General features: G+C 36.5%; 4 protein-coding genes across 4 annotated transcripts; 2 read left to right on the forward strand and 2 right to left on the reverse strand.

The window, feature by feature from the left end:
• Nucleotides 1-5,334: 5,334 nt before the first annotated feature.
• On the forward strand, nt 5,335-8,865 carry LOC106331756 (hexokinase-3-like). Its single transcript, XM_013770164.1, has 9 exons — nt 5,335-5,904; nt 6,701-6,851; nt 6,966-7,145; nt 7,364-7,438; nt 7,540-7,695; nt 7,784-7,882; nt 7,962-8,089; nt 8,189-8,267; nt 8,345-8,865. The coding sequence occupies exons 1-9, from the start codon at nt 5,633-5,635 to the stop codon at nt 8,702-8,704; spliced, it is 1,500 nt and encodes a 499-aa protein (XP_013625618.1). The 5' UTR covers nt 5,335-5,632; the 3' UTR covers nt 8,705-8,865.
• A 935-nt stretch (nt 8,866-9,800) lies between these two features.
• Nucleotides 9,801-10,511, reverse strand: LOC106331173 (ubiquitin-conjugating enzyme E2 20-like). The gene is made up of 4 exons (XM_013769499.1): nt 10,281-10,511; nt 10,131-10,194; nt 9,987-10,046; nt 9,801-9,893 (listed from the first exon to the last, which is right to left on the reverse strand). Exons 1-4 carry the CDS (start codon nt 10,509-10,511, stop codon nt 9,853-9,855), a joined length of 396 nt encoding a protein of 131 aa, XP_013624953.1. The 3' UTR covers nt 9,801-9,852.
• A 362-nt stretch (nt 10,512-10,873) lies between these two features.
• LOC106331174 (vacuolar protein sorting-associated protein 53 A-like) lies at nt 10,874-18,927 on the reverse strand. The gene is made up of 23 exons (XM_013769500.1): nt 18,743-18,927; nt 18,490-18,584; nt 18,320-18,376; nt 18,068-18,218; nt 17,873-17,943; nt 17,563-17,687; nt 17,038-17,198; nt 16,806-16,947; nt 16,136-16,199; nt 15,703-15,888; nt 15,560-15,625; nt 15,213-15,317; nt 14,747-14,860; nt 14,249-14,453; nt 13,495-13,634; nt 13,351-13,416; nt 12,922-12,999; nt 12,710-12,843; nt 12,530-12,623; nt 12,255-12,332; nt 11,887-11,949; nt 11,539-11,703; nt 10,874-11,400 (listed from the first exon to the last, which is right to left on the reverse strand). Exons 1-23 carry the CDS (start codon nt 18,789-18,791, stop codon nt 11,098-11,100), a joined length of 2,712 nt encoding a protein of 903 aa, XP_013624954.1. The 5' UTR covers nt 18,792-18,927; the 3' UTR covers nt 10,874-11,097.
• Nucleotides 18,928-26,124: 7,197 nt separating this feature from the next.
• On the forward strand, nt 26,125-28,629 carry LOC106333381 (pollen receptor-like kinase 5). Its single transcript, XM_013771835.1, has 3 exons — nt 26,125-26,979; nt 27,078-27,719; nt 27,834-28,629. Exons 1-3 carry the CDS (start codon nt 26,271-26,273, stop codon nt 28,466-28,468), a joined length of 1,986 nt encoding a protein of 661 aa, XP_013627289.1. The 5' UTR covers nt 26,125-26,270; the 3' UTR covers nt 28,469-28,629.
• Nucleotides 28,630-62,023: the final 33,394 nt, after the last annotated feature.

The following is a 62,023-nucleotide window of genomic DNA, read 5'->3' on the forward strand; positions in this document are numbered from 1 at the left end:
AAGAATATCATGACTCACTACTTTCACTCATCTATGCTGAAAACAATTGAAATTTGTTATATCTTAATTTATACCTCCTAAGACATATGTTAATTACATAATTCCCATTTTTCACTTATCAAAATATTTTTTACAAAATTTTTAAATTATGTTTAAGACTAACTGTCCAGACGACTTTCAGTTAAGTCGTCTGGACGACTTATTTTCAAGTCGTCTAAACAGACGATTTGCGAGGGGTAGAAACGTAAAAAAAATTCCGTTTTTTTTGTTTGGTCACAAGGGGATAGTTGTAATTTCAATAGCCTTTTAAGTTACTTTTGCCTTTGACCCAAATTGGGGTATTGTTTTGGGTTTGACTCCAAATTTTGAGTCACACTTGGCAATTCTCCTAACATTTAATGTAACGTTAGCATGCCTCTGCCACTTAGCTAACAAATTATGTGAATTAATTAATTTAAATAAATAATAATGGCTGGCAGAAAATAATAATGCAATGCGAAAAACCACATAAATATTTTGCCAAGTTGGCTAGTGTAGAGCATGCTAGGAAGTAGGAAATGAAGAAGAGAAGGCAAAAATTACAATCCAGACCCTTTACATAACTGGTTACTGGACTAGACTCGGGGCCACACGAGTCGTTATCAGTAATCTGCCAAAGTACGGAAAATTATCGAGAAAAAGACAAAAATAGCAATAAATCAAGTTTATGTTCCCAAACAAACACTCAAGGTCAAAAGTCACAAAAATAGCACTTAATGTTTTATCAAAAGTCAAAAACTTAGGGTTTAGAGTTAAAGGGTGGGGTTTAGGGTTTAGGGTTTAGGGTTTGGGGTTTAGGGTTTAGAGTTGAGAAATGAGGTTTTGGGGATAAGATTTCAAATTTTGAAAAATAAAAAAATTAAAATTTTCAAAGGATAAACGTAGAAAGGTGCTATTTTGGTCATTTTAGTTTTTGAGTGCTATTTTTGTGATATAAACTTAGAAAGGTGCTATTTTGGTCATTTTAGTTTTTGAGTGCTATTTTTGTGATATAAACTTAGAAAGGTGCTATTTTGTAGATTTACCCATGATTATTTTGGGTTTAGAATTTAGGGTTTAGGGTTTAGATTTTAGGGTTTAGAGTTTAGGGTTTAGATTTTAGGGTTTAGGATTTAGGGTTTAGGGTTTAAGGTTTATAGTTTAGGGTTTAGGATTTATGGTTTAGGGTTTAGGGTTTAGAGTTTAGGGTTTAGGGTTTAGAGTTGAGAAATGAGGTTTTGGGGATAAGATTTCAAATTTTGAAAAATAAAAAAATTAAAATTTTCAAAGGATAAACTTAGAAATGTGCTATTTTGGTCATTTTAGTTTTTTAGTGCTATTTTTGTGATATAAATTTAGAAATGTGCTATTTTGGATATTTGCCCATGATTATTTTGCTAATTAATTTATTTGACGGTTAGAGATTTTTCGAATTATAATAATGATTGATCATGAGAGATTCCCAACGGCAGCAAGAAAGGAGCACGCCGTTGAAATAATATTCAAATGAGAGTCTTATTAAATCGACCGGTCAAAAAACGGGCATTACTCTTTTCACTTTATTTTGTTTAAAAATGATTCAAATGATATGAAATTTACACGTTTGGTATCTTAAAGTGCGATTAAAGAAAGAACGAAAGAGAGGAGACTGGGTACGACGGTAATATATTATAGAAATGTGGGTTCAAGAGTAAAAAAGATGGTTTGTGTTATTAAACATGTTTTTTTTCCTTCTTAACGGTCGTACGTTTATTCACTTTTAGTTACCCCACAACGAAAATAAATCATCTATTAAAACAGAAGCCACAATCTTGATTTACGTGTGATTTTTTAAAAAATGGATCTAATAAATTTATTCCTATAAATTCATGTTACATTTTATCTCTAAATCTTATCATTTAAATTTTAGACCTATAAGAAATTTTTATTGGTCTATCAATAATTGGATTTAAAAAATAGATGATCCATTGGATTTATAGATAGTATAAATTAAATACATATAATTTAATGTTGTAATACTATACTTCCATATATTAATTATTTAAATATTTATCGATGTTAACTTTTAAAATTATAAAGATTTTTTTATAAATAACAAAAATCATATTATCTAACAATGATTAATCTTTACTACCTTAAACCAATGAAACAAATTTTAAAGTATATAGTTTATTTTAAAAATTAAACAAAAACTAAATGTTTAATTATTCACTCGATAATATAAATCTATGAAACGAAAAATTAATTTTTTAAAAACTTTCTAAATTTGTGAAATGTTACAATATTTTTGAATATGACAATAAAACAATATTTTACTAATCTTTATATATATAGTTACTATTTTAATAATGAAATAATAATCCGAAAATATATATATAGAAGAAGATACAAATACATATGAAAGTTTGAAACAATCTATTCAATGAAAAAAATATACCGTAAACTTATTATATTTTGAAAATTGATAGACACATATATATTATAATATATATCAATTTAGAATTGAAAAAAAATGTTTATATAAAAAATAAATGAAAACAAAAATCCGTGAAATTTGAAGCGGTTGCGCAGATCAAGATTTAGTATATTTTTAAAAAATAATAAAACGTGAAATTTCCTTTTTGTCATTGAAAGATAACTAGGTTGATAAAGAAGTGCAAGTTAACTAAAATTACAGACATAACTTTTTTTTTAAAGGTTTTCATATTAAATTTTTCATATTAAATTTTTTTCGTTTTTTTTTCAAACATACGACAGTGGTAAATTAAATAAAACTAAAAAAAAAACCTAAGAAATGAAAAGAACCAAACCAGCGCACAAACCGGGAGTATACCTAGAAATCCTAATTAGCCGCAAGGAGAGCAAAAGAGATGACGGCCGCCACCGAATTGAATCCGCCAGAACCTTCCTCCGAGGAGGCGCCACGTCGACCACGATTAATCGTCTGAGCCGGAACTTCGGAGTGAAACAAACCGGAAGATGAAAGAGCTTCCGGCGGCAAGGAAACCGAAGAAGCAAAGGGTGAGAGTTCCCACCAGACGCAAACAGTGAAATCCACCTTTGGAGAGCACCTGAAAAGAAAAAGAATGCGCAATAGGGAGAAGAAACCACCGGATCAGGTCAGTATCGCCGGTTCGGAGCAGACACTTGGATTGGTCTAGACCGCACCCTGCAACCCACTCGCCTCCAGCCTTCCTCCGTCTCAGCCGCGTCCGCTGTCCTCAAAGCAAACAGCAAAACTGATTGAAAGTTTGTCGTCGGTCCAGATCCAGAGAGACCAGCCCTTCCACGTCAAGCCACCCCTAAACGAAAACCCGAGCCGTCGCGCATCTTCACCGGAGAACACTCCACCGCCGTGGGTAAGGAGGAGAGAACCGGAGAGAGCTTGGGGTCCACGCGTGATGTGCCCCAGTTCATGGATCAGTCCATTGGAGCCGACCAGCATGGAGATCAGGACGTTCTGAACAATTTGACCGAGGTTCGTTCATCCGACCGTACCGATCAGACTGACCGAGCCGTCCTGCGTGCGTCCTGATTGGAGCTTCGGCTGGAACCACGACCAGACGACCGAACTGACCGAACCGGAGCTCGTCTTCCCTGACCAACTCGACATTCTAAGACCCACGGTCGAGCCAGACTTAGCTTGGGTCGTGAAGAAACCAAAGACGGACATGCATTCTTATCTGGCGGACCATCCGGACAGTCCCGCAAGCGTCCTTATCTTTATCCCGTGCATCCATCTGGTTCAGATGAACCTGGACATTATATTAAGGGCCATCTTTGACCAATCTGCATGGAAGACTGAGTCTTTGACTCATTAATTCATATCTGATCAAATTTGTATTTTCTATTCATTATTTTCAGTGTATTTTCTTTATTTGTCTTTGACTACAAACACTATAAATATGTAGTCTCATTCTATGAATAAAAGCAGTCTAAGTTTGAGTCTATTTTGTTTCTTCTTTTCTCTGAGTGAGAGAGAGAGAGAGAGAGTTCTTTAGCTAGTTCATTGGTGTGAACCGGCTTGTTGATTTGGTGGTCAGTCAATTCATCTTTGTGTGTTGTTTGGTGGTTAGCCAACACATTCATTCTTTCTTAGGTAGTTAGCCTTAGATCGTGGGTATATCAAGAGCCATTCCGCATCTCTTGACGATCCTTTCAATCCATTTCAGTTCCATAAGTGTTATTTGCCTTCTCGGATCATATCCAACATCCAACTAAAGTGATTCTTCAATCTAGGACGTATCAAGTGGTATCAGAGCCACTTTGGCTGGTTTGTTTTCTTTCATGTTTCATCTTCTCATCTTCTCATCTCTCCACGTTTTTCTTTTCTTATTTCTCGGATCCGGACTGTTTCTTTACTCCCTTTTCATCGCCTATTATATAAAAAAAATATCAATAAAAAAAAATGTTAAAAGTTTTGGCCTGAATCACTTCTGAAGAGAAATCCAGGGGGAGTGGTGGAAGATAAACCCTGCTGGCTGAAGAGAAACCCAGCCTTAGGACAGTTAAGGCAGATCCATATCAAAAATCTCTTCATCTTTCTTTCTCTTTTCTTTTTCCCATAAAAGTTTGTTTTGGGTTTTGATTGCTGAATTTTGACTGCCTATCATCCTTTGAACCAGTGGAAAGAACTCTGAGTGATCACCTAAAAATCGTGAGCTAAACACTTTGAGAGTGTGAGGATTTTTATTTGCTAATTCTTTTGTTAAGTGTTTTCAGGATGTTTGGACTTCTCAAGAAATCAAAACCACAACAAGACGTTTAATTTTCTTTTAAAACCATGTTAAAAAAAGAGCAAATGATTTTTGGAAATAAGAAACAGTTTGATTCCAATAAGCTTGATTTTGTGCATAAACAAAGAAACCAAAGAAAGAGACAAAACAGGTTCAATGATGATGAGAAGTGGGCCAGAAGTGGTGATCACAATTACAACAATTACAGACATAACTATATAAATTTTAGGAGAAAAACTTAAAATATTTTTTTTTTTTTACTTTAGTTCACCTCATTTGTTTGCTAATAATAGTTTTTAATGTCATTTTTCTATAAAACTAAATAATGATTTATAAAATGTATTTCCTCGTCAATATAAATTTGATTTCTTGTCCCCAATTTTACATATAATATGTTTTTCAACTGAGTATGTAATTTAAATGGATTTTTGCCGACAAATAATTAATTGAGTTATGTTTTTTTGGATCAATTTGAGAAAAAAACATATTTAGAAAACGAAACCGTCGACATCCAAAAAGACGAGAGGGTATAATGTAATTACACGAATATATAAATAAATAAATATATATTCACCACTTCGCTTTCCAACCCCTTCTCTTTCTCTCCTTCCACTTTTGTCTCAGTCTCTCTCTCTCTCTCTCTCTCTCTCTCTCTCTCTCTCTTTGTCGTCAGTATCACCGCCGGCAAGAAACTCGAGTTCGAATTGTTTGGACGGCGACCACCAGTTAGTAGAGAAGAAACAGAGCTAAGCAATACAAGTCGAAAGAGAAGGTTGATGATGGTGAAATGGACTCGTTCTTGGTTATCTAATCGACGCTACTCACTCCTCAACTCTTTCTCGGAATAGGAACTGTGTATTTGGTTAGGTTCTTGTTATATGGGGAAGGTGGCGGTTGCGTTCGCCTCGGCTGCGGTTGTGGCGGCTTGTTCAGTGGCGGCGGTGATGGTGAGGAGGAGAGTGAAGAGCAGGAGGAAATGGAGGACTGTGGTTGAGATTTTGAAGGAGTTTGAGGAAGGCTGTGATGCTCCCGTGGGGAGGTTGAGGCAGGTGGTGGACGCTATGGCGGTGGAGATGCACGCTGGCCTGGCTTCTGAAGGTGGCTCCAAGCTTAAAATGCTTCTCACTTATGTTCATGATTTGCCTAATGGGTAAGCTTTCCTTCTTTTATTGATAAGAGTAATGTGTGAAGACAATCTTTACCTCAACTCCCTAGTTCGAATAAATGACCAATAGGACGAAACTAATATTAAATGTTGTGGTTTTGGGTTTGGGTTCGAACCTCCTGACATGCAAAAAAAAAAAAAAAAAAAAAAAACTTTCTTTTGGTTGTTTACCTTGTCCATGTCCTAATTACGGATTGAATCATAGATTGATAGAGTAATGTGTGAAGATAATCTTTAGCAGTCCGAATGAATGACGACCACTGGGACAAAACTAATATCATATATTCATATGTTGTGGTTTTGGGTTTGAAACTTTTGGTATTAAAAAAAAAGAGATCTTTCTTTTGTTTGTTATCTTTGTCCATGTCCCTTGAGTTTGCTATTTTTATTTTTATTTTTTATTTTTGTAAAGTGGAATACTTTGTTGCTGCCTGATTCATAGAGTTACAATGTCTTGCTCTAAAATGGGAGTAAACGGGTCCTAGTCTTTGAGCTTTAGTTGGAACTAAAGAAGTGTCAGTGGGTACCATTTCTCACAGGCACAGATTCTGTTCCTTTTTTTTTTTTTTTTTTATGTGACGTTTACATATATAGTGTAAAAGCTTGTAGGTGTTCTTCTTTTTTTTTATCGCTCTCTTATCTCGCTGACCTTTACTTTGGTATCTTGTTCCTATCCACTCGATTGCGACTGTTCAAGGACAATGCACTTGTTTCCTCCTATATTTTCTAGCCATTGGATTCTCTTTTAAGTGTTGCACTGACTGACTTTTTATACTTCCAGGACGGAGAAAGGAACTTATTACGCACTACACCTTGGAGGCACTTACTTCAGGATCTTAAGGGTTCATCTGGGTGGTGAGAGGTCATACCTAGATGTTCAAGATGTTGAACGACACCCTATACCTTCCCATTTGATGAACAGCACCAGCGAGGTGGTGACTCTTCACACTCTCTTTTTATTTCTCACCAGTCCCTTGTTTGCTGTTATATTAATGTAAGTTGCTTAATGTTAGTATCCGTTATATTTCATGTTCAAATGATTGCAGGTTCTTTTCGACTTTCTCGCCTCTTCATTGGAAAGGTTTATCCAAAAAGAAGGGAACGAATCTAATTCGCAAGGTGTTATAAAGGAACTCGCATTTACGTTTTCGTTCCCTGTCAAGCACACTTGTATATCTTCCGGAGTTCTAATCAAATGGACCAAAGGTTTTGAGATTAGTGAAATGGTTAGTAATTAAGATGGTATACTTAACATTACTTTTTAGATTCTCTTCTACTTTGGCTTGGTTTTCAGATAAAGTAGTGAGTCTTTTGATTGGATTAGTAGTAAACGTTAGCTATCTTATGATTTTGTGACAATGTAATCATGTAATCCATCTCTTGTTATATGCTCATTAAAAGTTATTTTGTCATGTCAACATGCAAATTTTAATTTATTTTATAGGTTGGGAAAGACATAGCTGAATGTCTACAAGGAGCTCTAAACAGAAGAGGCCTTGATATCCACGTTGCAGCTCTTGTAAGTTCCCCTTTTAGAAAAATTGTGATGCCTTAGCTAACTATTAGAAAAATGATGATTTGTTGTTCTAAATTCAGTTTTCCCTTTTTTTTTTGAGCTAGGTAAATGATACTGTTGGAGCACTGTCACTTGGATACTATCATGATCCAGACACGGTTGTTGCGGTTGTATTCGGAACAGGTAGTAACGCGTGTTACTTGGAGCGAACCGACGCCATAATCAAGTGTCAGGGTCTGCTTACAACTTCTGGAAGCATGGTACTAATAGTCTATTAGGAAAAAAAAAAAAAAAAGCTATCATGCTTAAGATTCCTCAGATGAAGAAATGTTTTCTTATATGTTTCAGGTGGTCAATATGGAGTGGGGAAATTTTTGGTCCTCACATCTGCCTAGAACTGCATATGACATTGACTTGGATGCAGAGAGTTCTAATCCAAACGATATGGTAGAGTCATCTTTGCTTTATCCATAAGTTATATATCTTCAGGTGAAGAACAAGCAGTGATTCTTTTATATATATGTAGGGATTTGAGAAGATGATAGCAGGACTGTATCTAGGTGACATTGTTCGTAGAGTGATTCTTCGCATGTCACAAGAATCTGATATCTTTGGACCTTCCTCGTCTGTGTTTTCTCAGCCTTATGTTCTGAGGTACATATGTTCTTTATCTGCTGGTGTCTTAATGCTCTAATTAGATGCTTGATTCTCACGTTATCGGAACAACTAACATTGTATACTTCAATCTCTCAGAACAAACTCAGTCTCAGCTATGCATGAAGACGACACACCTGAGTTACAAGAAGTAGCAAGAATCTTGAGAGACTTAGGGGTAAGTTAAAAGCTCATCTATTATGTTAAAAAACAAATGTTATATGGAACTTAAAGAAGCTTAACCACCTTCCATAGGTATCAGATGTACCATTGAAGGTGAGAAAGCTGATGGTGAAAATATGCGACGTGGTGACACGAAGAGCAGCGAGGCTAGCAGCAGCGGGAATAGCGGGGATCTTGAAGAAGATAGGTCGAGATGGTGGAGGAGGAATCACGAGCGGGAGGAGCAGAGGCGAAATGCAGATGCAGAGAAGAACAGTTGTTGGAGTAGAAGGAGGTTTGTACATGAACTACACCATGTTTAGAGAATACATGGAGGAAGCTTTGGTTGAGATTCTAGGAGAAGAAGTGAGTCAATACGTCGTCGTTAAAGCCATGGAAGATGGTTCTAGCATTGGCTCTGCTCTTCTCGTTGCCTCCTCTTTACAGTCATGATTTAATCATCATCATAATGTTTATATAATTGGTCTATGTCAGTGTGTGTACATATATTTATTCAATATTTGTTTATTATTGTTATATAGACGCATATGAATAGCTTCTGTGTAAATGTTTAGGAAGAACCAACTCATCCACATTAAAAGTAATGTGATCTTATGTCAAGTGAAGGAAACTGGAATCAGAAAAAGCTTCATCATTTGGTGAGCTAGGAACAAATGCTCAAATCAAAACTCACTCGTTCACATTATTATGTCACTATTTGGCTCAAAAATAAAACTGAACGATAATTGTTACAGAAAACAAATAGTAAAAGCAAAACAAGTCAATGTGTTTCTTCTGTTGATTGAATCATGCACTGGTAGGGTTGGACATAAGGCGAGTACTTGCTATTTTGCGTGTACTTGCGATTTGATTTGCCTTGTACGAGTAATAAAATTTTTGATTTGTATTTGACTTATTAAAAATGAGTACTTGCTATTTCAAGTACTTGATCAAAAATAAATTACTTGCAAGTTACTTACTATTTACGAGTATTTGTAAACTATTTACGAGTACTTGTGATCTATTTACGAGTTTTTGTGGAATATTTAAGAACTACTTAGTAAATAATACTCTATTAGAAATAGAAATAAAAATTTATTTTGTTTTTTCTACTTAAAAATTTAGTTATATGACTTGTTATTACATGTTACTTGTTTAGAGAAGAAATTTTTGTTATCGTGAAAATTTTACAATGTTTAGATATAGAAATATGCATATATATTTTTTATTTGTCTTCTTTATGTAATACTTGACTAGAATACAACGAGTATTTAAAAATCAAAATGAATATGAAACAAGTAACAAGTATAAAAAGAATAATGAGTATTTGTGTCCAATCCTAAATGCAAGTAAAAGAAAATACAAATATAAACAAGTAATTAATAGATCATGTAACAAATAGCAAGTGATGGGGCAAGTAACGGGGCGTAACGAGTCAAGTACTAAAAATAATAATGATACTTGATACTTGACTTGGTCTTGCAAGTAATGATAATTGTCGACTTGTTATTTGCCTTGACAACTCCGAGTACTTGAATTTTCAAGGCAGGTACGAGTCAAGTAGCGAGTTTAAGGCGAGTAACGAGTAATGATGCCCAGCCCTATGCACTGGTGGGAGGCTTCTTAACCATCTTCCTATACTCTGCACAGGGAAACAAAAGAGACCTTAAGAAACACATAATGGAGGAGAAACTTAGAAGATGGAATGTGAAACCTGCATTTTTTTTTTCATTACCTTCTTGGTTGCTCCAGAGCTGAGCTGCTTGAGTGTTCAATGGTGAGCTGATGTTCGGTTCTGAGCATCACACACACACATACACTTAGGTATTAGATTAACTAACCAAAGAGCTTACAAGCAAAGAAATCAAAGGTAAATTACCTCCCAGAAGACTCTGGATTGATAGTAGTATTGTCCTCACATCATAAGCAGATGACCATTTATTCTGCCCACAAAGACAAAAAAATGTGAAAACTGATTTTTTTCTAGCACAGAAGACACAAGTGGAAGTTATATTTATATATATCTAACCTGAAGAATGTCCAAGCAGATATTGCCATAGACATCATCATTGGGGTGGAAGCAAGTAGTCTGGAACTTGATCTTTGGAGGCTTGAAAGGATAGTCATTGGAGAAAGAGAGTGAGAGTCTGTACTCAGTTCCTTCAAACACAGTCTCTATGCTTCCTTTTATTGCTCCTTTCCAACAGAAGATGTTGTCTTCCTTTGAATTAGAGGAAGCCCAACCCAAGTCAAGGCCCATTTTAAAATTCATTGATCATCAAGAGAAGAGAAAGAATGTTTATGTACAGATCATGAATCAAAATAGTGGAAGTTGACAAACTATAAAATTTAGATTCTTTGATGATGGTTGTATGTGTCTTTTATGAAGTTTTCTCATATATATATTGCCAGAACAAGTTTTTTTCCAGACTTCTTTTGAATTACTGAGAAATGTCGGATACAATTTTTTTATTCAGTTTTTAGACGATAACTTAAGATACTAGTTACCTACTCCTTAATTTTCACAAAGTAAATATATATAAATCTGAACATTGGTGCTTCAAAAATAGAACGTATAAAGTGTTTCACCCTCGAACTTGAGTTCATTCAGATCCTAACATATTTACGTACTTCACAGACCATTTCATATAAAATGGAAATCTTAAACTTGATGCAACACTATGACATAAGAGAGGAATGCCAAAGAAGTGGTAGTTACCGTTTTTCAGAAGGAAAAAAAAAACGAAACAGCCTAAGAAAATCCATTGGAAGTTGCATTAATAGACAAGGAAACGAAAACACAGATTCATATTCAAAAGCTGAGATTGAGGTAGAAAATAAACAAATCAAGCGTTGAAGAGTCGCCTTAAAGGTCCATCTTTGCGGTCTTTGGCAGCTTCAGTAAGTGCTATGAACTTCTTAAAGCCAGTGGTTGCTGCTCCTCTGCCAAGAGCCGCTGCTCTCGTCAACACATCCTCGCTGTTTGCTATGAACCCAGCTGCTGTAGCCGGATTAGTGATTCCCAGCGGCAGTGCAGGTGGGGTTGGAACCGGTTGTGGCATTGCCGCTGAAACAGAGGCCTGTGTGAAACCTGGGCCATGCTTGTTAAAATCATCAAGTATGCTCTGCTGATCAGCTTTCTTAAGACCCTGCATCAACACCACAAAAAGGTCTAGAGTTAGTTTCATTGGTGCCATGATCCTCTATACTGTGGACAGCACGACTTCAAGCTAATTGGGATTTAGAGAATCTGAGTACTGAAATGGATTAAGAAAAGACAAAATCACCTTAAGTTCCAAGATGCGCTGAAACTCCATGGGAGTTCCTTCTGGAAACAGTGCACGGTAAGTGTCTGCCACTGAATCGATTGGGGATAGTATGACCTTAAGAAGTGCTTCAGCTCTGCTCATTTCATGGCTCACAAATTTAGAGTAGCTGGCAGCAGTCGAAGTCTGCAGTGATATCACCAATTTCAGATTTAAAAAAAGGCTCAATTGGTATAATACAATATCATACTGAAACATAGAATACTTTATGATACCAAATGTTTCATGCTCAGATAACACCAATATCTAAATACAGAGACACCAGCAGAGGCACATATACATAATATGGTAAATGATGAGATAGCTAAACTGTCTGGCAAGTGAAGGAATTTCTAGAAGAATCGTCTTCATGGCTTGCGTATCTAGCAACATCTGTGAAGCCAAAAAGAAAGAAAAAAAAAACAGAAAATTCATCTTCCATGAAGCTACGTTTTAACTCTCAAAGCATGAAAATGATCATCCCTACATTGAATACTTCAACAATCCTAGTACTGAAGTTAAGGAAATGAATCGAAGAGACTAGACTGAGTTTGTAGTCTCTGGATACATACGATAAACTAGGTAAACCGATTTTTTTAGCATGGACTTTAGCCAACTCACTGGTTGAGTACTAGAGAAATTACAACGGAAAGAATTAGAGTCATGCATATGGAGGATATACGGGTACGCAAACTGACCTGTTGAGCTCCAGCTTCCGATAGTTGCTTGCATCTGAAAATATTAGCATAAAACCGTGGTCCAAGGGATGATGCCAGCTGCACAAAGTTGGTCAAGTCTTAAAACAGTTGAACTGTTATTGTCAATAGCTTCGGGAGTGTAATGAAATATGCTTGGTGAACGAAGTAGCAATAAATATCTATTTTGTACAAGCAAGCACTAAGAACTGTAGAATAAATTTATCGCAGGTCCTAAAATAGTATGAGGAGTATTTATCACAGCATAAATAGGTTACCTTGTCGAGGAAAAACTGGAAGTAAACTGGTGTTAGAAGGTTCCCGAGGACAGGGATGCTGCCGCTAAGAATTGTATTGATTCCATTTACATATCTAAAAGAATATGCAAGTATGTTTAGGCTTTAGTGATATGGGCATCGAAAACAATAGAACGCTTTGAACTCCCAGTTAGATCTTACCCAGACTGGTCACCCACACAGTCAAGTGTCCCCCATGGAACACGTGTCATCGCTGCCATTTCTGTGTCAAATTTAGTTTCGATTCCAAGGACCAGCGTCACCAATGATCTCCTTATGACCGCAGAAAATTCATCCTGCCCAGCAACGTAGCTTGAGAAGAATCCAAAATAAGTAACATCAGGGAAAAAAAATATGTCAGTTGTAATCAGTACCTGGACCTCTGAAATGTCTACAACGTCAACATAGTGCGGGTCAATAATTTCTGATACTTTTTCTGCCAGTTCACCACACTGCGAGACAGATAGCAAATAATCCTTGAGAAGTCCCACATTGATGTTCGGTAATCGAAACTTTTAGACAAAATCCTACTGACATGGTCACACACCTTGTATCGCGGAACAACAATAACAATTCGCATTCCATTTTTTTGTACAGAGCAGCAGAAAATATATTTGAAAATGTACCGCATGAGTAGCACAGATATTTAGAAAAAAATTGCAAGCAAATAACTTGGAGGTGTAAGATCACATCACAACAACATGGAGAAAGTAAGTAACTATGCTACACATAGTTGTCACGTATATGCTGCATGCTGAGAGTGCTGAAAGTGAAAAGAGGCAAGAATTAAAAAAAAAACTTACGGTTTTGTGGCAATACTCGGAAGAATTAACTATGTGACATATCACCCTTTCATCTCTGTCCGAGACCTGCAAGAAGAAAATAAAGTGATAAAACAAGTGGAAAGCACACATCGGAAACAGGAAGAAGGCAGATACGCTCAGCACCTTTATCTGTCCGTCCCTTGGTTTTAAAAGGCGACCGCTTCGCTCGCCATGGCGAGTAGCGACCTGAGGCGACCTCCAAAACGACTCAGGACCCCAATGCAAAGCGAGGTACGAGAGTCGACCGCCTTTCCTCGCTATACCTGTATACACTGAGTCGATCATTCGTCGCTTTGTTGTTGATAATCAAACCGTTAACAAAATTTTGGTTTCAAAATAAGTAAAATAGCATATAAGTGTATTATACTCTAAATATCCTCTAAATATACTCTAAATATACGCTAAATATACTCTAACCGAATGCCCTAATCCATCTAAAAAGTAAAAACCCTAAGTGAATGTACTATATAATAGAATTACTTCCCCCTTACTTTTTCACAAGTTCTCTTGCTTTCTCTAAGCTACTGACGGCATAAGCTCTTCTTTACTTTATCGGTTTGTTTTGTTAGTTAAAGTTTTAGTGTTTACCACATCATGTTGATCACATATAAGGCTCATAGTGTCATATCTTCTTTATCACATACCATTCATGTCTTCTCTATTCACGCAAACCTCTTATGAATCACGCATCATTCATTTTGTTTGTTAGAGTTTATTTACTTAGCTTGTGTTAAGAACCTTATACGTTTATGTACCTAGTTTGTATTATATATGTAGCTTAACATTCTTTTTAAATTATGTTTACTAAAGTTTATGTACTTAGGTTATATTCTTTTCTTTTTCTTTGAAGGTTCATCATGTCTGAGATTGGAGGTACATTTTGAGCGGCTGATACGCGATGCGATCGCCATGAAACGCCATGGCGAGTGGCGAGTGTCGAGCCTCCTTTCGCCAATCCTCACCACACGACATTTAAAACCAAGGTCCGTCCATGCCGTGGCTGCAGCAACGATACCGGTGCCTCCTTTTGGGAGCTTAAGAAATAGCTTTGTAGCATATGCCTTAAGAACTCGTTGAAAGACCTGTAAAGAGGAGACCGTTTGAAAAGAATGAAGTCGAAATCTCCATCCATCTAATAAGGAATCGTGTATTAAAGCATATAAATTGGATTGCACACACTATTAAAGAAAAGAGCACAAGTGTATACGCCCTCCCTTGTTGAAACCTAGGCGGCAAAGTTGATCTAACTACCAAATGTTTCTCCAAATAAAATTCTGATACTCCCACAAACAACGTTGGTTACCCGACAAGTTAAGGCATTGCTCAAACTCTCAGTAGATATATAAAACCCATACTGAGCGAATGAGAAATATACCTTGAACAAATTGAATAAAGTCTGGTTCTTACTGAGAACACTGCACCGTTTCAAGCTCTTCTTTATATCGGTAAACAACTGCATACAAAGGAAACAGTAAACCACGGAACAAAACTAAATTTGAATGGCTACAGAAGACAAGATATGATGTGACAGACACAGATTGTACAGGAATGTTATCAGGTTTTCACCAATTAATCTACTAATATCAATAGCCAATATGCACAAAAATACTTTGCAGAGTTCAAACTGAGTATAATATCCAGTTTCACACAGAAACTTTTCCTACTAACTACTCAAACATCACCTGAACATGACCAGATATTTCTGCCCAGCTCAATGGATAATGACTGAATTGTAGGCTCTATGTTTCCTCCTGATAGAAGGAACCGAAAATTAGGAAATTAGGAGAACTTGACAAGGCTTTGAACGAAAACAATTTCATTAAGTGAAAAAACTAAATTACCTGAACAACTTTCTCCAGGTGTTCCATAAGTGTCTTCTCTTCCAACTCAATATATGGGGTTAAATGAGGTTCGAAGCAAGAAGAGATGATTCCACGGAAATTGAACTGCCAGGTCGAGATTTACACCAGTGAGTAAAGAAATCCTTCAAACGACACAATAGCTCAAGTGTATAGATGTCATTCAGTTTTCCATTTATTGAAGCTCAAACAGATAATGAAATTTCTATCAATGCATTATATGCCTATTATTAGCATTAAAGCCACTTTTACTTGATTTTCAAGAAATTTCCGAACTACAATAGAAATGACAACAGCCAAAATCCAATAACTAGAACAAGGGAATATACCCCAGCTCCAGGAACAGATAAATCTTTGTTTCCGGTTGTTTCCTGTTGAAAAAGAGGCAGCAAACCCTATAAGAATAATCTTTAAGCGATCATAAAACATCACTAGTGTTTTCCATAGTACATATTAAGAAGATAGAACATACACTTTCCCCGGATTCTTGACCAGCAGCAAATTTCTTTTCATACTTCTTGCGAATTTTAGATACATTCTGACTACTGTTTTCCCATGTACCAATTTCTTCTATGTCATCTCCGATATCCCTCGTAGCAACATCACCACCAAATTTATTTTCAAGTTCCTTTTCAAACTCCACTGTGCTTTGTAGTGCCTAATCATTCAATGAAATCAAACTTTAATAGAGGCCTGAAACATTCCACAAAACATCAAGAAGTAACGGGATTTCATGACAGCGAAAAAGAGGGTCCGGATAACATATTTTCTAATCATCAGATACTCTTCAGTGGTGACACACAGCTCTTATAGATATACATCCATCTAATAAATATAGTGGATTTTTTTTTTATGTTAGGACAAGCATGCGTATGCTACTATTGATCAGAGAGAGCAAGCCTGACCTGTAGCAATGTAGCTGCTTCTGGTTTCTCTTTCATGTTGACCAGAATAGATTCTACTTGTTTCCTGATAAAAATGATGGGAACACAGGATGTTTAAGAATGTTGCATATTGCTTTTAGATTAAGATTACTGGCGCTTAACTTTCACAGCATAGTGACTACAAAGCATCAACGAATACACACCAAAAAAAGAAATTTTTATATATATTGAAGAAGAAGTTAGAGAGAGACTTGCAAACAATTCTACTCAAAATGTGGTACTTACAAAAAAACAATTAACCTTTAACATTCATCTAAACGGACTAAACTAAACTTTAATAAGTAGCTATTACAAATCATGCATTTATTATGATTTCCAAAATTATGTATCATTCCCAAAAATTAGTCACTAATAATTCATATATGAATCAATTTTTCTGTATCAAATTTCCTTATTTATATAATTTTCAATAATATTCACGCATAGTAGCGGTGTTATGTAGCCATCTCCTAAAAATAAAAGTGGGGGTCAACTATCTAGTTCAGAATGAGGGATGTTATGTTGCCATGTCCTAATTTTTTTTGAAAACTCCAAAGCGGAAAAATGAAGAATATCTGAGTAAATATGATGAACTACTACATAGTTAAGGGCAGGCCAGATAAATGTTCATCGAAAACTCAAGAGGTAATACCTTGTTTTCTTGCAGAACTGGATGCAAAGTCTATAAGGCACATGCCAAGAAGCAGGAAAAATCTTCCAGATTTCTTCATTTGTACGGATTCGACGCTTTATCCATGCATATCGCCGCTCTGTTTTATCCAGCCTTGCCAATTCTGCCAACAAATAACCTCTTAGCAATAAAGTCCAAGAATAGATGAAAATGCACTTTCAGTGTTAGTTATACGGAATTATGTGCAATATACCAGCTCCTTCAAAGATTTGTTCATATGAGGTAAGCTCACGGCTGCAGAAGTTGTTTACCACCTCTTCCCTCACAGACGACTCCAAAGCATCAACAACCAAGCAGCAATCAGATAAATGCTGTAGCAAATTTGTTTCCTCCGTCTCTTTCCCGGTACCTAAACTGAGATCACAACAATATACATTTTTTGGGAAAGTAGCTTTTAGGCAAATAGCAAATAAAGAGGGAGATTGTGGAGAATGAGAGATAGGGGAAAAAAAATCAGAAATTTGGAGTTTAGCACTAAAAAGAAGCAGCAAATAACCTAATCACTGTGCAGGTACTATTCTAACATGAGAGTATGCCAGCCAACAAGCATAAATTCTACCAAAAAATCATTGTAGCTGTAATCTTCTTCAGATTGAAGATGAAGAATTTGAGAAAGAGACGGAGGATTAACCACCTAGTATTACAGACTTATAGTGAACCTCTTATGGCTACTTCTGTGGTATGTAAACTATGGTCGAATCACTAAGGTATTAGTTACCTGGAAAAATCAGAAAATACATGGGACTTAAGGATTTGCTTTATATTATAAAGCTTTTGCCTGAGCTCCGTGATTTTAGGAACATCCCTGTATGCTTCAAAGTGATTACATAATTGGCTTACGGCCTGAAATATATTACAGAAAAGAATCTTTAAGAGTATAATCAGAAAGTGCTAGGAAATAAAGCTAAGTGGCCTAGGGTTAAAGTTGATTTTCAAAATGAAAAAGAGGGCTCCTATGGGTGAACTATAACCAACAAAACAGAAGTAACAAACGCTAAAAACTGTTGATATAAAAAAAAAAAGGGTACCTCTAGCTGCGCAGCTGCTTCCTTGTATTGTCTTTTTGACGCCATCACCTGAAGCTGTTCAACAGCAGAGACTGCCAAAGTAACAAAATTCATTAGAGAGCTTATGCATAGTGCACTTGGTCAACTTGTAGTAGACCCACGAAAAATAGGTTAACCAGCAACATCACGTCACTTCATTACTGGTAACTGACCTACCTAACATTGTGAGGCGATGAAGAGCAGTGATCGTAGTGGTTATGTTCTTTTTCGCAAAATCTAACTTCTTAATGTCACGGCATGTTTCTTGGACCATTGTTTCACTTTGCTCAGCTTTGGATTTGATCTCCCGAATCTTATATGAGAGTTCCTGTGTGACAAATTCCCACAAATTTAATTGAAAGAGAGACACGAAAACAGGAAATGATATATATATATATTTAAGCAGTGCGCAGAGAATGAGAAACTAACCTCCACAGCACGTGTAGCATCAGCAAGATCTTCTTTTGCTTTAGTTCCTGAGTTACTCTGGAGTATCATTGAGCTCAAGCAAAATTATATTCTCCCAACATAAAAGCATATTATAGGCTTTTCTTTGTGCAAAGTAATTTTCACATGAGCTGAAGTAAATAAAAGCTCACCTGTTGACGAACAGCAGATAGTATGGTAGCATCAACCCGGCGAATCTCACCATGAATCTTTTGCATAAGTGGCTCAACGCCAGATAGAGATGCTTCTGTATAATAAAGCATTTTTCACATACGAAATTAATTAACTAAACTAATCATTTAACCAGCAGCAGAAGTTTTCACAGGATTTATATCATAAAAAGAATCTCTAAACATATATATATAATAATCAAAATATACAAAGAGAGCATGACTAAACTTTGACCTGTTGGAAACATCTGGTTGATATACTCTAACGCGCTCGACTTATCCATGCCTTTTGTAATTTCTATGATCAAAACCGAAACCGCGATCTGTAAAACGAACACGTGGCCCCAGCTTCTTCGTCACTACGATTAGAATTATCGATCTGAATGACGTCGACTGCGATCGGACCACCGTGAAGCGGAGATATGCTCCCAACCGATTAAAATTACATCTCTCTCCAACCGTTTCCTACAATACCGAAATCATCCGAACCGATCCATTAACCGGGACCGGTTAAAGTTTTACCAGCATTTTTGGGTTATGATTTGTTTTGTTTTAAAACCCACGTCACTACGATTAGAATTATCGATTTGTTTTTACCAGCATTTTAGGGTTTAAGGTTCGAATTTCGGAAAATATAGAGTTTATGGTGTAGGGTTCGAATTTCGAAAAATATAAGGTTTAGGGTTTACGTTTAGAGTTTAGATTTGATGTTTTAGGGTTTAGAGTTGATGTTTTAGAGTTTAGATTTGAAGGTTTAGAGTTTAAACTTGATGTACAGGGTTTAGAATTGAAGGTTTAGGGTTTATAGTTTAAAACTGATGCTTTAGGGTTTAGGATTTAGAATTGATGTTCAGGGTCTAGAGTTGAGTTGATGATTTATGGTTTAAAGTTTATGTTTTAGTTGATGATTTATGGTTTAAAGTTTATGTTTTAGGGTTTAGATTTGAAGGTTTATGGTTTGGGGTTTAAAGTTGATGTTTCGGGTTTAAAGTTGATGTTTCGGGGTTTAGGGTTTAGAGTTGATGTTTTAGGGTTTAGGGTTTAGAGTTTGATGTTTTAAGTTTAGATTAGTTAACCATAATTTTTTTTTTCTTTTGTCAAAGTTAATCAAATGGTTTATAAATATTTTTTATCCTTCGTTAAAAATGAGAGTAAAATTAGTTAGTGTAAACATGAAAAATGATACTTTGAAAGAGATATTTTTGACAATTTCTCTTAATTCAAGTTATCAAAATAGTGTATAAAAATGATTTAAGAGTAAATTTTCTAAAAGACCCTACAAAATATTTTTTTTGACCGAAAAACACATAAAAAATAAAATAATCAAAACAAATTTCATTTAAGAGGTAAATGACAACTGTACGCTTACTTTATAGATATATATAAATATAAATAAATAATAAAAATTTAAAATTCAAACCTTTTTATAATTTTTTTTTAAAAAATTATTCAATTCAAAACTTTTATTTTTGATTCTTTTACCCAAAAAAAATTGATTTTGATTTTATTTTTTGAAATTTTATTTTGAAATCCAGAAAAAATATTTTTAAACTTACTATTTAAAAATTTAAATCTTAATTATATATATTTAAAAAACAAATCATAAACCTTATTCTCCAAAATTCCACCTCTCCACAGCATGTAATATTTGTTTCATCTCGACAGTCATTCAAACTCTGACACAATGGTTATGGTCCATATCATAACTAAGTCATATTCATAGCTATTCCACGGTATCATGATGCCTTGTACGTTTAATAAAGAAAAAAAAAGAGAAAACATTTCGTAAACCATTAGGTACATGGGATAACAATCGTTCAGATCGATGATTGGTGTCGTTGGTAACACCGCAATTGAGCCGTGGTGTCGGGAGTTTCGTCTGGATTGAATTGTTGTCATACGCATAGCTAGATGAGGGGAATTTCATCTTGATTGAACTGTTGTCATGCACCTGGCTGAATGATGGGCGTGTCATCAGGATTGAATTGCTGTCATGCACCTGGCTGGATGATGGATTGAGGGGATGCTCGTTTCACCATCTGTCATCTCCATCCAAATGATCCATTTGTATGATCTATCCAGATGATCCATTTAGATTTTTAGGACTGTTTGTTTGTCCATCCAAATGACTTATCTAGATGAATCATCTAAATGGTTCTTATGCTTGTTTTCCTATTTTCATTTTCATCCACGTAAGTTTAGTAAACAAATTACTAAAATACATTTGTTTTGATTTAATTGATATTAATTTTAAATATATCATCTCTAATTATTTAGTCTAATATATTTACATTAGAATTATTTTAAAATTAGCATTTTGACGTTTATAAATTATAATTTCATATAAACTTTTTTTAGATTTGTATTAAAAATTCACTATAGTAATAACTTATAATAAACAAAAAGATTGATAAACATGTATTTAAGAAAACTTTAAAGTTTCAAACTAAAAAAATATTAATAATAAACAGATTGTAACTTCGGTTTTGCCGGGAAAACGAGATTTTTCGGTTCTGGCGGGAAAACAATTTTTTTTAGCGGGAAAATACAATTTTCAGTTTTGGCGAGAAAACGAGATTTTCGGGTTTGGCGGGAAAAAAATTATTTCAAAAATATATATTTGTGAAAACACTGTGGCTTAGTGATTTTTAGACAAAATAGAAAGTATATAAACCAGTAAAAAAAATTTCGACAAATATGTAGTTTTCACAAGACTCCGAGTGGGAAACTAGAGATTCAGTGAAAGTAACTTCCGCGTCCAACTGAACAAAGAAAAATGCCAAGATTTTTTAGAAGATATATAAGTAACTAACTAAGCTTGTTTTTTTTGTCATGTAGCTTTGCTAAAACATTCTCTAAGGACTTAGCAATCTGCAAGTCATGCATGCTGGTGAAACCAGGCTAATTGTAAAGAAGAGGAGTAGCATCTCGCTCCTCACTAGTAAAGACATGCATAGATTCTTCTCTAAGCCACTATAGTAGTAATACTCCTATTACAATCAGACGCAGTTACACAAGGTCCAAGCATCTCTCTCTCTCTCTCTCTCTAACTTTGTTACCTTCCATACTCACGTGCCTCACCTGATTCACCTGGACTGCTTGATTCTCCCGATGTGCCTTCTTCCTTCCACAATATACGCTGACATTTAATATATGGCACATGCAATCCAGCAATTACTACCACCTAACATGACCAAATCTCAATTAATAATTACTCAACCTAAAAAACCAAGGTAAGTTATTAGATATATACTGAGAGATAAACTATTAGGGACAAAGGTTCCACATCGGAAGTTGGAAGAAATCCTAATTAATATATAAGATAAATGAGTTACTCTTCTTATCACCAATTGGTTCTAGATTGGAAGCACATCTAACTTAACATGGTATCAGAGCCCGATCCACGCAGTCCAACCCGATCCACATCGATCAAGCCTAAAATCGGCCCATCGATTCTTGCCCAAACATTCCAAGATTAACGCTCAAGGAGCCATCATCTCGAGTGGACGTATTAGGGACAAATATCCCACATCGGAAGTTGGAAGAGATCCTAATTAATATATAAGATATATGGACCACTCCTCTTATCACCAGTTAGTTTTAGGTTGGAATCTCATCTATCTTAACATAAACTGAGCAAGGAGGAAAATCTCCATCAAAGAGCATCCAAATCAAAAGAAGCAAATCACGTAATTCAGCTGGACTGGTTGATTCTCCCCATGTGCCTTCTTCCTTGGACAAGATACTCTGATACTTAACTCATGCGATCCACCAATTAGCACCACCTCCTGACTAAATCTCAATTAAAAGCTATACATCCTTAAAAAAAACAAGGAAAGTTAATAGATATATAGAGAGAGAAACATAGAAGATGAGGAGCATTCAAATCAAAAGAAGTGACTTTTCTTCTATAATTTGAGGGAAGATACTTAAAAAAAAACGTTTCTTCTTTTGTGCTCTCTTGAGAAAATGGGATCCAAGCTTCATGCTTTTATGTACCCATGTTTTGCTTCTTGTCATATGATTCCATATCTTCATCTAGCCAACAAATTAGCTGCGAAACGTCATCACATAACTTACTTGCTTCCCAAGAAAGCTCAGAAACAGCTCGAATCTCTCAGTCTGTTCCTTGACAGCATTTTCTTCCACCCTCTTACTCTTCCTCCTGTTGAAGGTCTCCATGTTGGCGTAGAGACAACCGCAGATCTCCCACCAAACACGACTGGTAAACTCATATCCGATGCCATGGATCTCTTAAGCGAGAAAATAGAAGCACAAGTTCGTGCATTGAAACCAGACCTATCTTTTTCGATTTAGTTCCTTGGATTCCAGAAATGGCCAAAGAGTTTGAAGTGAAGAGTGTGAGGTACCAGACCGTATCCGCAACTTGTGTAGCTATTGCTCTTGCACCCGGTGTTGAATTATGGTTTCCTCAACAACCGAGTTATCCTTCTTCCAAAATGGTTTTACGTGGGCACGACGCCAACCTCTTGTGACAACCTATCCTTTGGACCCCACCGATCCCGTGGACCCCATGCTCACAACCCTGCAGGGCACCGACACTAACCCTTCACATGTGAGTTACTCGAACCCAAAACCTCACCCTTTAACAACTCTCCCACAGGACAAGCTGCCACCAATTGATATGCAGCTCAATTGGTGAAAACTTGTCTTGTGGGAGAGTTATTAAAGGGTGAGGTCTTGAGTTCGAGTAACGCCAAGCGCATCAATAACCTACATGGAGGAATCAGTGAGGGCTCACATGTAAGGGGTTAGGGTCGGTGCCCTGCAGGGCTGTGAGTCTGGGGTCCACGGGATAGGTTGTCACACAAAAAATCGACTTTTTTGTGTGACAACCTGTCCCGCTCACTCGGAACCCGACTCACAGCCGGCTCACTCAAGGGTTTATTTGTAAAATAATCAATAAAAACCAAAATTAGTTTTTAGAGAGAGAGAGAAATATAAGAAAGTAAAGAGGAGAGAAAATGAAATTTTGGGGTTTTGAGTTGTTATATGAGTTTCTATATTTCCAATTGATATTCTTGTACACTGTTAATTTTGATGTTGATTTTATAATATTACACGTTTGTCTGCGAAAATCATGTTACTCGTGAAATTATTTCTGGATAGTTTTTCAATGGGTAAGTTGAGTGATGAGTATGCATTTTAGAGGTAGTTTTTATTTGTTTTACTGTTTGAGGGCATGAATAGTCTATAATTCTCTGTTGATCAATTTATTGGAATAGTTTTAATATATGATAGGAGATGTATAATGCTGTATTACCGTTACTGCGTCCATTCATTGTGAATGGGAAGAGTAAAGAGGACGGTTTCGCAGATCCGTTCGACCCGACACATATTGTTTGAATAAGGTTTTTCAATTTTATGGGCTTCAAGTATTAACTACAATCAAACCCACAAACACAAATAAATTAAAAGTGTGTGAAGCCCAAATAGAAAGAGTGTGTGAAGCCCAAATAGAAAGAGTGATGAGAGCATTGATTTCGTAAATAGGAAGGGACGAGTGAGAAAATGCAACTTTATTGTAATACATAATATAAGATATGTGTTAATATCTTATTAATTATTTGAGGAATATTACAACATTTGAGGTATAAAATATGTCTAGAAATAACTAAAATACTAATTATTAGAATAACTAGAATAACTTATTAGAAACTAGATACTTATTAGAATCATTAGAAAAATAAGTTGGTCCAACTAAACATATACTATATTCTCACTAAATTAACCATTAAATTAATTATTAATATACAACAAAATATTATTCATTTTCCATAAATAAAAAAACTATATAATTACCTAATATGATTACAATATATATGAAAATTAATTCTTTTGAATAATAAATATTATAATAATTACTGACTTATCAATTATTCAATATATATTTATTATATTATTGATCAATATTCAAAATATAATATTAACACAAAATAATTGATAAGTTATTTATTAGATTATAATAACTTTTTTGATTTTGAATAATAAAAACATAATAATTACTGACTTATCAATTAGTCAATATATATTTATTACATTATTATTTCATAATATGTAAAAGAACACAAAATAAATAATAGTATGTACAAATAATTTATATATACAATATTCTTTTCGCGCAAGATGCGAATCTCAACCTAGTATACATTTAAACGATGAAGCTTGACAAGTATTGATATGCTGCAAGATCTTTGAGATCAGTTGTGAATTTTCTAATTTACCTATGAATCTTACAGCAAGGTTTTGTCTAACAACAAAAAGTTCCATGATATTACTACTAACCAGGATTCAAAACAAATTAGTAAGACAAAATGGTACTAATTAGCGAGACAAATTTCACAACAATCATATTTATCTTATTTTATATTGTGACTACTTAATACTGTAAATTCAGAATTGATGAACCAATTCCGAGTCTGCTAATCATCCTCAAGCGGTAACCACTTGGACTAGTGAACCGTACGCATGCATAATAAACTGTGTAAATTCTCTGTAAAGATAATAATCAATATCACAACAGTTCGAAATATATATTCATGTCAGTTTAGCCAAACCTGTTTTCAAGGCAGTGTACCTAATATTTATTGTGATGGCCCTGACAGATCAGGTGGTTAGCATGTGAGTACGACAGTGTACCTAATTTATATTGTGATGAACTGATGATTGCCTGATCGATCTTAACTAATGATTTTTTATTTGAACACAGAAAAGAAAAGAAAATCTAGTCTGATGATCTAAATATGAGAATGAAATATGGGATAACTACTTAAGAAAGCAGATGTGCAAGCAAAGCCTATTTTTTGAAACTTGTTATATAATATCCAAATTTAAGCAAAAAAAAAAAAAAAATTTGCTATATAATATAATTCACCAGTTTAATGCCTAACTAGGAACAGCGGGTGTTAATTTTCAGTGACATTATCCATTTGGAAAAATGATTAGAAAATTAATTGTTTAAGTAAGACAAAGTTTTAAGTACATTTTACAATTGGATAGTGTTGAATGTTGGCTTGAAAAATTTAAATTTATAGTTTAGATGTTGTATTGAACTGAAAATCCTTACAAATTTTTAAAGATTTTATAAGTTTATTGCTGTGGAGTATATTGAATATTCTCTAATATTGTATATTATATATAAATAATAATATCTTATATCATAATTAGTTGAGATTTAAAAAACTTCAGTTAAAATTTTTATCATATATAATATTATAATATTTTATTTTATTCATTAGATTAAAAAGCATAGTGTGATAATGATTAATTAGTGTGGTCAATTTTATTTTAACCGTTATAATATTTTGATAGTCCGAAAACCAATAGATAAAAAGACTATATTTTAATAGAATAGATACTTGAGATTTTTTATACCAAATTAAATCATTAGAAATAAAAAAAACTATGGTTGGAACAAAAAATCAAATGACAAATCAGAATTACATATATATATATATATAACTTAAAAAACAAGATAATTGAATGGTTATCCAAGGATATCTCTCACCTAATAATAATTTTAAGATGACACAAATAAAAAAAAGGAAACAGAAAGAAGAAAATAGGGGAAATTAAACACACATCTTTGCCAATTTACGTACACACTTCTGCTTATTCGTGGTAGGTTTTGTTCTTCCCTCGTTCCGTTCATGCAATTTCTTGACTTTCACGGAAGCCACGACAAGAACAAGAAATAAAGATTTCACTGAGATCATATTGGTTCCATTGTGCGTGTAACCGCAATGCGAACTTGGGAGAACCCGGTTACGCTTGCGTGTAACACGGCCTTCAAGAAAACTCTACCTTTTTGCATTCTCCTCGTCATCTTTATCGCCGTGTTATGCCCGGTCGTAATGTCTCAGATGGCTGTGCCAGATTCAGACGCAGATTGTCTCCTGAGATTCAAAGATACATTAGCAAATGGTTCGGGGTTTAATAGCTGGGATCCATTTACATCACCATGTCGAGGAAATGACGCGAATTGGTTCGGTGTTCTATGTACCAATTTCGTTTATGGGTTACAACTTGAGGGAATGAGCTTAACCGGGAAGTTAGACCTGGAACCATTGGTTCCTATGAAGAATCTACGAACCATAAGCTTCATGAACAATGATTTCATTGGCCCAATGCCTCAGGTTAACAGGCTTACTTCCATGAGATCTTTGTATTTGTCTAATAACCGGTTTTCGGGGGAGATACCGGCAGATGCATTTCAAAATATGCCCCATTTGAAGAAGATTTTCTTGGCGAATAACGCTTTTCGTGGGACAATCCCTGCTTCTTTAACTTCTTTGCCAAGGCTTATAGAGGTGAGGCTAAATGGTAATCAGTTTCAAGGGCATATACCATATTTTAAACAAGAGGATCTTAAGTTAGCTAGCTTTGAAAACAATGATCTAGATGGACCCATCCCTGAAAGCCTTCAAAACATGGATCCTGGCTCTTTTGCAGGTACATTTTCATTGGTATGTATAGATTAACATGATAGGATAAAATATATTTTTCAATTTATAAAATCAATTGAATGTCTTATGTTTTGTAAATTGTAGGTAACAAAGACTTGTGTGGTCCTCCCTTAAATCCATGTTCTATTGATCCAAGATCTCATCCTAGTCCTCCCCAGGGGAAGAAGAGCGAATCTTTTAACACTATAGCAATCGTTTTGATATCTATTGGAATAATACTAGTGATCATCGCGCTTGTGACCTGTTTCATCCAATCAAGAAGACGAAACTGCCTGTCAGATTATCCTTCAGCTGGTAAAGAAAGGGTAGAAAGCTACACTTATCATGAGCCCGAGATTAACAAGATCAATAAACCAGCAGAATCCGTTGTCAATCACGCAAGGAGAGGATCCATGCCTGATCCAGCAGGCAGGCTTCTATTTGTGAGGGACGACGTTAAAAGATTTGGTCTTCAAGATCTTCTTAGAGCTTCAGCTGAAGTTCTTGGTTGTGGAACATTTGGTGCTTCATACAAAGCAGCGATATCCAGCGGACAAACATTGGTTGTGAAGAGGTATAAACATATGAACAATGTTGGAAGAGATGAGTTTCATGAGCATATGAGAAGGTTAGGGAGATTAAACCATCCGAATCTATTGCCTCTAGTCGCTTACTATTACCGGCGAGAAGAAAAGCTCTTAGTCACTCAGTTTATGGCTAATAGTAGCTTGGCAAGCCATCTTCATGGTATATTTTAACATTATATTATACATTTAACGGATTTCATCTTAAAACCAACCGGCAGTTTGGTCTTTTACCGGGGATTACTAAAAATTTGAGTTTTATGTTCTATGTTTTCAGCAAATCATTCCCCGGATCAACCTGGATTGGATTGGTTAACACGTTTAAAGATCATAAAAGGATTGGCAAATGGTTTATCTTACTTGTTCAAGGAGCTACCAACATTAACTATCCCTCATGGTCATATAAAGTCATCGAATGTGGTTTTAGACGAATCACTCGAGCCATTGTTAACAGATTACGCTCTAAGACCGGTGATGAGTTCAGACCATGCACATAACTTCATGACTGCCTACAAATCACCAGAGTATAGGCCAGAGAAAGGACAAGCCATAACAAAAAAGACAGATGTTTGGTGTCTCGGTGTGTTGATATTGGAGCTTTTGACAGGGAGATTCCCTGAGAATTATTTAACGCAAGGTTATGACCCCGGCATGAGTCTTGTGACATGGGTTAATGACATGGTTAAAGAGAAAAAAACAGGTGACGTGTTTGACAAGGAAATGAAAGGGAAGAAGAATTGTAAAGCGGAAATGATTAGTTTGTTGAAAATAGGGTTGAGATGTTGTGAAGAAGAAGAAGAGAGAAGGATGGAGATGAGAGAGGCTGTGGAAATGATTGAGATGTTGAGAGAAGGTGAACCTCATGATGAGTTTGGTTCCATAGATCATCGAAAGTCCGGCTACGAGGTCTAAGTATCAAGTACGAATCATAGTTAGATAATGTTGGATGGTGATGACTTTGGTTTTTAGATGAACGGATGAGTTTTAGGGCTTTAAAATGCATAACAAGAGCGTGAATATTCCTGCGGTCCTAGCTTGACCGGGGAGAAGATTGAAAAACATGTGATGATGGGTTTTTCTTCCTTAATGGTTAGTGCAGATGATTAAGAAAAAAATGTATGAGAAGTTAGAGGTCCTGAAAATGTGGTATACGTTTCGATTGTGTATTTTCTGATGATCTTACTAACAATAGTGATTACATTGTAAAGAGTATCTCACTTCCTAAACTACATCAATTACAATTACATAATATTGAGTAATAAATGGAACACAATCATCCTCACCAGTATATCTTCTTCATAAGCCCTAGCTTCTTCTTCTTTTGAATCCACCATGCTCATGATATCTAGGAAGCTTCCTTTACTTGTAAAAAAACATTAGGGTGTAATCTTTATCTTTGCTCTGCGTGTGTTTTAGGGAAGCTACCACTCCAGCATTCCATCAAAACATTAGGCACCAATTTTCCTTCACGCATGTGTTTCATCCTTCCAATCCCACCTCCCTCGTTTGTGGAATCCGATCAAGAGAGAACTAATAGTAACCAAGTTCATAGAGAAAACTCTAGTTTCCATTTGCTCCACCAATTAACGAGTGGGGGCAACTTAAAGATTTTAGTAGGGGCAGCTGGCCCCTCCCTGAGGCCTGAGGGTTCCATCTAAAAGAGAATTATACACAATAGTATCAAGGAAAACCCCGTTAAATCCTCACTGCATCATCCATGATCCATCTGATAAGATTTACAAGATCCTTGGATCAGTATATGATACATCGAATTATCAGGTTCATTGCCAGATACTTCCATTTCATTCCATACGACCAAAGCATCTTTAGATTTTCCAAACATACTAACACATGAATCAAGCTGTTATACGCGAATATATCAGGAGCGGTAGAGGATCCAGACACCAAGCATTTATATTTCATCGCTTTGAAAGAACTCAGTGCAACCAGAAGCTGATCTAGAAACTAATTTAATATGGGGCACAATATATATATATATATATATATAGTAACTAGAAATTAAATGATTCAATAAAACATATGTTTAGTTATATTATATTATATTTTCTAAAATTACATTATTTAAAAAAATATAATTTTTTTTAAAAGTCATATTAAAAGATAAAACAATCTTTATAGTGCTAGATATTTTTCAGTAATATTAAAAATTAGATATTATATATAATTTTATTATGATAAAGTGTATTAATTTTAGATGTTGTATTTGTTTTAAGTGTAGAAAAATATAAACTTGATAAAAATAGTTGTTAAAATAAAATTTAAATAGAGTAACTTTTTTAAAGTTAAAACCTAATATTAAAGAAAAGGAAAAAAGAAAATCATTTATATTAGATAACAACATCAATCGAGAAATGAACATTTATTTTATGAAAGGGTGACTAAATGTAATAAAGTGCGTAAAAAATATCTGAAAAACAAAAAGAAGTGATCGGATTCAAACTTGAGTTATTTTGGGCACCATGGAACAATTTAAGACATAAGAGCTGACAACTTCTATCTTTCTATGCCTTTGTACAGAGAATTTATAAATTAGCATGTAGCCCCACCTGTTAAAGGCGTAGTATTCTTCTATCTGTCTATGCCTTTGTACAGAGAATTTAACTGGTAACCGTAGTATGAACACTAGAAACAAAGAGAAAAAGAACAGATATAAATAAAATTAAAATTGCAGAAATGATGAAAAATAATTATATTTTATCAAATTTAATGAATTTTTTTTTGATTAATAATACTCTACAATAAAGAGAAAGAAAAAGAATAGACAGAAAATTAAAGCTATTCCTCATAAATGGAAAATCTTTTTTACAAATATTAATAGGGAAGGTTGTATTCTTCTTAGGGGTGGGCACTTCGATTATTTTATCGGTTCGGTTTGGGTTCGTTCGGTTTGATTAATTTGGTTCTAATTTTTTTCCAACTGAAGTAGACTATAATTAGTTTGGTTTAGATCGGTTTTGGTTCGATATGTATTTTCGGTTTGTATTCGGTTTGGTTTGTATTTTGGTTTAGTTTGTATTTCTGTTCGGTTTGATCGAGTTCTCTTAATTTACTTCTTTTAAGAGAAATCATGTTTTAAAATATAAATGTATGGTCATGAAATCATCAAGTTGGTGATAATAAAAAATAAATTATGTGAACTAAATTCAATACAAAACTAAAACCTCTGAAAAACCACAAATGAGTTCTTACAAACAAAATCAAACCAAAATTAACTAAAGTAAATAGAAAATTATGCTGAAGACACAGAGGAAAAGAGACATTGTGGAGAGCTTTTATTTTAAATGATAGTTTTGGTTTTAGGCAGCCTCCGTTTACATATAACAATTCAAGAATTTTTCTTTTTTGTAATCAAATCGGATTAATATTAGGTTAGAAAAATATATGCTATTAAATAAATAATAGAAAATATGTGGGTTTAGTGACTTTAGTCTTAGGATTTTAGTATCTCGTATATTGCTAGTATGTTGATGTGTAGCATTCTGTGAGTAGTGTTTTTTTTTTACTTTTTATATAGGATTATAACCAGTACCAGCTCTTATGGTGTGCTCAAGGTGCACAAGCACATGGTCCTTTTTTTTTGACAAATTTTTTTTAAGAACTTAGAGTCCAGATTTGTTAAATAATATAAAGACTAGGGTCCTAATTTGTGAATTTACAGAAATATAGTTATAATTTTGGGGATAAAGAATCTAAACGCAGGGTCCATAATTTATGTAAACCGGGCCTTACACTAGCTTGAGAAATTGTTGGGTTCACCCCTTAGATGAATCTATAGGTTCACCAACCAATAAAAATTGGTTATTTTATATGCAGATTTTTTCAAAAAGGAAACAAAATATTTAGAATTTATTTTTTTAAATAAAAGGATAGAAAATAAAATAAAAAGTATAATAACAATAAAAAAGTGATTTTTTAATATTGTTAAAGCCGTTCATACTAAACACTAAACCCTAAACTCCAAACATGAAATCCTAAACCCTTAGGTAAGCCCTAAACCCTTGGGTAAATCCTAAACTCATAGATAGACTCATAACCCTTGGAATATCTCTTTACCCAAGGGTTTAGGGTTTACCCAAAGGTTTAGGGTTTAATATTTAGGATTTAGAGTTTAATGTTTAGTATGAATGGATTTAACAACATTAAAAAAATCTTTTTTTACAGCTGCTACTATTTTTTATTTATTTTTTATATTTTACCTAAGGGTTTAGGCTTATCTAAGGGTTTAGGGTTTAGGGTATAGGGTTTAGTATGAACGACTTTAACCATGTTAAAAAAATTCGTTTTTTATTGCCATTACATTTTTTTATTTATTTTTTATCCTTTTATTTTTAAAAATAAATTCTAAATATTTTATTTCCATTTTAAATTGTCAATCTTGTTGTTGGTTTATTGAACTGCCTACATTTAGAGTGTATCCCTTATATATTAAAAGATGAGCATTGCAGTTAATGCGTTTACACCAATATTGACACATGTCGTTTAGAGAGACACTTTCAAATATTTGTTTCCTTATTTTTCATCTTTTGGAGTATCTTGGCGTTTTTTTTGTGTGATCTTATTAACAAACTTTTGATTATAAATTAGTCTGAGGATTGAAACACTTTCTAAACAGTTTGTTATCTTCTTCACACCTTCGAGGTTTCAATATATCTCATCAGACATCAGGTGATGACAATTTTTATAGACAAAAATGATTATAAATTGCAAACTGAGATGAAAGAACTGTGTGTTTCAGGGAAAATAGAGAAATCCAACACATCCGTTAGTCAACTGAACATAGAAGTCTCCTCTTCCTTCTTCGCATGGCCTACACGACGATCCATCTAGGTTATTCTCAGCGAGGTTCTTGAGATGGGGACTTTAGTTGTGGGCAAGTGTCACGCAAACGGAGATGAAAAGAACTGTGTTTCTCGACCGAACCTGTGAGAAATCCAACGCATCCGTTAGTCCATTGTTGAAGTCTTGAAGAGCAGAAGAGAACCTGTAAGTTTCTGTTCATTAGATCGGCTTTGTGAGGCGACTTCTTTTGCATCTTTGTGCGTAGCTGTTAATTATTACTGTTAAAAAGAGAACTATTTTCCCATTGTTTCGTCAAACTTAGAATTATCGTTATTACAAATTACTGCAGCTCACGAAATCTTCTCCCCTCTCTTTCGTCAAGCTCAAACACAAGTGATAACATTTTTACATTGCCAATGATAATAATTTTACGTTTGCATGGCTGGCCAGCACATTCTTAGCTACCATACGTTCTTTTAAGCATACTGTTTATTTTTTATCACGTACAAATTAATGAAGGCGGTGCATGCGAAGGCAAAAAGGGTCGAAGTTTTATGAGATCATAGAGATTCTGCAACAGAGTTGATAATCGGTACATAATCTATAGGATAAACACACAGCTTTCAAGCTAAACTAGAAGAGTCTCCTTTTTTTTCTTGTGTTGTGTAGTTTGTTGTAGATGAATGGCTAAGAGAGACACGTAAAAACAAAAAAAGTTTTATTCATACACGACTGTTATTAGTTCCAAGTTGAAACTTCTGATTGTGGGTTTATCGAATCGAACCGGTCGGTTCCGAGTTGGAACGTCTATTGAAATCAATGAAGATAAATCACGCTTCAGTTCGGTTATTTCAAGTTTACTATATGACAGTTGCCTATTTTGCTATATGCGTGATTGAGTTAATTATGAATAGGGGATTTGCATATATTTCAAAAACTTAGTTTATGACAATATTTAAATCGTATTATCAGTTTTATCTTTATGCATCTTAATAAAATTGAGCTTTTTATTTATAAGACTTCTTCTACAATATTCTTCTTTGTTAACCTCCAGCACTTTTCTGAATTCTCCAAACCAAAATAAATAAGACTTTCAAATGGTTCTTATATTGTAACGGAGTAAAATATAATAAAATCCAACATACAATCAAACTGACGTCCACATTTAACAGACTTTATGTCTTTTTATCTTATAAATACTAAAAAAAATAATTTCATTCTGCGCAAGGCGCGGATTATCACCTAGTTGCATATATAAAGGGGAGGATCGAAAAATAACAAAAAACATCTATTAAAAAAAAAAAAAGTAAACAAAAGTATAAAATTTATAGAATATACAGTGAACCATGAGGTCTGGTACTTTATTCATGGTTTCTTTATGCATATCACTTGTTTTGAGTCATGTTCAAGGTAATATGCCATTTTTTATAACTTAAGATATTGATTATTACTTAACCAAGAACGTTGTTTTGTGATTGAAAAAATAAACGTGGTTTAAAATTCAATCTTGGCTCTTTGAATTTATCGAATTTCTTATCCATTGATTGAATCGAAAGCTACAACATCATTTATATTTTAATCTTACTACAACATATGCAATTACGATCGATAACACTAGTTTTGAATAAATATAATTCTATAAGTTATTTCCTAGGCCTGGGTATTTTAACCTGGACCCGAAGATCCGAACCGGAACCGACCCAAAAATACCCGATCCGGAACCGGACCGGAAATTTACAAGTACCTTTTGGGTCTAATTTTTTTTTACCCGAAAGAACAGGAACCGAAAAGGAACCGACTCGAATAGACCCGGACCCGAAAAGAACCGATCCGACCATATGTACGACGAAAGACAGTTGTTGCCGAGCACTACGTGCCAAACTATCCGTCCTTGTATTCTCCGTCCTAGGTACATGAACAATATCTGAGTTGACGAAACTTCTTCTCAGCAGCTTAATATATTCCAGGTAGCTTTCAAATGCTGGCCATTCTCCTGGTTCCGAAACCATCTTAACCAATTCAGAACAATCCGTTGCAAACATAACCTGAAACTGTCTTAAGTTTCTCATGCATTCCATTGCCCAAATTAATGCCTCCATCTCCGCATGAAGCGGTGAAAGACATGCCCTTACATTCCTTGCTCCTAGTAAACCATCAAACCCTGGTAATGTACTGAGCCAACCTTGCCCTGAAAATAGATCGTTATCTTTCCAAGAACCATCTGTGAAACACCATCTTCCCGTGGTTCCTACGTTAGGCCTAACCTGTACTTCCTGTGCACACCTGTTGTTACTAACCTGTGCCTCAGGCCAAAGTGTTGATTCGACTTCTGCTAATCGAAGTGTTTCCCTGGGATCAATATCAAGGTTACTGAATACTTTATTGTTCCGACCCTTCCAAATGTACCATAGTATCCATGCAAACTGATGATTCTCCATTTTTGGATTAACTCTCCAAAATAGATGGTCCATATTAACAAAAAGAGAGCCAATAGGAAAAAAGTCCGGATTTGATGGGATTTTAGATAGTGCCCAGACTTGACGAGCTGGGGGACATTCAAAAAACACATGGTTTATTGACTCATCCGGATCACCACACCGTGCACAGCACGTATCTCCTTGTATTCCTCTTGCTCTAAGATTTTTTCGTTACCGCTATACAACCTGATATCAACTGCCATAAAAAAATGCTTTAACTTTGGAGGACACCTCACTTTCCAGCAGAAAGCTTTAAGTATATCAACATTGGGCCCATAAAATTATGGTGGTATTTCCTTATCAGGATAAATCCTTTCCACTTGGTACCCTGATTGTACCGTGTATTTTCCATTCTTGGTGAAATGCCATCCATTCCTATCTTCCATCCGATTTCTACACAATGGTATACTTTCGATTATTTTTGCATCATGTGGATCCACCAAATCCCTAATTGCCTGTAAATTCCATGTGCGAGATTCTGAGTTAATGAGAGAATCCACTGTGAGCTCCGGGTAACTATTATGAAGGTTTTTGTTAGCTGGTCTCGGGCGAGTGGATGGGAGCCATGGATCATTCCATACTGAAATAGATGATCCTGTTCCCACCCTTTTAATTAGTCCTTTACAAACCAGAGATCTAGCAGAAGTAATACTCCTCCAGCCATATGACGGGGAATATGAGCGAATCGGATCCAGGGGTGAAGCATTACTGTAATACCGTCCTTTAAAAACTCGAGAAAAAAAGAGAATTTGGCTTCTCGATCAGCCGCCATAATTGCTTCCCAAGCATTGCCGTATTAAAATCAGTCAAGTCCTTAAAACCTAACCCACCATTATCCTTATGGACACACAATTTATCCCATGATTTCCAATGCATACCTCTTGTACTACCTCCTGGACTCCACCAAAACTGCGCAACAGCACCCGTTAGCTTCTTCACAGTCGTTTTTGGTAACCGATACACAGACATCACATGGTTTGGCAGAGCCGTAATCACCGATTTAATAATCACCTCCTTACCTCCCTTTGTAAAAAATCTGAAAGTCCATCCATTAACCCTATTATTTAACCGCTCTTGTACGAATCCAAACACTTGTACCTTAGAACCTCCTAGGCTTTCGAGCAAGCCTAAATATGATCCCATTCCACCTAAATTCTGGATTCCCAAGATATCCCTCAATTCTTGACGACTATCTTCATCAATCTTATGTCCAAATTGAATTGAGGATTTCTGGAAATTAATTTGTTGTCCAGAGACGGTCTCATATTCATTTAGAATCCTGAGTATAGTTTGACACTCTTCCTTGTTTGCCTTACAAAAGAACAAACTATCATCTGCGAATAACAGATGAGAAATCGCAGGGCAAGCTCTCGCCACTTTCATACTAGTTAATTGTTTCATCCGCTCCGCCTTTTTAATATTTGAAATTAACGCCTCCGTACACATGATAAATAAGTAAGGGGATAAAGGATCACCTTGACGTAATCCCCGCTGGGGAATAATTAGACCTCGTGGCTGCCCATTGAGAAGCACCCTATATTGAACCGAAGAGACACACTCTCGGATTAATTTAATCCAATGAGGATCAAAACCCATTTTTTGAAGGAGAGCCTAAATAAAATTCCACTCTATCCGATCATATGCCTTACTCATATCTATTTTTATTGCTATAAACTTATTTTGACAAGACTTATTGGCTCTCAAACCATGAAACATTTCCTGCACGATAAGAATATTATCCAAAATTAACCTACCTGCCACAAAAGCCGATTGTGTCTCTGAAATTAGTCTGGGAAGACAAATTTTCAGCCTTTGACGCAAAACCTTCGAAATTATTTTATAGCCCACATTACAAAGACTTATCGGTCTCAGTTCCGTTATCCTTGTCGGTCTCTCCACTTTTGGGATCATACAAATATTAGTTATGTTCAGCCTTGGATCCAAATCACCTGATACCAAAAAATTATTCACCAGCTCGACCACATCCTTTTTGATAACATGCCAGGAATGCTGAAAAAAAAAGAGCTATCATTCCATCCGGTCCTGGCGCTTTCTCCGGATACATCATAAATAAAGCTTGTCTCACCTCTTCCTCCGTTGCTAACTGCAATAACCTTTGATTCATCTGAGGAGAAATTGATGGTCCTATCTCCTCCAAAAAACTATCAAACTCCATAGGATTAGTAGAATTAAACAAACCGTCAAAATAATCTACCGCCACCTTCTCAACACCGTTCTCATCTGTGATCCAATTACCCGCATCATCATGTAGGCCCACTATTTTATTTCGGATTCACCGTTGCTTTGTTAGAGCATGATAAAACTTAGTATTCAAATCCCCGGATGAGTACCACATATTTCGACTCTTCTGATGCCAATACTCCTCCTCATCCTTATAGGCCTCCTGTAATTTCCTGGAAATCTCAATAATATCCTCTTGGGATCTATTGTTATCTGTTTGTACATCATCCAAAGCTTGTTGAAGATTCTGAATTTTTTCCTTCTCATAAGGTTGATTGTCTTTCCGCCATGAAGATATTTCATGTCGACAATTATTAATTTTGGTAATAAAATCCCCTGGTTGGCCCTCCTGATTTTCTGTCCAACCCGACACAATTGATTCCATAAGCCCTGCCTGACCTATCCACCGCTTATCAAACCTGAACTGACCTCTTTTTTTCCTTGATAATTTATCTTCCAGAAAAGCAATCACCGGTCGATCATCCGATCCCACCATCTTCAAATATTCTGTGTAAGAAAATGGGAAGAGTGTATGACATTCCTCTTTAGCCAAGGCTCTATCCAGTCGACATCTAACCGTTACAGCTCCTTTTCCTTTACCTCCCCGTCCCTGCCATGACATTTTATTACCACGAGCCGGAAATTCTAATAGTCCACTATTCCTTATCATATTGTTGAAAGGGATAAAGGACGTCGCACATCTTAGAGATCCTCCATCTTTTTCGTGATTCCCCGTAATTTCGTTTAGATCGCCTATAATAAACCATGGCTCCGATCTAGCTAAACCATATCGGGTTAACCTTTCCCATACATGGTCTCTCAAACTTTGATCCGGCTCTCCATATACAAAAGTAAGGAATACTTGTTTCCCTTTGGCCATCGCCTCGACATCTATCATTCTATTGCTAGAATATAATATTTTAACTTGGTACTCATTATTATAAAAAAGGGCTAAACCGCCACTTCTCCCAATTGGATCCACCGTAACCAGACTATCATAACCAAAATGTGATTGAAACCCTTGTACGAATCCAAAATCGTGTTTCGTTACTGATAAAAACAAAAAGTCTGGTTTATGTTTATGCCATGTTTCCCGAAGATAACTTATTGTCCAATGACTTCCAAGACCTATGCAATTCCAACTCAATATTTTCATATATAAACCTGCTCATATTGCTCTACCGAGCCGGAAGATTGGAGTTTAATGATACCCAGCAATCTTAGAATCTCAAGGTTCCAAAAACCAGTAAAATCACAATCAATCTTGTGAGAGATACGATCAATCCTATGAGGAACCCCATTGCACCATTGAAACCCATTATTCCTTTTTTCAATCATCAGAATGCGGACATACAAAATGCCTATCGAACCATAATACGTACAATTTGTAAACCCAACTTTGTGTATAGCTCTGAAGTAGACATAAAGCTTCTTTGCAGACCCATTAACATGAAAGTACCATTCATTAAGCCCATTTAATCCTGAACCAATATTTTGCGTAATGTTTCCCCAGCACCATTTCAAGTAATCAAAAGAATAGATTAAAATTAGAAAATACTTGTGTTCTAGAAAGATTTGTGCCACCAATAAATATAACGCACCATTCTGAACAAATGCTAAGTAGTGTTCTTTATACTGATCTAATAAACCATATGTAATCCCCAAAGCAAAGAAACCAAATGCATTTACTCTATTCCCAACTATACCTTTCAACTCCCACCTCCTCAAAAGCCATACGTGCACCAGCTTTCCACACCAAAGTAGATTCAGTACAGTAAACAGGGAACCAGTAATAGGCCACCACACCCATCCATGATGCCAAACCAAAAAAGCCAAGCCTTCTCCGTAATATAAAACTTTTACGTATACTCCAAGGAACCACCATAAACTCAAGAAACCATTATTATTCCAAGTCTTATTAAGAATCAAAAGAAACATAACAACTCCAACTTCCCCCACCCTCTTAAAACCAACTAAGTCTCCAATAGCAAAGCAATGTATAAAAATAAATAAAAGACAACCCCCATAAACCAATTCCATCTCACGTTGCCACTCTGTAAGTAAATCCTGATTCATAATCCTTAGAATTTAAGATTCACCGGTTTTGGGTTTGAAGGACCCTTGCTCTCCGTTGGTTTACCACTATCACCATGACGAGTTCCTACCTTGACAGCTGCTCTCTTGCGTGGGGAGAGTAGCACACTTGCCATCCTCATCTTGTTACTTCCCGCAGTGCTTATAGAAGGCTTAGCCAACCTCTTACGGTTACTCTGCCTCGTCGCCACCACCCCTGCCGCCATATCTTTATCAGCATCAGCATCTCCGCTCAATAACTCTTCTTCCTCCTGAGTATGAACATACTCTTGCTCAACTTCAGAAGCTTGCTCGGCTTCTTCCTCCGAAAGAGTCTGAAACTCCTCTTCTGCCTCCACCTCCACGCCACTCTCCAAGATGGTAGCGTTAATAGCCTCTAGTTCCATATCAATATCCTCCGCCATATAATCCTGCTTCTCCATCATTCCCTGAAGCGTAATTAATCCCTTCTCCGCCTCACCAGCCTGCGTCTTAGCTAATTCAAGTCGAAAGCCCTCAGACGGTAATATCGCACCCTCGTCTCCATTGCTCTTAATCTCTCCATCTTCCTGTTCTTCAGAAGCTGGAATCCTCTGACGTTGATCGTCCCTTGATTGTTCTGAAGAGGGTCTAATACCAAATCCCCCACCTGTAACTCCATGTCTTCCATCATCTCTCCGCATGTTTTTGTACCTCGAGCCCTCACCTTCACCTCTGTAGCCATGGTGAGGTGGAGGCTTCCTAGATCCCCGCTCAGCTACCTTGACCCACTTTGAATCTGCTGCGTCAACCATTTTGCCCTTGCCCTTCTCATAGTACTCTCTACTCTCTCTCTCCTTGTGCTGTTGACCCGTATGCCCGTTGATGACCACACCCTTGTAACTACGAGCTCGCTCCTCATGCTTCGTACCATCATACCATCCCCCAATGCCTTCTCTTATCTCCCTCCTGCGCTCTGGACTCGCCTTTGCATTCTTCTCATCAAGTGGACACAGTTCCTCTTTATGACAAAGACTCCCGCAAAGCTTGCAAAATCCAAAAAGTTTTTCATATCGCAGAGACACCGCTGCTTCCTCGCCGTCATAAAATTCCCCTCCTTTGAAGTCCACCGTCGTCTCAAAGCACAGCTCCTTGAAGGCGTCAACCACTACTTGGACCCGGTTAAGCGTCACATCAACCGCAACCACCCTCCCCAAAGCTCCACCAATACTCTCAAACGTTGAGACCGTCCTAAACTCCAGCGGGAGTCCAATGACTCGTACCCAGAACTTGATTTCCGAAGGAAAAGACTTGGACTGTTTAGGCTGCCACCTTGCCAAGGAAAGCATCCAGTAATCGAAATGAAAGGGCTGCCGGTTCAACACCGCTTCGAGCTCCTCCTCCGTCTTAAAGTCAAAACGGAATTTTCCAAAACCCAATTCACTACCCGTAACCCTGTCCTCCAGTTTCCAAATCTTTTGGAAGATTTGTGAACAACGCCTTCATTTCCTGCTCCTCTGGATTCATACATCTCCCTATCAACGTCTTGGAGTAGGTCTTGATCAATGCGGAATTGTCAAAATGCGCCACCGAGATCTTCAGTCTCTTACGCATATGCCCTCGCCATTCTTCTGCTCCTCACCGTGGCTCAACAGTTGACTCTGCGTCATGATCACAAAAAAATTCAACTTTTTAAACTTTGATATGCCAAAATAAGAAAACAATGATACTCCAAAGAGACGCATCTATCATTCTTTTATATTGATCCCAATTTTCCATATAGCCCTTCACCAGATCTTCCTCTATGAGCCCGTATCTCTGTGATTTGATACTCTCCGATTTCAATCCCCACAGAAACCATATATAATATCCAAGCCCCCAAAAAATCCACCCCTTGATACAGGAGATCAATCTCCAAGATGTATAAGAAGGAAATAAGGATTCAGAATCGAAAATACAACATGGAAAGATCCATAGTTCCGTTTTGATGATTTGTGGACTCCATCTCCATTGAGTACCGATCTGAAATTTCCTTAAGGAAATTAAATTTAGTTTACTAATCAATACAATTATTTTTTTAATATTTAAGCCGTATTTTAAAAATAATAAAAAACTCAAAATATTTTCCATGTTTTAAATGATTGAATAACATATCTATATATATATATATAAAAGTAGATTTTTCTCTTTTCTTATGAAATGTGGAACAGAAATTTGTTGACATGTGTCTCATATTTTTTCTTTTTATTTTAGATCTTTCTTCTTTTAGATTATTATAATTTAGCCCATCAATTTTTAATTGTGTACTATCTAACTCTTTTCACACTTATTAGTCACTTCAAAAAATAAATAAAATAATATAAATATATTTTAAATATTTAATTTATTCACAACTAAAAATAGCATAAAATTTCACTATTTTGTTATTTTTACTATTTTTTATTATTTCATTTGCAAAGTATATATTTATTTTACTATTAAAATCATTAGATAATCAAACTAAGAATAAAAAACTAAAGCACCAACATAGAGAACCAAGAAAGCGAGTCAGAGGAAGAATAATAATCAAAAGACCAAAGCCACCAAGAATCAATAAGATAGATGCCTAAAGCGCAGGAAGCACAGTCACTAACTAAAAGATAAGAAACACCTCACAAACGAAACAAGAACATACAAGCCCTCCATGCAAGTGAAAACTCACAAAGCTCTGGATATAAGGTATCAAAGGTACAAGAAACTAACTCCACCCACATATACCAAGGGAAACATGAGAAGAAGAGAAACAAATTGAGGGAGGGAGAATAGAAAACAACCACCGAGAAATCAGAGACTAAACTTGAGACCAGAAACAACCTTCCAATCCCACATAGCATACACGAACGAAAACATTATCCAAACCTTGTGTGGAAAACATGGCGAAACGGAGAGCCGCCAAAGATGCGATGAAAACTGTAACGAGATAAGAGAATAAAGAGGGAAAGGGAGACGAAATGGAATCAGCAAACTGTGGAGCCGTCCTCGAGCTATAAAAGAGAGCATAGAAGTCAGAACACCAAAAATTAGATCTTGAAAACCAAGAAGAGCATGGACTAATGATGGTAAACTAACGAAGAGGAAGACAACATAAAAAACAACTAAACTTTGATCCAACCAAGGAGATGCAGTTCCTAACATCAGCTGAAATGTAAGGAAGAAGAGGAGCAGCCAATATTGTCTGGAACACCCTAAAACGCCATGAGAATCAACCGCACAACTGAGAACTCATAAACCCGATCTATAAAAAATACCATATAATCTCACAAGGGAAGAAGACAAGGAAGAACAAGAGAAGGAGGTGGGCCTTTTTCCGGTGTTGGTGAGAAGAACCACACACAAGAAAGATAAACGAAGTACATAGATGGTGACGGTTCAAGGTCAAAATATGGGGAGAGAGCAAAAAACATCTTAAAGTTATAATTTTCAAAAATATGAAAAAAAATAAAAATACAATTTTAACGCTCAAACCGTTTATCTTAGAATCAACAAATGCGTAAATGCAAAAGTTATTGAAATTCAATATCCTTTTACGTTAGAGGCTCACTTCACTAATACACACACAACAACACTTTGTTAAAAAAAACACAAAATATATAATTAAAACTTATCACCTACTAACAAATAAAAACGCACTAAAAACATCAAATAATGCTTTTAACAAATAAAAACGATAACATAATTACATTATCCAAAAAGTTATATTCTTAACAATAATAAAACAATATTCCGCGCGAAGCGGGAAACAACCCCTAGTATAATATAAAAATTTACAAATATTTGACACATTTATATAAAATTTGCAAAGGAAAAAAATACCTGCATTGTGAAAGCGGGTCAAAATCTAGTTTATATTAAAATAATTACAAATATATTAGGATTTCAACTAAATTGATGTTACCATAACCCAAAATTAGGGTGGGATAAATTATAGAAAGTGCAAATAATAATATATAAACTAACAAAATAAAGCACTACCATACTTGAAAGTGTTGACAGGATCGATACTGCAAACACTAAAACAAGTTTGCTTATGTTTCAATAGTGTGATTCAGAAAGCATACATCAATACTTATCTCATTTAATAATGAACATGTGATGTGAGTGATCTGAGATGTCGGAGAAAAACGGTTCCGAATCGCTTGCTCCGGCCATGATGTCCAAAGATTTTGACAAGGATTGAGAACGCAAACCTGAAAATTAAAGAGGTCGGTCTCTCTCGATTGAACCAAATGAATAATTAGTTTAAATTTGTAACCAACAGTTTATCAAATAAAAACAACTCACATGAATACATGATAATGTAACAATAACAAGTAATGAGAAAAAAATATATAATCAAAATTGCTATAATAGAAGCATAATTTAAAGCTATCATCCTATGTTATGGAAAAACTCTCCTACTTACACTTCCTACTGCTTTATTAAATTAATAAAACAAGATCGATAACAATTTTTCAGAAAGGTGACTACGTACTTGTTATTTTCTAAGCATGAATGATAAGCGATAGAATATCATCAAACAATAACGATTATAATATAACAAAACAAATTTAAATACAGAACGTATCTCAAATTTTCTCTCGGTAGAACGAAGAAGTCATAGACATCGCTAATATCGTAGACATCTTTTTATTAATCGAAACATTTAAGATCCGAAAGACTGAAGTGAGACGGTACCTAAAGGTAAAACTCAAATATATAAAAACTGGTGTTGATAATGTGTTGTATAAGAAGAGAAAAAGAAGAATTTGTGTGTATTATTCCATTGGTAATATGCTTTTTATATAGGATTATAATAGTTTGGAAACAAAGTAAAACTTGGAGAATAAGTAAACTTGACAATCAAATAAATTTAATTTTTTTTTATAATGGGCACTACCACAATATTCATAACAATTTTCCATCTGTAGTGTTTTTTCTACATCTTGAAATGAACACGAATTAAGAGGAGGTTCTTGTGATTTTTTTGACTTACTCCCAGTATATAAATTTTTAATATTATTTTCTGAAAATAAATTTCTATAAAAATGAATGGCCAATATCATTGTTGGTTTATTGAACTGTCTATATTTAGAGTGTATTGCATATATAAAGGGGGCGATAGAAAAAGAACAAAAAAGTAAACAAAACTATAAAGTTTCTAGATTCTACAGTGAATCATGAGGTCTGGTACTTTGTTCATGGTTTCTTTATGCATGTCATCACTTGTTTTGAGTTGAGTCATGTTTAAGGTAATATACCATTTTTATAGCTTAAGATATTGATTATTACTCAACCAAGAACGTTGTTTTGTGATTGAGAAAAAAAAAACGTGGTTTAAAATTCAATCTTGGCTCTTTGAATTTATCGAATTTTTTTATCCATTAATTGAATCGAAGCTACAACATCTTGCCATTACGATAACACTAGTGTTGAATAAATATAATTCTATACGTTATTCCTGTAGCTCTTTCTTTAATATTGTGAAAATCCGTCCCGCAGACTTCAAACTATCTTGTCTTATTTTGGTAACAATTTATCTTATGTGAGGATTGTTAAAAGGTAAAGTTTTAGATTCGAGTAACGATAAGCACACCAATAACTTATCTAGGAGGAGCTTAGAGCTCACAGGTGATGGATTATGGTCGGTGCTTTGCAAGAACCTCCGAGGTCCACGGAACGGGTTGTCATATAAAAGTTGACTTTTATTGCAATAACTTATCCCATGGATCCCATCCATCCTGTGGACCCTAAACTGGCCCTGCAGAGCATCAATCTTAACTGTTCACCTGTGAACTCTTACTGACTCTCCAAATAAGTTATTGGTGTGCTTAGCGTTCTTCGGACCTAAGACTTCACCTTTTCATAACCTTCCCACAAGATAAGTTGTCACCAGTTGACATGTCACCAATTGATCTACAGATCAATTGGTTACAACTTTTGCGATGAAAATATTGCTAAAGGGTGAGGTTTTGGGTTTGAGGAACGCTGATCTCACTCAAATTACCATAAGGAGTGAATTACTCTGTCAAATAAGAGGGTCAGCTGTAGTACTTAGGGATCGAATTCACAATGAGCTATGGAACCTAATAAATCTAATCAGATTGGTTAAGCTAGGTTGATTATGTTTAAATGTAAATAGCAGGTTTGTGAGCAAGGCAGTTGCTCGATTGTTTTGATTGGGGTTTTTGGTACTTAGATGAAAGTAGCCAGACTTAGAGTTTTTATTCAGGTAATCAGGATTATAATCCTACAGATGCCTAACAAGTTGTATGCATGATATTATAGAGCTCAACAGTTATAAAAAAACCGATAGGCTTTCGCTTTCTAGGTTTGTATATTGACCAGTATCGATCGATGATTCTATAGGAATACCGGTCCATACACTTGTTGAAATGTCGACCGATTATTTGATTGGAATATCGATTAACGAGTTTGGTCAAGCTTTAACGCGCGGGTTTAATGTGCTCACTAAGCTTTTTAGATCAGCTCTCGCCTTACTCTAGCAATCTTAGCTCAGTTAGGATGGATTCAGGGTGAGATGCAAGCTATCACTTGTGCCTACAACTCCTAGGGCAAGTTCTAGTTAGCTAATCTAGAAACATGCATTAATGACAATCTTAATGATGAATATCACAACTTAGCAATCTATAGTTGAGGCTAATCCCTCATAACCTATTTAAACCCTAAATCTAACAAGAGAACTACTCAAACATGGCTAAGCAATTCATAACAACAATTAAGTATAAAAACTGCATAGATAAATAGATAGATATCAATGGAGTTCCAATCACAAATCTCTTTGGATCTTCTCTCCAATTTACTAAAAATCCTAGAAAACCTTTTGCTGTGAAAATAGTAAAACAAGAAAGCACACTTTGCCTCTAACATCTTGACAAAACTTATATAATTATATTAAAACTTGTCAGGGGTAATTTTGTAAATTGGTGAAGATTTGGGCTCTAAATCGGCTGGGACCAAACGGGTTTTCTGTTCGCTTCGCTGTCAATCGCTGTCACGATGTGAACATAGATCGATTATTCCTCTTTAATATCGACCGATGGTCGTGCTCGATGGTCAGCTCGGATGCTTTCTCCAAATATCTTCAAAATGCTCCAAAATCATCACTTTCTTCCAAATCACTCCTGATCCAATAAATATACTAAATATAGAATATAATAAATAGTAATTAAAACTCTTATAAACCATGGATAAAAATGGGTCAAATCCATGATCTATCAAACGCTAAACGCATCAATAATTTATTTGGAGAGTTAATGAAAAGTTTGGGTTGGTGTTCTACAGTGCCAGCCTACGATCCACAGGATGGATGGGGTTCACATGGCGGATTTTTACAAATATTCTATTTCTTTTTTTATTCTATTTTATTTGATATTCAATTTCGTTCCCTATTTTATATGAAGGCAAATCATTTTCAGTAGGTATTTTAAAAGCTTAGTTGAATAACACATTCTTATGCTACCAACTGGTTCTTCGGATTTGTTTTTGACTTGGTCAACTATATGAATATGGAATATCCATAATTAATAAGAATATTTTGACACAACTGAAATGAAATCGCCTATATTCAGACTGTATGATTTTTGACTTGGTTACAGTTATCTTGGTTAATTAATTTCATGATGTATCGCTCATATAAGAGCTTTCATTAATTTTTTAATAAATGGTTAATTATTTTCAATTTTTATTTATTTTAATCTCTTCTAAAAGGTAATTCTAGAACCACATATATCTTGTATGTCCTCTTTGAATGGAGTTTGAACTTTAGAACGAATGAAATTTGGTTTGATAGAAAAAAATTAGGGTTATTGTCAAACAAACGCATAGAAGCTAAATAGGTCAACAAAATTAGGTGCCTCACAATGCCGGAGAATCCACCAAAGTCAGAGAACTATGAAATTTCCTATACATCGACGATGAGTACGGGATAAATATTAGGGTTTCAAGAAAATAAGTTCTAAAAGAATATTACGGTAGTTAGTTTGGGCAATCTATTTTTTTAACTTTAAATTTTATTAAATCTTTCATAAAACATATTATGAATTACAAAAGTCAGCAGAAAAGTAGAAATATCTATGGAATCAATAGCCCAAAAGAGGGAAACAAAAGTCAACAATGAGAGCCATAGGTACAAAAACTGGAACTGATAGATTGATTATAACTCACAAAACACTCCTGAAAAATATTTGTTGGGGCCAAAATCGGTTACGACGGAATCAAAGTCAGAAATTTTCCGGGAAATGTCCTCATTGAAAAAGAGAGATAAAATTTTAAAAGAAAAGCGGGACAACATAATCGAGTTTCATATCAATTCTGAAAAGGATTCATACGATAAGTTTTACTATAGGCCTCGGACAAACGGATTCCAAACAAAGAAACAACTATAACGCTCTACCGTCCAACTCGCCGTACGGGCGAGTTGGACCGAACAAGCAATCAAACTCGCCAAACGGGCGAGTTGGATCAACTAATCTATCTTCATCCCGTCCTCGTAGCTCCCTCCTTCGAGATCGGATCGAACTTGCTCTTGTTTCATCTCAATCAGAGTTGCCATTGGAACTTTCCGATTTAAAAACAGCAAGAGCTTGTTTTCTCGTATGAAATTCGAATTGTTCGTATAAAATGCAACGGTTAACTAAACACCTTGAACTGCCTCCACTATTCGAGAAATTCAAATGATAAATCGTAAAAACGCTTAAGTCAGAAAACAACCCGAAATGGTCCAGAATGCGGCTAAAATCCCACTCACAACTTTGTACGAAATCAAGCCCAATCGTTATGACGGTTTATCTTTTAATCTGCATGAGATGATAAATGTCAAGTTCGGAGGATAAATGTGAAGTTTCCAAAGATAAACACGAAAATTGAAGGAAAATGGAATATTTCCGTGAAGCGATAAACTCGACCGAGGGCAGAAAGGGAAAGAGCAAACCAATTCTAGGAGGAGTATATAAGGACATCGGGGTTGAAGATATAGAGGGACGAAAATTTCTACTCAGGGCAAACTTAGCAATTAGAGCATTAGGCAATATTTCCTTTTTGTTATCGAACTTCGATTTAATTAGGTTTAGCAGTCTTAGGTTACTTGAACTAGAGAACTCGCCAACTGCTCTTGTGGCCGAGACTCTTGCCGTCTGTAATCGTTCAAACACAAAATTGAAATAAGATCTCCTCTTGCTCTTTACTCATTCATAATTCATATTTCGTCTCTTTACTATCATGTTTGATTGCTTGGCGTGTGGTTTAGCAGATATCCGGGACCTCTGAGAAAGTTAGGTTTTCTTAGCCTTCCTAAATCAACGGAAAGCTAGAAGGAGGGGGAGTACAGATCAATCTAACTCTCAGCCACCAACGCTCGATCAAACATGTCAACCAACGATCTCAACAACCAACATACTCATGACGGCAACGCTGCCGACGACAACATTGAGAATACTCCAGCAGCGAATGTTACCGTGGTTAACGCTAACGCAAACACCGCAGCGTTCGAAGATGTCAAGAAGATGTTCTTGACTTTCGAAAAGATGTCAGCAGAACATGACAAGGTCATGAGTTTTCTCGCTAAACAGTTCGAAACCCTAACAGCAAGAAAAAGGGCCGTTCTTTCGCGTGGAACAACCAAAATCCGCGGAATACGACTCGATTTCGAGACTCCTTTGGACCGGTCCGGCAACACACAGGGGAAACCGTCTGGAAAAAATCCCGACGAAATCACTCCCGCACCAGCACGAAAAACCCGAGAGATCTTCCCCCTATCGAGGAAGGTAAAGAAGAAGGATAAATCGAATGCGTCACCGGCAATGTGGATTCTAACAGTCAGTACGAGCCCATAGACGAAAATGCAGACGTACATTGTAATAACCCTCTTTAAAGAGTAAAACGCAGACAATGAAAAAATCTTGTAACAGCCGAGAAAATTACTCAAGTAAGTGGAAGTCGGATTGATCTTTTCCGGTGGATGTTTGTGGATCCCAAGCTACATAAGAAAAATTTAGAAAGTCCTAGAATAGTTTTCCATCTGAAGAAATAAATTCTTCAGGAAGTTTAGTGGATTGAAAATGCTCGCGGTTCGGCCTAGTACGTCCTAGTCGGACGAGAAAATTAATCAAAAATTTATTATAAGACCTTAAGATAGGAATGACCTTAGAGTTATTTTAGAAATGTTTTGGTCTAAGAAATCTAGGTTTTTGTTAAGGAGAAACATTTCCGCCAGCTCGGATCAGCTTATAACACGTTCGGGATTTAAATACGGCCCATTCGGGCCCATCTACGATGTGTTAAGCATATCCGGAAGCTTCTGGAGGATGCAGCTGCTTGTCTACCTCCTTAAGCAGCTAGATATGTGTTACTCCTTTATTGGAGAATCCTCCAACCAGCTCTTGCTAATGTCCTATTGGTTGAATTGGTGGCTGGCCACAAAACTTGTTTTAATTGGACAGATTTGTGGCTGCACACCAATCTCTCTCCAATTGGTTGCATGGGGCATCCCGAACAGCTCCTGCGTGTAACCCACGACCTATACCTTCTCCTGAGCTCATTCTCCAGCCTATAGATAGAAGACCACCCCCTTAGTCATTTCTCATGCTTAGAACCCTAACCATATCAGCTCGAAAAAGTCGAAACCCTAAGGTAAAATGTTTTTGTCTTTAGCTTTCTTTTTATTTAGATTTTGTTTTCTTTTTCTTAGTTAGAACTTGGATAGCCTTTCTTACCCTATCCTTCCTGTATTTAGATTTCTAGAGCTCTAGAATTTTCCGATAAAAGTTTAAAGTGAAGCCGACCGCGAGATAGAAGCATTTCCAGTCCAAAACTTTCATCTAAGTGTTGAGGTGAGTCTTGGTTTTGGGTTATGATTTTTGTGTGTGCGACTAGCGCCTGCAAAACAAGAGTATTGGTTGATGCATTGCTAGGTTGCGCGTTTAAATATATATTGATATGATAATGATTGATGTTTGTGAAAGATATTGAGTTATATCGCCGGGCCTCGGCTCGAGGGGTATAACATGATTGTGATACCACTACAAGAAATATGAGTATTAGTAGCAGTTCGCAGTAGCACGAATTCACCAACTGCTACCAAAAGTCCCAAAATCAGATCACAATTTTTTCGTAGCACTAAATTCGCGCTAAGATAAAATTTCATTAAGCGGGAAAGTAAAAATCACTACTATAGCTGAAAAATTATTTTGGAGCCAACACTTAACCAATTTTTTGGGTTTTCCTTTACTTCTTATGAACCAAAAAAAGAACAATTCTCTTTTCATTATCTCTTCGATTAAAAAAAAAATAAAAAATCTTATCTCTCGTCGTCGTCTCTGTCCTTCTCGAGTCTCATCTATGCGTTTCCCCTTTGCTCGATCTCGAGCTCCGACCACCACTCTGTGGTCTCCACTCACCCGCAATCGAACACGGTGGCGCCTGAGTCCGTGACCAAACCACACCACGATAACATCTCCGTCTTGTTTCGTTCTCGTCGTCACCGGAATCATGCCTCACACCGTCAGAATCAAAGTGGAGAAGAGCAACAATGGCGTTTCGGCAAAAGGCTTGACTTTTAAAAACTTTCGAAAATCGATTCATGGTTCTTGTTGTCTCTGTGCGTTTTCAATCATTATAGGAACACTTCACAATCGATTCTGGGTTAAGTCTCTGTGTTTTTATTTCTTCTTTTACTTTGTCTCTTTGGGTAAATCTATGTTCTTTGTAACTAACTCTTATGATGCGGAATGAGAGTCTATAATCATGGCGTTTATTAGTGTTCTTATGAGTGTCTCTGACTCTGATGTTGTAGGTGTCTTTCAAGATTAGGGTATGATCCAAAGCGGATCTGAGAGAAACAGAGGATGAGCTCGTTAAAGTGTTGGCAGGTTTATGCTTCACTTCCATTCTCTTGTGTGAAGTTTTTACTTTCAGTCATGTGTTCATAATGATGCTAAGGTTACAAAGAACTTGTTATTTTGGTTTTTGAAGTTTGCCAGTATCAGTAGAGAAAACAAGCGTTACGGAGTCCCCCTACTGCTCCTCCTCGTATTCCTGCTGGCGCTTGCAGTGGAGCTGCTGTTGCCGTAGAAACTAGACCTGCTGATTGTTGATCCAGAAACTCTTGAAGGAGTAGTAGAGGTAAAGAGTGGAGTAGCGGTTTGTGTTGCTGTTGCTGCCTGGTTTGGAACGGCTAGGCTCATAGACAACATTGAGATCAAGAGATGGACCAACTTATGAGCTATCTCATCAACTTATAAGCTGTCAGGTCATTGGTTTTATAAACATTTTTGGTCATGGTTCCTGCAACCAGATTACAACGTAAAGGTAGTTATTGTATGATCTTGGTACTAAATGGGTGTGATGCGGTTGGCTCGTCCACTTTATGATGTTGGAGATCCTTTTCTTATCTAGCACTGTCTCTCATGATGAAGTGCAGTAAGAAGACAGAGAGGCTTGCTGTGATTCAAAGGCTTTAACAGATTAGAGAAAAGTTCATGTTTGATTTTCTTGTTGACACGGTGAAAAAACAAGAGAATTTATATGGTTCATAATGATAATTAGAGTTTGTAATTATTATGTCTGAGTGTAAAATTAAAGTCTGAGTGTATTTTAATTTATATTTTAATTAGATAAAAAAGTTTTGTATTTTAATTTATATGTTTGATTAAATCAAAGGATAAAAATGATAATTATACTTTTAGATTAAGTTTAAGACTTGAAATTAAATAATGAAAAAAAGTTATAAATTTTTTAGTTATTGTTGGGTATATGATTAATTTGGGGTTTAAACCCTAACCCCTAAACATAAATTTTAAAATTTTAATATTTTCATAATATCATTTTAAAAATATAATCTCAAATTTAAATTATAAACCTCAAACACTAAATCTTAAATCTACACCCTAAATCTAATACCCTACACTCCAAACATAAACCTTTCATCTAATATTTTCAAACTTATAATATAAATCTTAAACTTAAACTCAAATTAGATCATTTTAAAAATCTAATCTCAAATTTAAAATCTAAACCTCAAACACTAAATCTAAATCTATACTCTAAATCTAATACCTAAACCTCAAACATAAATCCAACATACAAAGTCACTAATCTAATCTAATATTTCTATATTAATTCTTAAATTTCAAAGATCCTAATCTTATACTAACCATTACTTACAAAAGTTTATTTTAAAAATTCAAATCTTAACTTTTTATTTTTATTCTCTCTCTCTCTCTCTCTCTCTCTCTGTTTTGAATCTGATTTTTTTTTGTTCTTGGTAAAGGAAAGTGGAGGAGGCACAGGATTGATGAATGAGGCACAGGAGATTGATGGAGGAGGTAGCAGTGGTGGGTCGTGAGCAGAGCCGGCTTGAATGTTGAAGACGAAGAAGCTCGGTGAGGAGGCGGCAGGCGGCGGAGAATATACATTAGGTTTAGATTAGGGTTAGGTATATTTTTAATTTAGTTTAGTATGCTAAACCGATTTTATTTATTAATAGTTTGAATCTTTTTTATGTTTGTGTTTTGAAATCTGGGTTCCGCGGAGGAGGCGGAGGGAAGGAGTTAGGGTTTTTTTAGATTTTGTTTTTAAACCTGGTTTGTATGTAAACTGGTTTAGTTTGTAAACCAAAATTTTTTGTAATCTGGTTTAATTTATAAACCGATTGTAAACCAAAATTTTAATATAAACCAGAATCATTTATAAACCGTTTTAAAATATTAGCTATTCAGTATTACCTAGAATATAAACGTCATAGCACAAGTAAAACGCTGTATTATAATATTCAATGGCACAAAAAAATTGCTATTAAATGTTCAAAAATCCAAAAAAAACTGAGTTACAACAAGGTATTCTATGACAAAAAAAACAAATGTCATAACAAAATATTTTATGGCACACGAAAAGTGCCACATAAAATATTTAAATAGCGAAAATAAATCGTTATAAATAGGTATAATATAACAAAGGACCAACGCTATAATATCTGTATATTGTTACAGCACGCGAAAAACGCTACGCTAGGGGGGGGGGTCTATTATAGCTGCGGTTGTCACGGCGTTCTTCGAAACGCTATGAAAACGATATGATAGCGTTTATCGGGTGCTATTAATACCGATATTTCTTGTAGTGTACATTGATGTTGTGTTGCATATACTTATGTCATTGCATTATATTATTTGGGCCTCGACTCAGATAATATAACATGTTTGTCATATCTTAACGGGGAAACCCGTAAATCCACGGACTTGATCCGTGAGGGTCCGACATTCGGGTGGAGTGTCGTGAGAGTCATTGGTGTCCGCTCGAGGCCCGTGCCTTGTCCGGGGCCTTACCAAAATTAGTTCCGGGCAGGACGCGAAGACACATGTGATAGGGATAGCTACCCTCGACCGTGTAGCTGCATGACGATGCGGCAAGTGTGTTATCCGGGTCATCGGCTTTTTAGACTTTGTGTTTAGAGTCAATGGGCGCAAGAAGGGATGTGTTATGGACTTCGTATCAAGATAGGAACCAATGGCGAGAGGCAGTCCTCGATGATCGATAATGATCAAACCACTCGTGAAGAGTGGATGCTTGTTTACATGATTGCTTTATTTTTGCATTGCATATTTCTTAACATAATTGATCCTTGTTGCTTAATGTTTGATGCATAATGGGGGAATAAATAATTGTTAGGAAACCCGACTTACTGAGCAAAATAGTTGCTGATATACCTTGGATTTGACCCGTTTTCATCCATGGTATATAGGTGTTTTACTATATATATATCTATGTTTTCTACTCTTCTGTGTATGTTTTCAGGTTCAGGTGCATTTCGGAGTAAAGCTATGACTTTGGAGCATTTTGGAGCTTAAAAGACATTTCATATGAGCTGACCATGTAGAGGTCGACGAGAGGAAGAACAATCGATCGATGCACATCTAGTGCTGTCGATCGACACCATGAGATGCCTTGACAAATGAAGATTAATATCGATCGATGTACACAAGTACCATCGATCGATGTCGACACATTGGACATGCGACATTTTGGATCCAGCGGACTTGAAGCCCAAGTCGAAGCTAAATTACAAAAATGCCCTGACGAGTTTTTAACCTAGTAGATTATATACTGCCTAAGTGTTTTGACGACAGGGAGAGCTTTTTGTTACAGTTTTACTTTGAGAGAGAGAGAGAATTTTGGAGAGAAGATCACTTGTGATTGGAACTCCTTGTTTTCATTTCTTTTCATCTATACTATGAATTCCCATTTCTTCATTGTCATGAATTGCTTTGCTATGTCTGAGTAGTTCATTTATTAGATCCAGGGTTCAGATAGGTTTGTGGGATTAGCCCCAAACTATAGATCTGCCCTGTTGTGATATTCATGATAGATTTGTATTCATTGCTTGTTTTAGCCTTGCTAACTAGAACATGATCATAGAATTGCATACTCAAGCACCCTTGTTATCCCATCCTGACATCTATCTATCATATTAGGACTGCTAGAGAGGGCTAGCCGCCAATTTAGTATCTTAATAGGGATAGCTACCCTCGACCGTGTAGCTGCCTGACGATGCGGCAAGTGTGTTATCCGGGCCATCGGCTTTTTAGACTTTGTGTTTAGAGTTAATGGGCGCAAGAAGAGATGTGTTATGGACTTCGTATCGAGATAGGAACCAATGGCGAGAGGCGGTCCTCGATGATCGATAATGATCTAACCACTCGTGAAGAGTGGATGCTTGTGTACATGATTGCTTTATTTTTGCATTCCATATTTCTTAACATAATTGTTCCTTGTTGCTTAATGTTTGATGCATAATGGGGGAATAAATAATTGTTAGGAAACCCGACTCACTGAGCAAAATAGTTGCTCATTAGACTCTTTGTGTTGCAGGTAACCCGTAGTAGTAGGTTCCATTTGGGATCGGAGGAGCACAAAGCTGTTGGTGTAGATTTGCTACCTTTTGCAAACATGTATGTTTTGTAATATGTAAGATATGGTTTTGAACATCGGCCGAGCATGTATAAAGTTTTGATGTGGTTGAACTTAAAGTATATATGAATAAGAAAAGGTTTGTGAAATGCTTGGATTCCATATGATAGTAGTCCTAGTCCGGGACGAACTAACTAACGGTTTCAAACTCGGGTTGCAAAGCCTTAACTTGGAATCGCTAGGAAACCCGTTCTTGGACATATGATCTTAGGATTTCGGATCTGATCTGGGAACCTCGGATCAAATGTTCGGGCACGTGGTAGTAGTATCTTCGATCTGGTTAGAGTTCTTTAGTTCGTCGTGCATGTTCTTGTTTGATTGGTGCATGGCAAACTAATTAACTTTTATTTATTCCGGATCGGGGGTGTTACAACGAAGGTGGTATCAGAGCATGGTTCACTTGCTCACTTGGGAACCTTTTTTTTCAATAATTTATCGAGTCAAAGGTGTCGCAAAAGGTAGAATAGAAAACCAACATGCTCCTTTGTTAGATAAGTTGGGATTAGGACTTACCCTGGGTTGTACTGCAGTATGTTTCCAAGACGTACAAGGAGTGAGGAGCCAATGATGACATCACCAAGATATGGACAACGTAATTCTGAAAACCGCATAGTCTATTTAAACCTTGAGGTAACAGATGATTCTGCGATAGCACAAGAAAATAACCATTGCTATGAACACGAACATGAGTCGACCGGGAGAAATCCGACGGATTCACATATGGTCTATGAGCAAGAAGAACGATATGACGATCTGAGGGAGAGGAATCAAGCACCTGATATGTATGGATCAAGGCGGAACTATGCAACAACACATAATCCAAGGCGGAATGAATCTGAGTTCATGCACCGGGAAAGGACGCACGAGCCACGTTGTAGGCAAGAACAGAGGACAGCTGGGAGTTCTGATCCTCTTATAGTATTAGTACAAGGCTTGCTAAATAGACTTGATCATTGAACCGGTGAATCATCAGAGCGAAGACCATCCTCCCCTCCTAATTACCTGAAGATGGTCACGTTAATGAAAAAATTTGGAACCGTTAGATATCCTGGAGGAACAGATCCCTTCGAAGCGTCAACATGGCTGAGGAATTTGGAGAAAAACTTTCAGGCCATCCACTGCCCTGATAATTTCAAGAAGGATGTGGCAATATACTACTTGACCAAAGATGCTTCTGATCGGTGGGATAACGTGGAAGAATACTAAATGGGAAGAGATATCGACTGGGAAGATTTTAAAACGGAATTTGAGCGGAAATACTTCCGACCTGAAGCAAAAGACCGGCTGGAGATTCAATTTTTGGAGTTAACTCAAGGCAACCGGAAAGTCAGGGAGTATGAGGCAGTGTTTACAAAGCTAAGGAAATATTCTCCTTATGGAGCAAGGAATGAAGGTGCACTAATTCGAAGGTTTATAAGAGGATTGCGAGCGGATTTGGCTAGCCGACTGGAAGTAGTAAAGTTTCATAGCCTTTATGAATTGGCGGAGATAGCGGTAAATGTTGAAGAAGGTATGGAGAAGGAGCAAGCCATGATGAAGCATGCAGAGCCATCTCGCATAACGGAAGGGCTAGGAGTACGGAGAATGAATAATAAAGGACAATTTAATCGAGGGAGAGGCCGAGGAAGAAGGAATGACAGACGGTTTACGAATGGCCCAGATGTGTGTTACACTTGTGGTGGTATAGGACATTTTTCTAGCAGTTGTCCTTATAGTCAGGGAAGAAAAGCCCCTGATTATATTACTTGCTTCTCGTGTGGTGCGAAAGGGCACTATGCCAACAGTTGTCCCCATAAGAGACAAGTTACGCTTCCAGCACCACCCACTAGACTACCGATTGAACCAGCCCCGAAGCGCCAGGCAGTTGGAAAGCAAGTGAATGCTTTAGAGTTAGGAAAGCCCGAACCACAACAGCCCCATCAGGGCCCGATCACAGGTAAGTAGGGTTTTAACTCATTGCTTGTATGTGTGAATTTGATGCATGAAATATAAAATGTGAAATAAATATTGTTTAGGAACATTGTGTGTTGGTGGAGTTTATGTGCATGTTCTCTTCGACTCGGGTGCCACACATAGCTTTGTGATACCCGAGGTAGTGTCTAGTTTTAAGGGAACCTTGACTAGAGTAAAGGTAGGTGTTTCAATTAGAACCCCTGGGAACCATAACCTTCGTGTCGATAGTTGTGTACTTGAGATTCCAATCTATGTGGGATCAACGGTATATCCGGCAGACCTGCTAGTTGTTCCTTTAGGACAACACGAAGTGATTTTGGGCATGGACTGGCTGTCGAGATACTACGCACAGTTGGATTGTGGTCGAGGAAGTATTACACTTGAAGAAAGAGGACAACCATCAACGACATACTATGGAATATGTCCAAGTGCTGGATTGTCACTTGTATTTGCCTTAAGAGTTGAGAAAGATTTGATCGAGGGCGAGGTATATCATGTAACTCTAACTACCCTTGGAGGAGAATTGAATAAAGGGACAAAGTTTGAAGAGATAGCAGTAGTAAAAGAATACCAGGATGTATTCCAGCCATTGGAAGGATTGCCCCCACCACGAAGTGATCCTTTCACCATTACATTAGAGCCGGGAGCAGCCCCAATAGCTAAGGCACCTTATCGAATGGCTCCAGCTGAGCTTGCTGAATTAAAGAAGCAGTTGGAAGATTTGATAGAAAAAGGATTTATCAGACCGAGTTCTTCACCATGGGGAGCACCAGTCTTATTTGTAAAGAAGAAAGACGGTACCATGCGGTTATGCATCGATTATAGAGGGATTAACAATGTTACAGTAAAGGACAAGTATCCCTTGCCAAGGATCGATGAATTGTTGGATCAGCTTCATGGGGCAAGCTGGTTCTCAAAGATAGATTTGGCATCGGGATATCATCAAATCTCAATATCAGAGTCCGATATCATGAAGACGGCTTTTTGGACCGGTATGGCCACTATGAATTTGTGGTAATGCCTTTTCGTCTTACTAATGCGCCGGCTGCTTTCATGCGCTTGATGAATGATATATTTTGTGATTACTTGGATAAATTTGTAATCATCTTTATTGATGATATACTTATTTATTCCAAGAGTAAAGAGGAACATGCAGAGCACCTCCAAAAGGTGTTAGAGCGATTAAGAAGCCATAAGTTGTTCGCCAAGTTTAGTAAATGTAGCTTCTGGAAAAGGGAGGTTGGATTCCTTGGTCATCGAGTGTCAGAGAAGGGAGTTGCAGTAGATCCTGAAAAGGTTAAAGTAGTTAAGGACTGGCCACGCCCTACCAGCGCTACCGAGGTTTGAAGCTTTCTAGGATTGGCTGGGTATTATGGAAAGTTTGTGAGGAACTTTTCCATCATGGTTAAACCCCATGACGAGGCTGACTGGGAAAGATATATCATTTGAATGGGATAAGAAAGAGGAAAAGGCTTTTACACAATTAAAGGAAGCTTTGACGACAACACCAATTCTTGCATTACCTACTCCAGGAAGACCTTACACAGTATACACTGATGCTTCTCCAGTAGGACTGGGTTGTGTACTGATGCAGGATGAAAAGGTCATCGCCTATGGTTCAAGACAGTTAAGGAAGCACGAGGATAATTACCCCACCCACGATCTAGAGATGACCGCAGTGGTATTTGCTTTAAAAATATGGAGATCCTATTTTTATGACGAGACGATTCAAATCTATACTGATCACAAGAGTCTCAAGTATCTCTTTACTCAGTCAGATTTGAATTTGAGACAAAGGATGTGGATGGAGTTTATCACGGATTACGACTTACAAATCCAATATAACCCAGGAAAGGCGAATGTGGTAGCAGATGCACTGAGTAGGAGGAGAAGTGATACAGCTATTGAAAAGGACTTAGAAGCCTTAAACGCAGAATTCAAGATGATTAGTCTTTCAGCCATAGAAGGCGAGGGCAGCGAGCCATTGGAATTGCGAGCAGTGAATCAAGCAAATCTCGTGCAAAGAATTCGAGAAGAGCAGAAGGAAGATGTGAAGCTAAAGAAGATTATAAAAGAACTTGAAGAATCAGGCGGAAGAAATGATAGTGGTTATCATTTGTCTGATGACAGAACCCTCCTACTGAACGGAAGGATAACCGTACCTGTAGGAAAAGGAGTTACGAGAAGAGATCTTGAGAACCGCACACCACTCAGTATTTAGTATTCATCCTGGAAGCACGAAGATGTACCAGGATATACGTCGATACTATCACTGGCCAGGAATCAAACGATCAGTTGCTAAGTGGGTAGCTCAGTGCCAGACCTGCCAACAAATTAAGGCTGACCATCAAGTGCTGGGAGGATTATTGCAAATCCTACCAATCCCAGAATGGAAAGTGCCGGGAGGATTATTGCAAAGCCTACCAATCCCAGAATGGAAGTGGGAGTCAGTGGCTATGGATTTTGTAACGGGACTACCTCGAGCCCCAGAAAGAGGGAATGATACTATATGGGTGGTGGTAGACCGACTAACTAAGACTGCTCATTTTCTACCCATTAGAATTGTTGACAAGGTAGAAGTATTGGCAGAAGTTTACTTAAAGGAGATAGTACGATTACACAGAGTTCCCACGGAGTTCCTGCCAACATTGTATCTGATCGTGACCCAAGATTTACGGCTCAATTCTGGAGAGCTTTCCAGCAAGTATTGGGGACTGATCTTCATATGAGTACGGCGTTTCACCCTGAAACTGACGGGCAGACGGAGCGAACAATCAGAACCTTGGAAGATTTGCTAAGGATGTGTGTTTTAGACTGGTCAGGTACATGGGAACAATACTTACCTTTGGTAGAGTTCTATTATAACAACAGTTACCATGCAAGTATTGGGATGTCCCCTTATGAGGCATTATATGGACGACCTGGCCGCACACCATGTTGGGCTGAAATTGGAGAAAGACATATGTTAGGACCAGATGTAGTAGATGAAACAACAGAAAAGATAAAGATTATCCGGGAGAATATGAAGAAAGCTCAAGACAGGCAGAAGAAGTATGCCGATCAGAATAGACGTTAAGTAATATTTCAAGTTGGTGATTGAGTATATTTGAAGGTGGCTGCACAGAAAGGGAGAGATAGATTCGGAAAAGGGGGAAAGTTAGCCACTCGGTATATAGGACCATACCGAGTGATGCAACGGGTTGGAGAAGTAGCCTATCAATTAGAGTTACCATCAGATATGGCACTTCACCCAGTTTTCCATGTCTCAATGTTAAGAAGGCATATACGAGATCTTACCGAAGTAGAGCCGCAACGAGTTGAAAACCTTCGTTCTAACCTCACTTACCCTGAAGGACCACTTCGAATCGGAGAAAGACGAATAAGAAAACTGAAGAATAAAGAGATTCCTCAAGTGCAAGTATTTTGGGGAAAACAGCGTCGAGTAATTGTGACATGGAAAGATGAAGAGAGGTTTAGAGCAACTCATCCTGAACTGTTTCTGGAAGATGATGAAGATCAGATGGGTGGAGCATCAAACCACTAAGAATTCGGGACGAATTCTATTAAGAGGGCGAGAATGTAATAACCTTCTTTAAAGAGTAAAACGCAGACAATGAAAAAATCTTGTAACAGCCGAGAATATTACTCAAGTAAGTAGAAGTCGGATTGATCTTTTCCCGTGGATGTTTGTGGATCCCAAGGTACATAAGAAAAATTTAGAAAGTCTTAGAATAGTTTTCCATCTGTAGAAATAAATTCTTCAGGAAGTTTAGTGGATTGAAAATGCTCGCGGTTCGGCCTAGAACGTCCTAGTCGGACGAGAAAATTAATCAAAAATTTATTATAAGACCTTAAGATAGGAATGAACTTAGAGTTATTTTAGAAGTATTTTGGTCTAAGAAATCTAGGTTTTTGTTAAGGAGAAACATTTCCGCCAGCTCGGATCAGCTTATAACACGTTCGGAATTTAAATACGGCCCATTCGGGCCCATCTACGATGTGTTAAGCATATCCGGAAGCTTCTGGAGGATGCACCTGCTTGTCTACCTCCTTAATCAGCTAGACATATGTTACTCCTTTACTGGAGAATCCTCCAAGCAGCTCTTGCTAATGTCCTATTGGTTGAATTGGTGGTTGGCCACAAAACTTGTTTTAATTGGACAGATTTGTGGCTGCACACCAATCTCTCTCCAATTGGTTGCATGGGGAATTCAGGACAGCTCCTGCGTGTAACCCACGACCTATACCTTCTCATGAGCTCATTCTCCAGCCTATAAATAGCCGACCACCCCCTTAGTCATTTCTCATGCTTAGAACCCTAACCATAGCAGTTTGAAAAAGTCGAAACCCTAAGGTAAAATGTTTTGTCTTTAGCTTTCTTTTTATTTAGATTTTGTTTTTCTTTTTTTTTTCTTAGTTAGAACTTGGATAGCCTTTCTTACCCTACCCTTCCTGTATTTATATTTCTAAAGCTCTAGAGTTTTGTGATAAAAGTTTAAAGTGAACCCGACCGCGAGATAGAAGCGTTTGCAGTCCAAAACTTTCATCTAAGTGTTGAGGTGAGTCTTGGTTATGGGTTATGATTGTTGTGTGTGCGACTAGCGCCTGCAAAACAAGAGTATTGGTTGATGCAATGCTAGGTTGTGCGTTTAGATATATATTGATGTTGGGGTCGAAAACGGTTGCGACGAAGTTAACGTCCAAATCCCCGAAGAAGAAAACGTAGAAACCTTCTTCGACAAATACTTTTTCGAAATAGATTATTCTTTACGAAAAGCTATGCGGAGGAAACGCGAGTCATCAGACAAGAGCTCGAAAAGGATCGCTACGCAGCGACCGAACAAGTGCTCCGCTCGGTCGCTACGTAGCGACCGAGCTCTTCCGAAACGTCGATACAACATTAGTCCATGCATTCTCGCCTACCCTTCGATGCTATCTCCCGAAGACC

This window comes from Brassica oleracea, chromosome C3 (genome assembly GCF_000695525.1).
Source record: "Brassica oleracea var. oleracea cultivar TO1000 chromosome C3, BOL, whole genome shotgun sequence".
Taxonomy (NCBI): Eukaryota; Viridiplantae; Streptophyta; class Magnoliopsida; order Brassicales; family Brassicaceae; genus Brassica; species Brassica oleracea.

What these genes read in the sequence shown, in the direction of transcription:
- LOC106331756 (XM_013770164.1), top strand. Translation starts at nt 5,633, where the DNA reads ATGGGGAAGGTGGCGGTTGCGTTCGCCTCGGCTGCGGTTGTGGCGGCT. An exon ending in GTTCATGATTTGCCTAATGG is followed by an intron (nt 5,905 to 6,700) that starts GTAAGCTTTCCT and finishes TTATACTTCCAG; the next exon opens with GACGGAGAAAGGAACTTATT. An exon ending in TCTCAGCCTTATGTTCTGAG is followed by an intron (nt 8,090 to 8,188) that starts GTACATATGTTC and finishes TCAATCTCTCAG; the next exon opens with AACAAACTCAGTCTCAGCTA.
- LOC106331173 (XM_013769499.1), bottom strand. Translation starts at nt 10,511, where the DNA reads ATGGGCCTTGACTTGGGTTGGGCTTCCTCTAATTCAAAGGAAGACAAC. An exon ending in TCTGCTTGGACATTCTTCAG is followed by an intron (nt 10,195 to 10,280) that starts GTTAGATATATA and finishes CTTTGTGGGCAG; the next exon opens with AATAAATGGTCATCTGCTTA. An exon ending in GCTCTGGAGCAACCAAGAAG is followed by an intron (nt 9,894 to 9,986) that starts GTAATGAAAAAA and finishes TTCCCTGTGCAG; the next exon opens with AGTATAGGAAGATGGTTAAG.
- LOC106331174 (XM_013769500.1), bottom strand. Translation starts at nt 18,791, where the DNA reads ATGGATAAGTCGAGCGCGTTAGAGTATATCAACCAGATGTTTCCAACA. An exon ending in CAGTTCTGCAAGAAAACAAG is followed by an intron (nt 16,200 to 16,805) that starts GTATTACCTCTT and finishes CATTTTTATCAG; the next exon opens with GAAACAAGTAGAATCTATTC. An exon ending in CAAGGGACGGACAGATAAAG is followed by an intron (nt 13,417 to 13,494) that starts GTGCTGAGCGTA and finishes TTCTTCTTGCAG; the next exon opens with GTCTCGGACAGAGATGAAAG.
- LOC106333381 (XM_013771835.1), top strand. Translation starts at nt 26,271, where the DNA reads ATGCGAACTTGGGAGAACCCGGTTACGCTTGCGTGTAACACGGCCTTC. An exon ending in GGATCCTGGCTCTTTTGCAG is followed by an intron (nt 26,980 to 27,077) that starts GTACATTTTCAT and finishes TGTAAATTGTAG; the next exon opens with GTAACAAAGACTTGTGTGGT. An exon ending in CTTGGCAAGCCATCTTCATG is followed by an intron (nt 27,720 to 27,833) that starts GTATATTTTAAC and finishes CTATGTTTTCAG; the next exon opens with CAAATCATTCCCCGGATCAA.